This window comes from Heterodontus francisci, chromosome 4, assembly GCF_036365525.1.
Source record: "Heterodontus francisci isolate sHetFra1 chromosome 4, sHetFra1.hap1, whole genome shotgun sequence".
NCBI classification, from domain to species: domain Eukaryota; kingdom Metazoa; phylum Chordata; class Chondrichthyes; order Heterodontiformes; family Heterodontidae; genus Heterodontus; species Heterodontus francisci.
In genome coordinates this window covers 90,645,645-90,717,733 of record NC_090374.1, presented here as the reverse complement: position 1 = coordinate 90,717,733, position 72,089 = coordinate 90,645,645, and positions in this window count along the sequence as shown.

The window sequence follows — 72,089 nt, the reverse complement described above, 5'->3', positions numbered from 1 at the left end:
GAAAAAAAAACAGTGGGTTGGCAAACTGAACAAACTATGATAAAATAAAATAAAATAAAATAAACACAAACAAATATAAAAAAATAAAAAATAACTAAAAATAAAAGTAAAATGGGGGGCCCGTCATGGTCTGAAATTATTGAACTCAATGTTCAGTCCGGCAGGCTGTAGTGTGCCTAATCGGTAAATGAGATGCTGTTTCTTGAACTTGTGTTGATGTTGTCCATTTCACCTCCCTTATCGGGGCAGCTACATCTAAACCATAAAACATGTCTCCCTACCAAGAAAACATTATGTTCCTAGCCCTAGAGAGCCACTATTATCCTGCCTCAGGAGTTAACGACCCTTCTTCGTGTGTTTATCACATTCCATTCCAGGGCTAACCTTAACATAAATTAAGAAATAGGAGCAGGGGTAGGCCATTTAATTAGATCATGGCTAATCTGATTGTGGCCTTAACTCCACTTTCCTGCCTGCCCTCCATAACCCTTTACTCCCTTGTAGATCAAAAATCTATCTAATTCAGCCTTGAATATATTCAATGACCCATCCTCCATTGTTTTCTGGGGAAGAGAATTAAAAGATTAACGACTTTCTGAGAAAAGAAATTCCTCCTCATCTCCATCTTAATTGGGAGACCACTTATTTTGAAACTGTGCCCCCTATTTCTAGATTCCTCCATGAGGGGAAACATCCTCTCAGCATCTATCCTATCAAGCCCTTTCAGAATCTTAGATGTTTCAATAAGATCACCTCTCATTCTTCTAAACTCCAATGAGTGTAGGCTCAAACTGCACAACCGTTCCTCATAAGACAACCTCTTCATCCCAGGAATCAGCCTAGTGAACCTTCTTTGAACTGCTTCCAATGCAAGTATATCCCTCCTTCAGTAAGGAGACTAAATCTGTATGCAGTACTCTAGGTGCGGTCTCACCAATGCCCTGTATAGTTTTATCAAGACTTCCCCACATTTATACTCCATTCCCCTTGCGATAAATGTGAACATTCCATTTACCTTCCTAATTACTTGCTGTACCAGCATGCTAACTTTTTGTGAATCATGTACAAGGACACCAAGATCCCTTTGTACCAAAGCATGCTGCAGTCACTCTCCATGTAAATAATATTCTGCTTTGTTATTCTTCCTGCCAAAGTGGACAACTTCACATTTTTCCACATTATACCCCATCTGTCAAATTTTTACCCATTCACTTAACCTATCTATGTTACTTTGCAGACACTTTGTGTCCTCCTCACAACTTGCTTTCCTACCTATCTTTGTATCTCTGCAAATGGCTGAAATACATTCAGTCCCTTCATCCAAGTCATTAATATAGATTGTAAATAGTTGAGGCCCCAGCACTGAACCCCGTGGCATCCCATTAGTTACAGTTTGCCAATCTGAAAGGTGCCTCATTTATCCCGACTCTCTCTTTCCTGTTAGTTAGCCAATCCTCTATCCAAGTTAATATATTACCCCAACACCATGAGCTGTTATCTTGTCTAGTGACCTTTTATGTGGCACCTTATCAATAGCCTTTTGGAAATCCAAATACACTACATCTACTGGTCCTTTATCCACCCTGTTTGTTACATCCTTAAAGATCTCTAATAAATGTGTCAAACATGATTTCCCTTTCATAAAACCATGTTGACTCTGCCTGATTGCATTATGATGTTCTAAATGTCCTGCTATCTCTTCCTTAATAATGAATTCTTGTATTTTCCCAATGACAGATGTTAGGCTAATGGGCCTGTAGTTTCCTTCTTTCTCTTGCCCACTTTCTTGAATAGAGGCATTCCATTTGTGGTTTTCCAATCAGCTGGAACCTTTCCAGAACCTAAGGGATTTTGGAAGATTACAACCAATGTATCCACTATCTCTGCAGCCACTACTTTTAAGACCCTAGGATGCAGGTCATCCAGTCCAGGGGACTTGTCAGCCTTTAGTCGCATTAGTTTACCTAGTACTTTTTCTCTAGCAATAGTGATTGTTTTAAGTTCCTCCCTCCTTTTGCCTCTCGATTTTCTGCTATTCTTGGAATGCATTTTGTGTCTTCTACTGTGAAGACAGATATAAAATACTTGTTCAAAGTCTCTGCCATTTCCTTTTTTCCCATTATTAATTACCTAGTCTCATCCTCAAAGGGACCAACATTTACTTTAGCTACTCTCTTCCTTTTTTATATACTTATAGAAGCTTTTACAGTCTGGTTTTATATTTCTTGCTAGTTTACTCTCATACTCTAATTTCTTCCTCTTTTTTTTTAGTCAACCTCTGCTGGTTTCTAAAATTTTCCCAATCTTCTGGCCTGCCACTAATCTTCACAGCATTGCACACCTTTTCTTTCAATTTGATACCATCCTTAACTTACTTAGTTAGCCATGGATGCTGCATCCTTCTCATAGCGTCTTATTTCTCAGTGGAATATATCTTGTTGAGAGTTATGAAATATCTCCTTAAATGTCTGCCACTCTTTCTCTGCTGTCTTATCTTTCAGCTTATTTTCCCAGTCCACTTTCGCCAACTCTGTCTTCAGACCCTTGTAATTGCTTTTATTTAATTTTAAGACACTAGTTTCAGACCCAAACTTCTCACCCTCAAACTGAATGTGGAATTCTATCATGTTATGATCACTCTTGCCTCGAGGATCCTTTATTATGAGGTCAATTATTAATCCTGTCTCATTACACATTACCAGGTCTAAAATAGCCTGCTCCCAGATTGGTTCCAGAATGTATTGTTCTAAGAAATTGTACCTAATACACTTTATGAACTCATCCTCCAGGCTTGCTTTAACAATTTGATTAATCCGTCCAAATGCGGGTTAAAATTGCTCACAATTATTGCAATATATTTATATTGATTTATATTCCATCCTATAGTGTAGCTACTGTTAGGGGGCCTATAAACTACTCCCACCAGTGGCTTCTTTCCTTTGTTTTTTTTATCTCCACACAAACTGATTCTACATCTTGATCTTCCAAGCCAAAATCATTTCTCAATACTGTACTGATCTCATCCTTTATTAACAGACCTACCCCAGCTTCTTTTCCTTCTGAAATGTCAAATACCCTTGAATATTTAGTTCTCAGCCTTGGTCACCTTACAACCATGTCTCTGTAATGGCTTTCATATTGTACCCATTTATCTCTATTTGTGCTGTCAATTCATCCCTCTTGTTACAAATGCTGCATGCCTTCAGATAAAGAGCATGTAATTCTGTCTTTTTACCATTTTTCCTTACTCTGACTTTATTTGCTGGTGTACTGTTATGTTTGTAGGCTCTGTCTCTTCCTGTCACACTCTGATTATCATTACCTATATCGCTATTCTGCACTATTGCCTTGCTCTTTCTTGTTAACTTTCTAAATTTCCCCTCACCTGAACTCTTCCCCCCCCGCCCATTATTTAGGTTAAAGCCCTCTCTACAGCTCTAGTTGTACAATTCGCCAGGACACTGGTCCCCCCATGGTGAAGACTATCCCAACAGTATAGGTCCGACTTTCCAAGGTACTGGTGCCATTTCTCCTACACCAATCTTTGAGCTATGCATTAAATTCTCTAATCTTATTCACGCTGTGCCAATTTGCTAGTAGCTCAGGCAGTAATCCAGAAATTATTACCTTTCTGGTTCTGCTTTTTAATTTAGCCCCTTGCTGCTCATACTCCCTCAGCAGACTCTCTTTCTTAGTCCTACCTATGTCATTGACACCCACAAGGACCACAACAACTGGATCCTTCCCCTCCCTCCCACTCCAAGTTCCTCTCCAGTCCCGAGGAGATGTCCTTAACCCTGGCACTGGACAGGCAACACAGCCTTTGGGACTCACGCTCTCGTCTGCAGAGAACAGTATCTATCCCCCGAACCACACTGTCCCCTCCTAGTACTACATTCCTTTTTATTCCCCACATTCGAATGATCCCCTGCACCATGGTACTATTGTCCATAGAACCACAGAACCATAGAAATGTTACGGCACAGAAGAAGGCCATTCAGCCCATTGTGTCTGCGCCGGCCGAGAAAAGTATCTGCCCAATCTAATCCCACCTTCCAGCGCCTGGTCCATAGCCTTGCAGGTTACAGCACTTCCGATGCAGGTCCAGGTGCCTTTTAAATGAGTTGAGGGTTTCTGCCTCCACCACAGACCTGGGCAGCGAATTCTGGATACCCACCATCCACTGGATGAAAAAGTTTTTCCTCATGTCCCCTTTTAATCCTTCTACCAATCACCTTACATCTGTGTCCCCTGGTAATGGACCTGCCACTAGGGGAAACAGGTCCTTCCTGTCTACTCTATCTAGGCCCCTCATAATTTTGTACACCTCAATTAAGTCACCCCTCAACTTCCTCTGTTCTAAGGAAAACAACCCTAGCCGATCCAATCTTTCCTCATAGCTGCAACTTTCAAGCCCTGGCAACATTCTTGTAAATCTCCTCTGCACTCTCTCCAGAGTAATTATGTCCTTCCTGTAATGTGGTGACCAGAACTGTACACAATACTCCAGCTGTGGCCTAACCAGCATTTTATACAGTTCCAGCATTACATCCCTGCTTTTGTATTCTATACTTCAGCCAGTAAATGAAAGCATTCTTCACCACTTGATCTGCCTGTCCTGCCACCTTCAGGGACCTGTGGACATGTACTCCAAGGCCTCTCACTTCTTCTACCCCTCTCAATATCCTCCCGTTTATTGTGTATTCCCTCACTCGTTTGACCTCCCAAATGCATTACCTCACACTTCTCCTGTTTGAGTTCCAGTTGCCACTTTTCTGCCCACTTAACCTAACCATTGATATCTTTCTGGAGTCTACAGCTATCCTCTTCACTATCAACTACACAACCAATTTTTGTGTCATCTGCAAATTTCCCAATCATGCCTCCCACATTTAAGTTCAAATCATTAATATATACCACAAACAGCAAGGGACCCAACACTGAACCCTGCGGAATGCCACTGGAAACCGCTTTCCATTCGCAAAAACATCTGTCGACCACTGCCCTTTGTTTCCTATCACTGAGCCAATTTTGGATCCAACTTACTACATTCCCCTGTATCCCATGGGCTTTTATTTTTCTGTCATGTGGGACCTTGTCAAATGCCTTACTAAAATCCATGTAGACAATATCCACTGTACTACCCTCATCAATCCTCCTTGTTACTTTCTCAAAAAATTCAATTAAGTTAATAAGTCACAACCTTCCCTTAACAATTCCATGCTGACTATCTCTGATTAATCTGTGCTTTTCTAAGTGGCAGTTTATCCTATGTCTTAGAATTGATTCTAATAATTTGCCCACCACTGAGGTCAGACTGATGGGCCTATAATTATTTGGCCTATCCCTCGCACCCTTTTAAACGACGCTACAATTTTCGCAGACCTCCAATCCTCTGGTACCTCACCTGTATCTCGTGAGGATTTGAAGATGATCCTCAGAGCATCTGCTATTTCCTCCCTGGCTTCCTTTAACAACCTGGGATACAATCTACACTGGTGTCCACCAGCTCCCAAATGCTACAGCTGCAACACATCACCTGCCCTGTCTTCTCCATTGTGTTTTATTTAACTAATTAGGCTTCAAGTTTAGAAATATCACTGATAATTTGTAGTTATATTAAGTAGTTTAACTTTCCTGGTACCTGATACACAGTTAGCTATGCTCAGTCCCATGCTCTTGCCTGTGACTGGCATCAATCTTTCGCTAACTTACTCAGAGCTTAATGATTATATTAACCATTTATAAACCATCTGTTTAATACAAAAGAATCACCTAAAGTAGCTTGGGTTATTCGCTTCACATGTTCCAACAGGAACTCATAAGATCAGCCCATTTATTTGACTTATTATGCTGTCTTCCTAAGCTGATTTTCTGAGGCTGCATTAGTAGTGCAGTGGAGGAATATCTAGTCTGTAAACTTGAGCTTCTAAATATTTGAGACAAATTTGGGACAAGCAAAATTACTGAGTTGCAGGCATGAAAGAGTTTCATTTAATTGAAAATTCATGCAAATTAGATTTCATTCTCAATTTTACAGTTTTGAGTAAAGCTTTTCCTCCAGTGCACACTTTACCTGTATAAGATAAGCACATAATGGTGAACTGGGACTGACCTGCTCTGAAGTTTCTCAGATCAAGGTTATTCGTGTTTCATTGAATTTTGAAGTCTAGTTTTGCTTGGAACAAGCTTTTCTCCATTTGTGTGTTGAATGCAATCTTTCACAATTTTATTTCCCTCTATATTTTTGTGTTTTTATTGAAGGTTCCAATGTACTTAGCACATACTTTCCCGAAGTTTTGGCAATTACTACTGCAGTACAACTTGGAAATTACGAATGCTGGAAAGTTGAAAATTCCATTTATCTGTTCTTATAATGCTGTTCAATTGGTTAAAGAGAACCTATTCACGAGAGAACTTCAGGTTCAACAACACCCGAGGTGGTATATTTGCTGCTTCAGTATTCAAGTATCTGTATTTACAGGCCATGCCACTCACATCTGATTATAAATCACAGAAGATCTGTCTTCAGCACTACTGTTTCACTGCGGAGACAGTGACTGAGCTGATGCAGGCTGATTTACAGACAACTTCAAAGATTGAGAAGGCTCTTTCTGTAGCTCTGAAGGTCACAGTTCATTAAGCTTCTATGAAACAGAAACTTCTAAAGCCACCACAAGGGACATCTGCCAAATAAACCAATTTATAGTTCATTCCTGTATTCAGCAAGAAAATGTTGTATGATATTGAATTGTCCTGGAATATAAGCACAAGGCTGTTGTCAGGAAAGTTTGACATGCAAGGAAGTTTTTTTTAAATTCATTCATGGGATGTGGGCATGGTTGACTAGGCCAGCATTTGTTGCCCATCCCTAATTGCCCTTGAGAAGGCGGTGGTGAGCTGCTTTCTTGAACCGCTGCAGTCCTTGGGGTGTAGGAACACCCACAGTGCTGTGAGGAAGGGAGTTACAGGATTTTGATCCAGCGACAGTGAAGGAACGGCAATACAGTTCCAAGTCAGGATGGTGTGTGACTTGGAGGGGAACTTGCAGGTGGTGGTGTTCCCATGCATCTGCTGCCCTTGTCCTTCGCGGTGGTGGAGGATGCGGGTTTTGTTTGTGCTGTCGAAGGAGCCTTGGTGAGTTGCTGAAGTGCATCTTGTAGATGATACACACTACTGCCACTGTGCGTTGGTGTTGAAGAGAGTGATTGTTGAAGGTGGTGGATGGGGTGCCAATCAAGCGGGCTGTTTTGTCCTGGTTGGTGTCGAGATCTTGAGTGTTGTTGGAGCTGCACCCATCCAGGTAAGTGGAGAGTATTCCATCACACTCCTGACTTGTGCCTTGCAGAAGGTGAACAGGAGGTGACTTACTCACTGCAGAATTCCTAGCCTCTGACCTACTGTAGTAGCCACATTATTTATGTGGCTGGTCCATTTCAGTTTCTGGTCAATGGTAACCCGCAGGACGTTGATGGTGGGGGATTCAATGATGGTAATGCCACTGAACATCAAAGGGAGTTGGTTAAATTCTCTCTTGTTGGAATTGGTCATTGCCTGGCACTTGTGTGGCACGAATGTTACTTGCCACTTATCAGCCCAAGCCTGGATATTGTCCAGATCTTGCTGCATTTCTACACGGACTGCTTCAGTGTCTGAGCAGTCACGAATGGTGCTGAACATTGTACAATCATTAGCGAACAGCTCCACTTCTGAATTTATGATTGAAGGAAGGTCATTGATGAAGCAGCTGAAGATGGTTGGGCCTAGGACACTACCCTGAGGAACTCCTGCAGTGATGGCCTGGGACTGAGATGATTAACCTCCAACAACCACTCCCATCTTCCTTTGCGCTAGGTATGACTCCAACCAGCAGAGAGTTTTCCCCCGATTCCCATTGTCTCCAGTTTTGCTAGGGCTCCTTGATGCCATACTCGGTCAAATGCTGCCTTGATGTTAAGGGCAGTCACTCTCACCTCACCTCTTGAGTTCAGTTCTTTTGTCCATGTTTGGACCAAAGCTGTAATGAGGTCAAGAGCTGAGTGGCCGTGGCTGAACCCAAAATGAGCGTCACTCAGCAGGTTATTGCTAAGCAAATGCCACTTGATAGCACTGTTGATGACCCCTTCCATCACTTTACTGATGATTGAGAGTAGACTGATGGGGCGGTAATTGGCTGGGTTGGACTTGTCCTGCTTTTTGTGTACAGGACATACCTGGGCAATTTTCCACATTGCCAGGTAGATGCCAGTGTTGCAGCTGTACTGGAACAGCTTGGCTAGGGGCTCGGCAAGTTCTGGAGCACAAGTCTTCAGTACTATTGCTGGAATGTTGTCAGGGCCCATAGCCTTTTCAGTATCCAGTGCCTTCAGTTGTTTCTTGATATCACATGGAGTGAATTGAATTGGCTAAAGACTGGCCTCTGTGATGCTGGGGACTTCAGGAGGAGGCCGAGATGGATCATCCACTCGGCATTTCTGGCTGAAGATTGTTGCAAATGCTTCAGCCTTATCTTTTGCACTGATGTGCTGGGCTCCCCCATCATTGAGGATGGGGATATTTGTGGAGCCACCTCCTCCACAAAGTTGTTTAATTGTCCACCAGCATTCACGACTGGTAGCAAGTCAAAATGAGCAAGAGTGAATAGGTCACAAATACAAAAGCAAAATACAGCAGATGCTGGAAATCTGAAATAAAAATGAAAAATATTGAAAATACTCAGCAGATTTGGCAGTATCTATGGAGAAAGAAACAGAGTTATAATTTCAGGATGATGACCTTTCACAAGAGGAGTGAATTGGTGCCTGTTTTACATTCTGCCGGACTTTCCCATTGCAAGAAACAGAAATTGAGCAAGAAACCATGTGGGTGAAATTCAACTTTGGCAGGAATGCAAAATGGACTCTGATGGTTTGGCTGCCCATTATACAAAGTACATAAATTTTCTTTCCACCTAAGTCAATGGGAAGGAACATTAAGTTTGATGTTAAATGGGCAGCCGATCCATAACACCACCTCCAAAGTTAAATTTCACCCTCCAACAGAGTAAGAGGCTCAAAAAGATACAAAAATAGAAGGATAGAAACTGACAGAGACAGCAGAGCCTTCTTTCCTTTTCGGTTGTGCCTGGGAAATGAGCATTGCCTTGGTGCCTCTGAGAAGAATATCAGAGCTATAGATTGTTCCCACATATGTATTGTGCATGGGAACACCACCACCTGCAAGTTCCCCTCTAAGCCACACACCATCCTGACTTGGAACTATATTGCTGTTCCTTCACTGTCGCTGGGTCAAAATCCTGGAACTCCCTTCCTAACAGCACGGTGGGTGTACCTACCCCACATGGACTGTAGCGGTTCAAGAAGGCGGCTCACCACCACCTTTTCAAGGGCAATTAGGGATGGGCAATAAATGCTGGCTTTGTCAGCAATGCCAATATCCCATGAACGAATAAAAAAAAGATGTGAAGGATGGTTACTGGCAAGTAAAGCTGGATGGAAGTAGTAGCTTTTTAACTACATTCTGGATGCCGTTCGAGAGACACAGATGGTTTTGCATGCCTTTTAGCATTTCCACGGCTCTAGAGGAGTATCAATGCAGTCAGCATGAGATAGTTAGTGTCCTGTCTCAGTAGATGTGCTCTCACTGTGGGATCGTTTATGCCTAATACAACCCTGTCTTTAATTAGATCATCTTTTACTTACCTTCCGGGAACGGAGCTGAGAGGAGCGGACCTGTGGGGAGAATGCCGAGAGAGGAGCCAATAAATAGAGTCTGAGGATTGCGGCCTAGTCACTTACGTTCCAGGAGCAGAGCAGAGAAGAGCGGACCTGAGGGGAGAACACTGAGAGAGGAGCAGATAAATAGAGCCCGAGGATTGCGGCCTAGTCACTTACCCTCCAGGAGCAGAGCGGAGAGGAACGGACCTGAGGGGAGAACGCTGAGAGAGGAGCAGATAAATAGAGCCCGAGGATTGTGGCCTAGTCACTTACCTTCTGGGAGCGGTGCAGAGAGCAGTCCAGGCATGCCGGAGCTTTGAAAAAAAAAGTCAGCAGTGACATCACAGGAAAGCTGTAAGGTGATTGGTTGGTGAGTAACTGCTGTTAATGCCTGGAAATATCTTTAAAAATGAGGGGAAAGTTCTTTTTTAAAAAAAAAACCTTAAGACTTACCTTGTAAGTGATACGGTTAGTACTACTTAAGTGTTTTTTATTTAATTAGTGTCATTTATTAAGGACTTTAGATTGTAGTGGGTAGTGTTTGAAGTAGAACAAGGCCCCGAGCATAATTAATATTTTTTAATTAAAGGGAGTAACTAAGTAATCTAAAGGTAGGAGAGCTCGCAGCCGTGATATGCTCCTCCTACGCTATATGGGAAATCAGGGATGCTTCCGGTGTCCCTGACGACCATGTGTGCAGGAATTGTATCCATCTGCAGCTACTGGCTACCCGCATTACAGAACTGGAGCTGCGGGTGGATTCACAGTGGATCATCCGCGATGCTGAGATCGTTGTGGATAGCATGTTTAGTGAGGTGGTCACACCGCAGGCAAATGCTACAAAGGCAGGAAGGGAATGGGTGACCGCCAGGCAGAGAAGAGGAAGGCAGGTAGTGCAGGACATGCCCCTCTCTAACAGATATACTACTTTGGATACTGTTGGGGGAGATGGCTCGGTGAAAGCAGCAAGAGCCAAGTTAATGGCACCATGGGTGGCTCTGCCGCACAGGAGGGGTGGAAGAAGACTGGCAGGGCTATAGTGATAGGGGATTCAATCGTAAGAGGAACTGACAGGCATTTCTGCAGCTGCGTACGTGACTCCAGGATGGTATGTTGCCTCCCTGGTGCTAGGGTCAAGGATGTCACGGAGTGGCTGCAGGACATTCTGAAGGGGAGGGTGAACAGTCAGGGGTCATGGTACACATTGGTACCAATGACATAGGTAGAAAGAGGGATGAAGTCCTGCAACAAGAATTTAGGGAGCTAGGTAGCAGATTGAAAAGCAGGACCTCAAAGATTGTAATCTCTGGATTACTCCCGGTGCCATGTGCTAGTGAGTATATGAATAGAAGGATAGAGCAGATGAATGCATGGTTGAAAACATGGTTCAGGAGGGAGGGCTTTAGTTTCCTAGATCACTGGGTCTGTTTCTGGTGACGGTGAACCCTGTTCAAGTTGGACAGGTTGCACCTGAAGCGGAATGGGACCAACATCCTTGCTGGGAGGTTTGCTAGTGCTGTTGGGGACAGGGAGGGTTTAAACTAATTTGGCAGGGGGATGGGATACAGAGTGGAGGTACAGAAGGGGGTGATGCACAGTCAAATATAGAGGAGAAACTGAGTCAGTCTGGGAGGCAAAGCAAATATAGATCTGTTAAGGCACAAGCAAATAATGCAAGGCTGGATTGCATCTATTTTAATACAAGGAGTCTTACTAGTAAGACAGATAAATTGAGGGCATTGATGAACACATGGGAATATGATATTATTGCTATCACAGAGACATGGTTGAGGGAAGGGCAGGACTGACAGCTCAATATTCCGGGGTATAGAATCTTCAGGCATGACAGGGGAGGGTGTAAAAAAGGAGGTGGCATTTCACTGTTGATCAAGGAGTCAATTACTGCAGTAAGGAGGGATGATATCTTAGAAAGTTCTTCAAATGAGGCCATATGGGTAGAACTTAAAAACAAAAAGGGGGTAATCATTTTGCTGGAGGTGTACTATGGCCTTTGACACTGTGAGTTGCCCAAGCTACCCATTACGCACACTACTATTCTCATGCATTATCAGTTCGTTATTCTCGCCAGTCTCTGCACATGCATTGCACACATAGGGCTCGATTTTACCAAGGCTTCATCGGGCACTGTGGCAGGGGTGGAGGGTGCTCGTAAGATGGGGCTGGCAGCGGTCTGCCTCACAGGCCAATGCCGGGAGGGGTCAGCCCGATCCTCCTGGCAATGGTAAGGCTCTGTAGTAGCCCCCCTGCCTGGATTTCAATATTTTATGACATGCATAAATTTAAATGAACTTACCTTCAATCTTCTGGGCCTGCCGCGATCTTTGGCGCGGCGCCTGGCAATCCCTCACTTTTAATTCCCCGTCCGGTGAAAGCTGGCATGACACTGGTGGGGATGGGGGCAGAGTTAAGATTTTCAGTGTGGGTGGGGGAGACAGGATTAAATAAATGTTTTGGGTGTAGGGGATGGTGGGAAGGGGTAAACTTTAAACGTTGTGCAGTCTGGAGAGGGGGAGGTCAGATTTAAAAGTTGTGTTTTTGGGGGGGGGGGTGAAGGGCAAATAATTAATGTAATTGTTATTGGAGGGTGGGAAAGGGGCATTAGAAATTTATTTTGGGGGGTATATCTTTAAAAATTCAAATTGACCGGCAGGGCTGGCTGCCCTTTAAAAATGGTGCCAGCGCATAGACAGCTGATGCCATTGCCGGGGACAGACAGCCCGCTCCCTCCATGAGATTGGGGGCCCCCCCAGTTAGTTAAATGAGCCATGGCGTGAATGATCACGGCGGCTCTTTGGCGTTTGCCTGCGTGTGTGGGTTGCCAATTTTTGAGCTTGCCGCCAATCTCAGCGGCAAGCTCTTAAAATCCAACCTAAAGTCTTTAAATCGTTTCGGTCTCTTCATGATGTGTGTGCAGGCTGTCGTTCACTGTTCATCTGGGTGATTTTCCTCCTCCGGGGAGTGTTGTTCCCATGTCACTCATTGCTTCGGTAACTTGTTGTTCCATTTCTGTTGTTGAGGTGCTGTGGAACCTCTGGGACTGAAGGTTGATCTGTAGTCTGTGCAGATGGTGAGTTCACATCTTCCTGATCAGCCGCCTGAACAGCTTCTCCAATTGTGCGTATGTGCCTGCGGCTGCGACGGTATATCTGGTCGTCCACCTCCATTGTGTACGTTCAAGATGACAACTGCTCTGTGCAGGTCCTAAGTTGCCACTTGGGCTGACTCTTGTTGACAGCGTTGAAGGTTTGTACCCTGACTGGCTCTCCAATGCTCATTTCTGGCAATGGTTTGGCAGTTTTGTCAAAATGAAATTTGGCTTTCTGCCGTTTCACCTGGATTTTGTCACTCATGCCTGTTACTACTTTTGGCTTCAGTAGCATTTTTGCTACTGGAAGAGTAATTTGGGTGCAGCGTGACATTAGTCTTTGTACTGGGCTACTTTCCATGCCTTCAGTAGGTGTGTTTCTCCACTCAAGGATTGCCTTGTATTCAAATGTGCCAGATTTGCTTGATTTCTTTATAATTCATTTGATGATTGTCACTGCCTCTTCAGCCTTTCCAGTTGACTGGGGCTAGTGAGGAGATGATGTATGGTGTTAATTTCCCAATCCTTTAAAAAGCGGCTGAATTCTTCGCTCGTGAACTAAGGGCCATTGTCGCTCATCACAGAATTGTTACAGTGCAGAGGGGGGCCATTCGGCCCATCATGTCCGCACCTGCTCTCTGAAAGAGCAACTCCCTCAGTTCCATTCCCCTGCCTTCTCCCCGTAACCCTGCACATTCTTCTTTTTCTTATAACTGTCTAATTCCCTTTTGAATGCTTCAGTTGAACCTGCCTCCACCATGTTCTCAAGCAGCACATTCCAGACCTTGATCACTCACTGCGTGAAGAAGTTTTTCCTCATGTCACTTTTGCTTCTCTACCAAATACTTTAAATCTGTGCCTTCTCATTCTCGATCCTTTCACGAGTGGGAACAGTTTCTCTCTATCTACTCGGTCTAGACCCCTCATGATTTTGAATACCTCTTTCAGATCACCTCTCAGCCTGCTCTTCTCCAAGGAAAACAGTCCTAACTTCTCCAATCTATCTTCATAACTGAAATTTCTCATCCCTGGAACCATTCTCGTGAATCTTTTCTGTACTTTCTCCAATGCCCTTATGTCTTTCCTCAAGTGTGGCGCTCAGAATTGGACACAATACTCCAGCTGAGGCCGAGCTAGTGTCTTATACAAGTTCAACATAACTTCCTTGCTCTTGTACTCTATGCCCCTATTAATAAAGCCCAGGATACTGTATGCTTTATTCACTGCTCTCTCAACCTGTCCTGCTACCTTCAATGACTTATGAACATATACACCTAGGTCCCTCTGCTCCTGCACCCCCTTTAGAATTGTACCCTTTATTCTATATTGTCTCTCCATGTTCTTCCTACCAAAAATGAGTCACTTCACATTTTTCTGCTTTGAACTTCGTCTGCCTCCTGTCTGCCCATTCCACCAACTTGTCCATGTCATTTTGAAGTTCTCATAGTTCATAATGCTTCCAAATTTCATATCATCTGCAAACTTTTAAATTGTGCCCTGTACACCAAGATCTAGGTCATTAGTATATATCAGGAAAAGCAAGGGTCCCAACACTGACCCCTGGGGAATTCCACTACAAACCTTCCTCCAGCCCGAAAAACATCCATTAACCACTACTCTTTGTTTCCTGTCACTCAGCCATTTTTGTATCCATGTTGCGACCATCCCTTTTATTCCATCAGCTACAAGTTTGCTCACAAGTCTGTTGTGTGGCACTGTATCAAATGCCTTTTGAAAGTCCATGTGCACCACATAACTGCATTGCCCTCATCGACCCTCTCTGTTACCTCCTCAAAAAACTCCAGCAAATTAGTTAAACATGATTTTCCCTTAAGAAATCCATGCTGACTTTGCTTAATTAACTTGCACTCGTCCATGTGACTATTGATTTTGTCCTGAATTATTTTTCCAGAAGTTTTCCCACCACTGAAGTTATCTGACTGGCCTGTAGCTGCTGAGCTTATCTTTACACCCTTTTTCCGACAAGGATATAATGTTTGCAATTCTCCAGTCCTCTGGCACCACCCCCGAGTCTAAGGAAGACTGAGAAATTATGACCAGTGCCTCTGCGATTTCCACCCTCACTTCCCTCAGTATCCTTGGATGCATCTCATCCGGCCCTAGTTTTTTATCCACTTTAAGTACAGACAGCCTATCTAATACTTCCTCTTTATCAATTTTAAACCCCTCTAGTGTCTGACTTACCTCCTCTTTCAACATTGCCTGGGTTGCATCTTCTTCCTTGGTAAAGATAGATGCAAAATATTCATTTAATACCTCAGCTATGCCCTCTGCCTCTATGTGTAAATCCCCTTTCTGGTCCCTAATCCTCCTTTAAACACCCTTTTACTATTTATATGCCTAAAGAAAACTTTGGGATTTCCTCTAATGCTAGCTGCCGGTCTCTTTTCATGCTGTCTCTTTGCTTCTCTTATTTGCTTTTTCACTTCCCCTCTGGACCTTCGATATTCAGCCTGGTTCTCAATAGTATTTTCTACCTGGCAACTGTCATAAGCACACTTTTTCTTCTTTACCTTAATCTCTACCTCTTTTGTCATCCAGGGAGCTCTGGATTTGTTTGCTCTACTTTTCCCCTTCAAGGGAACATACATTGACTGTGCCTGAACTATCTTTTCTTTGAAGGTAGCCCATTGTTCATCTACCAGTTCTCCGGCCAGCTTTTGACTCCCATTTATTCACCCAACTCCATTCTTACCCCATTGAAGTTGGCCTTCACCCAGTTAATTATTCTTACCCTGGATTTATCTTTGTCCTTTCCCATAGTCAGCCTAAACCTTATGAAACAATGATCACTATCCCCTAAATGCTCTTGTACTGATACTTGATCCACTTGGCCCCCCTCATTCCCAAGAACCAGGTCTAGCAGTGCCTCCTTTCTCGTTGAACTAGCAACATACTGTTGTAGAAAATTTTCCTGAATGGCACTCTCGGAGCACCTGCCCCTCACTGCCCTTTACACTACTATTATCCCAGTCAGTGTTTGCATAATTAAAGTCCCCCATTAAAACTATCCTATAATTTTTGCACCTCTCTGTAATTTCCTTGCAAATTTGTTCCTCCACGTCCTTCCCACTAGTTGGTGGCCCATAGACAACACCGAGTAACGCAACTGCACCTTTTTTGTTGTTTAGCTCTCGCCAAATTGACTCTTTCCTCGACCCCTCTGGGACATCCTTTTTCTCCAGCACTGCAATGCTCCCCTTAATCAATACCGACACCCATCTACCTTTATTCCCTTTCCTATCTTTCCTGAACACCTTGTATCCAGGAATATTTAACACCCTTTGAGCCAAGTTTCTGTTATAGCCACAACGTCATATTTTCGCATGGCAATCTGCACCTGTACCTCACCAGTCTTATTAACAACACTCTGTGCATTCACATGCATGCACTTTAACCCCGATTCCGACTTTATTATTTTTTCCCTTACTCTGACCCCACACTATTCCTTACTCTCGTGCCATCTATCTCCCCCAGTATTCTGTGCACCTTGTATTCCTCTTTAATACTTGTTCCTGGTTCCCATGCTCCAGACAAGTTATCAGTTTTGCTTCCCTCCAAGCTGAGTGCCCTCTCAGTTTCCCAGCCCCCTGACAATTTAGTTTAACCCTCCCCAACAGGACTAGCAAATCTCCCTGCAAGGATATTTGTCCCAGTCCTGCTAAGATGCAACCCATCCATCTTATAAAGGTCCCACCTGCCCGAGAACTGCTCCCAATGTCTCAGAAATCTGATGCCCTCCCTTCTATACCAGTTCTCCAGCCATGTGTTCAATCGCTCAATTCTCCTATTCCTATGCTTACTTGCACGTGGGACAGGGAATAATCCTGAGATTACTGTTTTTGAGGTCCTACTTTTTGATCTTCTTCCTAGCTCCCTAAAATCTGCTTTCAGCACCTCATCCCCCTTCTTAATTATATCATTGGTACCAGTGTGGACCAGGACCTCTGGCTGCTCACCCTCCCCCAGAAGGATGTCCTGCAGCCTCTCCATGACATCCTTGACCCTGGCACCCTTGACCCTGGCACCAGGGAGGCAACACACCATCCTGGAGTCACGTTTACTGCCGCAGAAATGCCTGTCTGTTCCCCTAAATAACGAATCCCCATCACTACTGCTCTTCCACTCTTCTTCCTCCCCTCCTGTGCAGCTGAGCTACCTGTGTTGCCACAAACTTGGCTCTGACTGTACTCCTCTGAGGAACCATCACCCTCACCAGTAATCAAAATGGAAAACTAATTAGCAAGCGAGATTGTCTCAGGGGACTCCTACACTACCTGCTTGGTTCTCTTAGACTGCCTGGCGGTCACCCATTCCCTATCTGTCTGCATGCTCCTAACCTGTGGTGTAATCACCTCCCTAAACATGCTATCTATGTAGTCCTCCACCTCGCGGATGCACAACAGTGACTCCAGCCACCGCTCGAGCTCCAAAACCCGGAGCTCAAGCTTCTGCAGCCGGTGACACTTCACAATGTCTGGAATGCCGTAATGACCAAAGTGTGCTTTCAGGCATTCTACAATCTCACCGGTAATCATTTCTGTCAGCTGGTCTAGCACTCTGGGAAGATTCTGGGGCACAGAACAAGAAGCAGCATTCACTAAAATCTACTCCCAGCTTCATCCATGGTCTGTCTGGAATGTCATGTGTCATCAGCGGCTCTTTAGCTTGCTTAGCTTGGTACTCGTTACACGCAAAGCACTGACTGATGTGGTCCTTGATTTCATTGCTCATGTTTGGCCAGTAGAGCAATTCTCTTGCCTTCCTCAGACTCGACCCAATTCCTTGGTGGTTTGCATAGATGCACTTTAACATCTCTCCTCTCAACTCCTTAGGAATAATGATTCTACTTCCTTTATACAAGATGCCATCTTGGGCTGTCAATTCATCTCTGCATGCCCAATGCACTCTTGTGACCACAGAAGTATCCTTGAAGCTTTCAGGCCATCCTTTCATCACTACTTCTTGCAACAATTGGAGAGTTGTATCTTGTTGAGTAGTTCACTTTATTTGAGCAAGGCGCTTGTCTGTCAGATTCAATGTCTGTGCTGGGTTGATAACTTCCAGAGCACGCCAAGCTGCAGCTTCACATTGGATCTGGAAGATTTCACACTCTGTCGTAACATCCTCAACTTTCTTTATAGGATGTGTTGCTCTCGACATCATGTCAGCGATGTACGTCTGTTTCCCTTGTTTTTATGTTACATCCAGATTATGGGCTGGCACCCTCAAATACTCTAACAACTTTGTTCCCCAGAATGTCATTTGCAAAGGGAGGGCAGACACAAGAACCACTACCTCATTCCAGGAATATGTTGATATTTGAAGAACACATTGGAGACCTGGAGTAGATGGGTCTTACCCCAAAGTCCACCCCTGCTAGCCCTAACTGTAATGCAAAGCTTTTTATGTTGTCTGATGCAACATAAATGAGATGCGTGGAGCTCAGTTGATTGAAGATCTCAAACAGGTTTATTAACAGCTCACAAGTATATACAGTGCAGAGCTATCAATCTGCAGGTCTTGCCTCTTGGTTTTGCAGTTGGAGAGTGAGGCTGGCATGCGTCAACTCATTCCTCCTCTGCCTCTTCAGGACATTGCATGTCCTTTGCATCTCCTCATCCTCCGCGTCTGAAGGCTTGGGGCTCAAGGTCGAGCACTTGTTGGGGGGAGAGTACTTAGTCTCATGGAGGTACCTCTCTGTTCTGGCTCGTTGTGGTGCTAGCAGTTCTCGAGAAAGCAGAAGTGAGGGCGTGACATAGCTGTGCTTTTGTTGGGTTTCCATACTGTACCGTTTGATGCTGGTCAGATTCTGTGAGTGGGTTCCAGTCTTTGGACATTTCCCCTTGGCACAGCTCTCGTATATAGTTATGATGTTGGGGTCCTTACATGCTGGTAGTCCTGTCGCTGCTGGTCCGCTTGTGTCTACTAGGTAGAAAGTTTGTGGTTTCCATGCCGACTTACCGTATTTGAGCTGCATTGTTAATATGCCATTGCAAGGTTGGGTGACCCATTGTATGCAGATAACTTGGCAGTTGTCGGTTGTATCATTGATCTCCAATGACTCCGGTACATATCTTTGAGGATTCGGACTTGTAGGATGTTTGCACTAGTACCAGTGTCAATCTTGACCCTGAATGTATGTTTGCCAGCTTTCTTCATGATGTTAACAGTGGCGAAAGCTTCCAGTTGTTGGACTTCATCAACATGTTGTGTTAGGTTCACAATGTGGAATGCTTGTTTGTCTTCTCGCTGAGAATTATTGAGTCTTGTCTCAGGTCTGTTTCATTTTTGACCTTGTGTATCAGCTTGTATTTACACATGGGCGGCACAGTGGCGCAGTGGTTAGCACCGCAGCCTCACAGCTCCAGGGACCCGGGTTCGATTCTGGGTACTGCCTGTGCGGAGTTCAAGTTCAACTGTGCAAGTTCTCCCTGTGTCTGCGTGGGTTTTCGCTGGGTGCTCCAGTTTCCTCCCACATCCAAAAAGACTTGCAGGTGATAGGTAAATTGGCCGTTGTAAATTGCCCCTAGTGTAGGGAGGTGATAGGGAATATGGGATTACTGTTTGGTTAGTATAAATGGGTGGTTGTTGGTCAGCACAGACACGGTGGGCCGAAGGGCCTGTTTCAGTGCTGTATCTCTAAATAAATAAAATAAAAAGATCTCTGGCGCTTTCTTTGCTACTGTTGCCCTGTTGCTGCACCAGTCTTCTGGTTGCCTGTGTCCTGCTATGACTTCTGGCTGAGTCTTTGGAGCCAGATTTCTTGCACAGGTGGGCCCAATGTCCTTTTGCACTGCACGCCTTGCACAGGTCACGAAATACAGGACAGCTTTGCAGTGAGTGGAGCAGACTGCACTCACCACATAGTTTGCTTGCTCTTTTTGACCTGGTTATGGTACCAATACTCTTGGTTGCACCTAGAGCTTCTAGGTGCTCTTGTCCAGCTACAATGGCTTCGTACCTCCTGCCATCTTCCAGTAGTGCATCGATACTGTGTCCTTTCTTTTTCCGCAAGAGGTCTTTCTGAAACACTTTAATGGGTGTTGATACAATCACTAGCTCCATTATTCGGTCTGACAGCTCAGCTTCTTAGAAATCATTTGTTGCCCTTACTACAGCATCTACTGACCAACTGGTCTGTTGATTCCTGTGGCTGTTGCCTATAGGATATCAATTCTAGGCGATGAATTCTGAAAAATTAACTTGTAGTCGGCGTTGATCTTCCAGTACTTTTCATATCTTCGCGGGATCTTTCTGGTCCTCGTCAGATATGCCTGAGGTATTTATTCTGTGTAATCCCTCATTTTCAATTGCTATCATTATTTTTACAGCCTGTTTTATTGGTTCTACAATTACTTGGTCTGTAAAGCATAATTGTATTCTCTGTTGGAACAGTTTGAACTCGGATAGGATATTCAAAGCTTTATATTTCATATTGGGAAAATTGGTATCCATCTTTCTGCTGTTCTTTTGCTTTAAAACTTGCTTTACGAATTTGCTTTAAAACTTGGTTTTGTCTTCCCTTTAAAAAAATTCTCTTATTTAGAATGGCTGGTTTGATTGACAGGAACAACTTGTCTGTTTACATAGCTTCTCGCACTCTCATCTGGTCTGTTTATAAAGTTGTGCAATAGGCACTTCATGTACTTTTTTGCTAAAGTTTGCTTATATAGCCGTTCAATAGGCAATTCTTCATACTGGAGTGGTTTTATTTTTTTTTATACACTGGATGAGTGAATGAAAGCTCTTCACACTATAGTGGTTTAAAGGGTTTTCTTTTTATCGCTTCAGCTGCGAGCTGCATGAATGGAGGATTCCCACGCTTTTTGCTGTTAGGCACCTCCTGCAATGGTGCAAACCTGATCAGCCTGGGGGAGCCTTTGCAAACAGTCGATCAGCCTAAGGCAGGGATTGGGTTTCCTGTCTTTTTCTTTTACTGAGCCTTTTAAAAAACCTCAACTTTGCTAGTACCTCAAGCTTTTTTTAAGTGGGGTTTCTGTACCAATGGCACACTGACTCACCCACTCACAGTAATTGACTTACAGCCTGTCATTCAGAGCTCTGTCTTCTACAGCTGGAGGGGAGGTTTTTTTTCTTCTTTATACTGTTTGGGAAGTGTTGCGTTTAACTTTCTCTCTTTTAGCTGCAGGTAGTTTTTAAAGCTGTTTTCCTGTGGTCTTCAAGCTTGGATTTTGTCTTTTCACCATAGCTGCCACCACAGAATGAAAAGTTTTTTATGTTGTCTGATACAACATAAATGAGATGCATGGAGTTCAGTTGATGGAAGATGTCAAACAGGTTTAGTAACAGCAACAGGTATATACAGTGCAGAGCTATCTGTTTGCAGGTCTTGCCTCTTGGTGTTACAGTTACAGAGTGAGGCTGGCACACAGTCACATGACCACCTCCTGGTACTTAGCTCATTAGCATACTAAGATTTTAAAGGATCATCACTCTTAAAGGCAATCACACAATGCCAACTGACCCAATAATGCCTCTACTACAGCAATAACTGTGAGGAAATTTGGAGTCACACAGTCTTAAAATTGAAGTCATATACTTCCATTTTCCCTTGGTTGAATTCTGATTCTGTTGCCCGATGACCTATAAAGTGCTTGAGTAAAAAACAGGAGATGGTCAAATGTCAGAAGTGATATCTGCATGAGACAATAAGAGGCAAAATGAGAAAATTTAAAGAAAGTAAGACACAGATGAAACATAGGGGTCCAGATATTTACAGGTACGTGGTGGGGGAACAGAGGAATGTGCTTGTGGCTGGGAAACCCGGAAATGCTGAAAATGTAAAGGTCCTGCCGAGTTTAATAGCAGGACCTCATTAGCATTTTTTTTACTCCATTTCCCGCGCTGCAGCCAACCAGGTTGAGAGTTTGGCCAGCTGCCGTGGAGTGGGCGGGGTGGGGGAGGGGAGGTTAATGCTACAAAGCAACAATCAGCTAGGGAAGTCAAACCAGGAGGCCAGGCTCAAAAGGAAGCACTGCAGGAGATGAAGACAATCCTACAGGTATCTAATCACCAGAAGATAATTCCTTAGATATATTGAGGAAAGATGTGGGATATGTGCAGAAGTTCCTGGAGCTACTATTGACTCCTGCATGCTCTGCATTATAGAACAACCCTCTGTCCTAATTCAGGTCTCTCCCATCATCCTTTCAGCTATCACACATCTTTAGAGTGTATTACAGCACCTTCATATTAGAGCATGGCTATCCGACTCGAACCCAACAGGACCCAACGACATGTGTTGGGTTCGGGTCTAGTCGGGTTGCTCTACCGGGTCCGGCATTTGGGCTCGGGTCGGGTCAGGCCAGGTTGGACACACTCTATCACCACCTCTGGTACGTGGCTCCAATGTTAATGTACTTTTTGGACTTGAAAGGTTGTTCAGTTACAGTTTCTTTAAGTTTGTGCAGTTAAGCAACAAAGTGAAAAACGGAAGTTAGGTTAACTGATGGTTAAGTCGGGTCAGGTCGGGCATGGGAAAAAATGAAAGGACTCGGGCCGGGTCGGGCTCGGGTCGGATGTGGTTCTGTCAGGCTCGGGTCGGGTTTCATTTGCAGACCCGAGCCAGCCTTTACTTCATATGGTTCTGATGCTCTGTAGACATCTATCTTTTCATGGCAGGATCCCTGAAATTATTATCCAGCAGTCAGGGTCTGACATTGCCTAAACCTGCACTAAGGTACATGGTGCTCTCCTTCGGTATCTCGTCCTTTGGTTTCTCTGTGAGTTTTGAATCAGTCTATGTCAATTCCTCATCCAGCCTATCTGTATCAACCCAAGTGGGCTAATTTCTACAGGCAATTCCAAATGTTGAAGGTTATGGCATTGGTTTCTTCTGTCGCTCTGCAGCATCTTTCTCAGTTTCAGCTGAGAGATAAGAATGAGGAATGTAATGTGTTTCCTGCTCTTCATTTTCCCTTCCTCTGTGAAGGGTTTCCTCAAGCCTTAAAATGAAAAATCTTTTCACGTCTTTGACTATTAGCACTTAATCAGCTATCTTAGAATCATACAGTACAGAAGGAGGCCATTCAGCCCAATGTGTCTGTGTCAGCTGTGAATGCAAGTCCTGTCATATCACTATCTCCTACAGCATTAGCTGAGCAAGTTCCCAGCAGTTGTTTGGTCTACTTATCCTCTTGTTGTTCTTTACCCTGGACCCTGTCCTAAGGAAATGTGTGCAATTTTCTCCTGCATGACTAAAGAATTCTTGTTATTGTCAGTCTGACATTGCCACAGTTTTTTGGTACTACATTGAAGTAGCTCCCCAGATTATATGGTCAAGACCTAGAATGGGGTTTAAATCTTCTGAATCAGAAATAAGAGTGCCACAATCTGAGCCAAGTTGGCATTAATAGGTAGTAATATAAGTAAGTGAGGGCAGTACCATAGATGTGGGCCAAAAAGGAGAGACAGTGGAGTAGAATGGTGTAGAGGACCATGCTGAAAGTCACAGAGAGGTCAAGGAGGAGGGGAGATAACACACCGTGGTCACGGTCACACAGAATGTAGTGTAGGTTCAATGCTGTGAGTGGGCAGCAGTCAGGCAGAAGGTTGCTCTGCAGAGTTGTATCAGAAGCACCAAGACGGTCATTACAGAGGCTATTAACAGCATAAGAGAAAATGCATTCTATATATCTTAAATTTAGTGATGAAAAATGTCTCATATCCTGAGCTAACAATTCCAAATAACATCCTAAGAATTAATTTCAGTTAATTGTATATTAATGCTTCACAACTCTAAGGAAACCACTTGAAAAAAATTAGAATTACAAAATCTGAACCAGAAAATATTTTCTTTAATTTACAGAGGGAAGTTTTGATTAGAATGCACATGGGGAAGAAAAATATTAGCATACTGATAGAAAACTACTTTGCATTCAGTTTAACCAGAATTAATAGATTTAAATCATATGCCAAATGTTATTCTTCAAAACAATTTTTAAAAGGAATAGAAGAAACATTTAGGCATTGCAACCATTATTGTTTCTGTTTTACGAAATTATTGTTGGAGAAAGGAAAGCCAGAACTCCCATGCTTCACTTTTGTCACAATGGCTCTATATACATGACATAATGATCAATGTTTAACATGTTATATGCTTTCAAGCAAACAAAACAGTATTATTAAAATCAAGCTCAATATTTATTTAGTGGTATTTGCAATGATGATGTGCTCCTAAGCCGTAATTCCTTGGTACCCCTTACTATCCCTGTAAGGTGTGCTTGCCCTGCTCTTAACCTAGGGTCATATTTGAGTCCTCCCTGAAAGGGAGGAGTAACTGTGGTGTCAAGTTCAGTTTAGATGGTGATTCCTGTTGGGATGGTCACAACCTTGAATGTTTGGGTGCACAGCCTTTCAATGCCTCTGCAACAGCTGCAGTCAGGCCTAAGTATAACCACGGTTGCCAACACCAGCCTACTCGCAGACACTTCACCAGTCCTTTGAGAGACCTGGTTGGAGTGAGAGAATGTGCAGTCACCTTGAGAGAAAACCTCCACACTGAAGCCTTCTCCTGCCATTCACACGTTGCTGGGCACCCATATTAGATAACTTGCAATCTAAACAGCAGGTAGAACCTGCCATCACTGCACTTTCCAAACATTCTCTCAGTCCAGCAAAACCAGCAGGGTGCTAGTTGATGTAAGAAACTAAGAAGATAGTGTAGATTTTAAAGATTAGCACTTCCAGTGCAAAACTTCACACAATGGAAATGCATATTAGGAATTTGAGTGAAAAGGATAACTTGTTTAATGTGTTCAGCACAATTTTTCATCCATTAAATATAACAAATGGGATATTGGAGAGGATGCACTGATGTTAGAGAGTCATGGAGTCATTATGGCACAGAAGGAGGCCATTCGATCCATCGAGTCCATGTCTGCTCTCTGTAGAGCAATCCCCGTTCTACCCCATAGCCCTGCAAGGTTATTTCCCTCAAGTGCCCATCCAATTTCCTTTTGAAATCATTCATCGTCTCCATTTCCACTGCCCTAGTAGGCAGCGAGTTCCAGGTCATTACCACTCATTGCATAAAAAAGTTCTTCCTCACATTCCCCTGCATCTCTTGCCCATAATCTTCAATGTGTGTCCACTAGTCCTTGTACCAGCAGCTAATGGGAACAGTTTTTTTTTGTCTACCTTATCTAAACCTGCCATAATCTTGTACACCTCTATTAAATCTCCCTTCAATCTCCATTGCTCCAGGGAGAACAACCCTAGGTTCTCCAATCTAACCATGTAGCTACAATCCCTCATCCCTGGAAACATTCTGGTAAATCTCTTCTGCAGCCCTTCAAGGACCCTCACATCCTTCCTAAAGTGTGGTGACCATAACTGGGCACAATACTCCAGTTGTGGCCTAATCAGAGCTTTATAAAAGTTCAGCATAACTTCCCTGCTTTTGTACTCAGTACCTCGATTTAAGAAGGTCAAGATCTCATATGCTTTATTAACTACTATCTCAATGCCACCTTCAAGGATCTGTGCACATGGACCCCAACGTCCCTTTATCCCTGCACACTTTTTAGAACTGTGCCATTAAATCTCTATTGCCTCACCCTATCCCTCCTGCCAAAATGCAACACCTCACACTTTGCCAATTCCTGATATATATTCCAAAGTGATTCCTGACAACGCAGCCGGCCACTGACATCATCCGGCATGTGCCACTGCAGCGCTGCCTAGTGGTAGCATTGTCAGCAAACGCAGACTATATATTCTCATTGTTCAAAGTTTGGCCTAGGAACACTAGGAAAACTGCCCCTATAATAATTTTTATCAACGCAAAAATGCCATTGCACACAGCAAACGTGATTGATCATTCCTACATATCCAAGATCACACCATATCCCTCAATCTCCAATAGTACATCTAATTGTTGCTTGAAGCATCAATTACCACATCAATTACCTTACCTGGTAACTTATCCTACAACTTTACTACCCTTTGAATGAAACATTTCCACCTGGCTTTTCTTCTTATCCCTATAATGTCCTGATTTTAATATGTGTTCCCAGGATTTGAACCCCTCACCATCAGAAATAACTTGCCTGAACCAGTTTTGTCCATTTCCATCATTATCTTGAACACTTCAGTTAGATTACTTCACTGGGAGTCATTTTTTAATTTAGTGCTGCCAGCAGGGAGCCTCGTTCACTGGTAGCCCACTGTGGAAAGTCAGGGACACATGGAACATAATTTTCCAACCACTCAAAATTAATAGCTGGAAGAATCATATGCAGCGTGAGCCTGAATTTCAAATTTGCATTTCAAGTGAGTAAGGCACCCTCCAGCACTGCTGTTAGAAAATTACTTCTAAAGTCTCCTTTTTTCTGAAGAAAATAAATCAAACTTTCTTAATGATTCCTCATGTTAAATTCTCAATAAGAGGACTCATTTTTTTTTGATCCATACACTCTCAAAGGCACAATACCTTTCTCATGATTAGTTTGTCAGAATTGTATTCAATACTTAAAATGCTGTCATGCTAGGACCCCACCTGCCAAGAATGAGGCACATTAATTTTGTCTTGAACATTGATTTTAAACTGTTATTGGAGTGAAAAAATGACGTGTCTGGAAAAGATATTTGCATATTAACAGATGGTGATTGGACAAAGGACTATTCCCTGACACATTCAACCCACAATGGACCTTGATCACCAGGTATTGTGTGTAAGCGGAGCATTACAAAGACTGCTACGGTGATACAGTCCAAGACGTGGTCAGACCAGTTAGTCACATGGCTAACCTGCTTGGCAACCTGGGTTTTTATGAATGGTACGAACAGTTTGAACTCAGAAAGACTGTTTGCTCCTGGACTGAGAAGATCTCGCCTGTCTGCTCCCATCTTTTTCTCACAAGCCTTTGAATCCACTGAAGACACATGAACCCTGAGAGAGAAAAGTCTCCTACAGTGAACAAGGTTTAAGAAGAATACTGGGCCCCAACAAAAAGCAAGAACAATCTATAATTAAGGACTCTACAGTGAGCTCGAAGAACCGTAACAAAACCTATTCAGATATTGCCACAAACTTTTCCACTTTATTTTTCTTCTGCTCTTTTCTGTCTCTATTTGCATGTGTGTATTGCGTATGCATGCTAGCTTGGGTGTGTTGTGTATCTGTAGACATCAACCGAATTAGAGTTTAAGTTCAAGTTTAATAAATTACAACTTTTCTTCTTTAAACCTAAGAAAACCTGTTTGTGCTGGTTTCTTTGCCTTATAATTGAAAGGCAATGCACAAGGATTCACCAAGGGGGAGCTAAAAACACGGTGTGTTTAAAATTAAACCCTGTTACGGTAAGACCAGGTGAAGGCTGAGAGGGAACCCTAGACACCTTTCTCACCTGGTCATAACAATGGATTTACAGCAATAATACAGATTCATTTGATTTGTACATTGTGCCTCTGATAATGCAATCCAAAACCATATATTTTCAGCAATGTTACTACTTGACCAGATATTTTGATTGCTTACTGTTACGCAAATATTAAGGAACATCACATGCAGTATACTTTGGGCTGAATTTTATTGAGCTCCCAACGCCGGGCTCTGTGGCAGGACAGGGGCTGGAAGATCACTGAGGCAACTGCCCACCACGGAGCCAGAAGCCAGGATTGCCAGGCCTAATCTTCCCGTGGCGGCGAGGCTCCGTGGCTGCCCCCGCCCCCCTGCCGCTCTGCAACGGGACACAACCTTACATATTGAAATTAACTTGATGCCAAATCCAAATCTAATTTAAATCTAATTCCCCACAATCATCCATTGGATCTAGATCTTCAGTGTGACACATGGCACTCACACGCCTTCACTTTCCAGGAAAGCTGACACCACCGAGGTGAGGAAGGGGGGATCAGAGCATTTTTAGTGTAATGGGGTGGGCGGGGGGGGGGGGGTGGTGGAAACGGGGCCAACTCTGCATTTTTACTGTGGAGGTGTGGAAGGGGTGACCTCTGTATTTTGTGCATTTAAGGGGGAGAAGGGGTCAACTCTGCAATTTCAGTATATGGGGGGAGGTGGTGGAAACAGGCTAAACATGTATTTTTAGTGTAGTTGGAGGGGAGAATGGGGGCAACTCTGCATTCTGTGAGCAAGGCTGGCAGCCCTTTAAAAATGGTGCCAGTGCCTGCGCAAAGACAGCTGACTCCATTCACCGTGTCGCCAAGGCCGCCCCCTCCACATGATTGAGACGGGGGCCGGGGGGCCGCCCTGCATATTTAAATGATCCGCCACACTCAAGGTTGTGGTGGCGTGGCGATGCACAGCGGACTTGTGTGGGCCACCCTTTTTCAAGACAATAAAATCCAGCCCTTTAACTGGGCATACCTAGAAGATACACTTTGCAAGGTTATACCTGAAAAGATGTAAATATACATTATTTTGTGTTACCAGATACTTTTGCTCTTTTGCATTTGCAAACGTGCTAAACTGTGACAAAGTGACTTCCAGTCAGACAAATACAGCCAAAAATATTAGAAATAGATTTGCTGACCCTTGCCCCTGAATGAACTTTGCCCCTTTTACATCGTCATGGGATTTCTGGGTATTTCTGGAGAAGGAAGGTGCAGACTCATTCAGATTCAGTGAAATGAAATGGCAAGGGGCATTTTCAGCCTCCCCCCTCATTTTCTGGGACCGCATTGTGACGTTCACAAAAAATTGTTGTAGCCTGTCTCAGACCTTGATGACTGAAAAGTTCACAGGGTTCTGGAGTAGGTAGGAGACTGAAGGTGAGGCTGTCTCTTCAATTTGTAGATTTCTCCTCCGGCCTCACCACCTCCTTCCCCACTCCCCCCAAAAAGATGTTTAAGTCCAATTGAGACCATTAACAATCAAAAGATTTCAGTCTCTGGTGGCGCCTGACACTCAACTCAGATCTGCATCTGTGCCTCATTTTCCGATACCTTCCATCAATGCAAGGCCCTACTAGGAGGCCTTTCTTTGATGGGTGTACTTTTGAGCCATATATCTACACAGGTTTGAAAATCCACACCATCCTGGAGCTAGACAGGAGCAGTGCACTTGGGTCAGAGTGGAGCAGAAGCAAGCAGGAAAATCTGGTTTTTGGCCTATAAATTGAATCACACAGCAGCTGGTTTTTGAATGAAAAATGGGCGCTTAATTCCAACATGCATTGTATCGTGTGCATGCTTATTCTACATAGGATAGTGCATATGCCAAATATAGATGGGTGACCCAGATTCAACCAGAGCATGTTTGAAACCAGCACCAGGACCATTTCCTATCCAGGTCCAGGGCCTAATGACAATTTCATGTTTCTTTCCTTATTGGATTACTCATGACTGCAGTATGCACTGTTCAAGCTGCAGTCCGTTTTCTAAGGCCGAAACCATCCAAGCCATAGTCCTGAAATGGACTTTGTCATTTAATCTCTCCCGCCTCTACCCTATTCCTTTTGCTCTTCCTCCCCCTCCCTCCTTTCAACAGCATAAAACCCATCACATTTCTTCCTTTCTTCGGTTCTGAAGAAGTCATATCTGACTCAAAATGTTAACTCTGTTTCTTTCTCCACAGATGATGCCAGACCTGCTGAGTATTTTCAGCACTTTCTGCCCTTAAAGGGACCACTGGAAACTGCCACAATAAGGTAACTACGGAATTTACTTTCCTGTATATGGACCAAGGAGGAGCAGCTCCACTCCTGATCTCCGCCTGCCCCCTGGACTCACCATGAGTCTGGTGCTAGCCTCTCTTCCTCTTCACGACCAGCAAACTGCCTCTTGGGATGCAACTAGCAGCCTCAGCATACTGGTCATTTCCTGATAACACAAGAGAACCAATTGTGCATGATCCTCTTGTTCATCATTTAAGGCATACCATTATCTGGGCCAATTTCCAGGTCATTATCTGTGACCTACACATCAACATAATGCCACATCAGCCCATTTGATGTAAAAATGGAGCCCTTTATCATGATAAAAATCATAGAAGCTGCAACTTGGTTTGGTGTAAAAACTGCAATGCTAATCTTTGTGCTTGTATATATAGAGAGATAAGAAAATCATTATGGTTCAGTCAAATGCACTGTCAAATAGAAGAGGACAGAGGAGTACAGCTATAGACCTGAGAGACCTACAGTTCTGGCCTTCCCCAACAACCTCTGGGCCTTCTGGCTACAGCTCAATAGAAACAGCCAGAAGGCCCCAAATACTAAAGATCTGGTAGCCAACAATTTTAAATCACAGTTTGCATGCTTGTTGCCAGTTTACCTGAAGCTCTGCCCCTCATGGGAAGCCCTGAAAATTGAACTGCAACAAAAAGGGGACATAACAATTTCTGCTTCCTTTTTATTCGCCTTTGCTCCTGAGGAATAGGAGTTCATTGCAGGGAAAGGTTAGGAAAATCAGTCTCATTGAATTATTCAGACCAAGAACCCACAACTACAGTGACCTACATTGAGACTGAACTGAATTTAGAATCTAAAGCATAGATAACCACCTGTATATCATATCTCCATTTTCACTGTTTCACTATGATAGCAAAGATGAATTTAAAAGTGCATTTTATGTTTCACACTTGAGTGTCCAATAAAGAATACCTAATTCCTATCAGTCTAAGTAAACTATTTTTGGTTGCATAGTTGCTGGGAAGGGATATACTTATTCCTACCAATCTATCTGTGAGCATGCATGTGAGCCTCTAATCCATGATGGGCTAGTGGTGGCAAACATCTCTCATGCTTATTGGCTATATAGCCTTATCTACAGTCTTAACAAAGGCCTCAAATTAGTGCAATCTGAAATCAAAGCTCTAACTTCAACAGCATCTCTTTCCTTGAGGATAAATGTGAGAGTGGTAAGTGGAATTGTGATCTAATTATCCAGAGCAAAGACAGAATGGAAGTATGAATACATTTGAATGAAAAATTACTATTTAGAATGATTTACTATAGAATGTCAAGTCAAGTTTCAAAGTTGGTAAGTAAAAATTTCTGGTCTCAATAGACAATGGCACCTACATGTTGCACATGAGTGAGTATTTTGCATATATCCTTCAAGAGATAATGGTATCTGTTCAAAGGCTGTGAGATCGATGAATTCCTTTAATCTTGGAGATGAAAGAGAACCTTTTCTTCTTTCAGAAATACTCTTAATACCCAAAACCAGAACAACTGAAGAATCATGGTTGTTTTACTCACAGAACTTTTCAGTTCTAATAAATCTATCAGTAGTACATGAATGCTCCATACTGCAGACTAATTTACATGCTTCAACAAAGCTTCCTTTAGGGAGCTGGCAATGAGAAGTGTAGCAATCTTTTTGTGCCAAAGTTTGACCTAGTTAAACATATGGTGGAATCATGTACATTTTTACATTCTTACCATTTGAGTGACTGAAATAAACAGCCTTTGAAATAGTGTTTTTTTAGCAAGGTAAATGATTGATTTTTAAATAGTTGCTTCCATTGTCTATCAAGGAGAAAGAAACAAATACTAAACAGCTTTCAAAGTAAATAAGATAAAATAGATTTAAAGAAGTAGGTTATATTAATTGGAAAAAAGATAGAACATATGGAGTAGGAGGAGAAATAGAAAACAGATAGATGTAAAGCTTTCTTAATTGCGTTTGGTTTATTTCGTAGCAGGAGTTTAAAGTACTCCTGATATTTGAGTCATTTTCTTATTGATTGAAGGGCACTTTATAAATTGAAGTTCTTTCATTAATGGTTGTTTCAGCACCATGCTTTGTAAGCTGAAAATGTGAAAGCCATCTGACTCTGGAAGACAGCCATTCCTCTGGACCTGATGTCAGTCAAAGTTAATTTTAAAGTTATATAAAAGCAAAATACTGCAGATGCTGGAAATCTGAAATAAAAACAAAAAGTGTTGGAAATAGCAGGTCTGACAGCATCTGTGGAGAGAGAAGCAGAGTTAATGTTTCAGGTCTGTGATGAAAGGTCACAGACCTGAAACGTTAATTCTGCTTCTCTCTCTACAGATGCTGCCAGACCTGCTGAGTATTTCCAGCACTTTTTGTTTTTATGAATTTTAAAGTTAGTCATCCAATATAATATATATAGATTGCATGAACTGCATTTTTATTGAAAATTCATTCCAAGTACCTGCAGTACTTGTTACTCCTGTAGATGGTGCTGCAGTGGGTATTTTTCAATGTTAAAGGTGTCACTGTTGGAACAAAATAGATGCTATTTTAACAGTTTATCACCCTGCATTTGCACAATTTGGCTACCATTTCCATAAATCATGCAAAGTGCTTCTGAAAATTTTTCTAAGCAGCTATTTTTCCTCAACAATTAAAATTTCTACTGTCCAAAACAATGATAAAAACAAAATTAAAAATAAACATTTCACAAAATGATTCAATTAGTCTTGATTTGCCTTGTGTCTTTGAATACCATTATTAAAATTTTTACATGAAGGTCTCAGATTCTCTCAAAAGCCTAGGCTTAGCCTTGAAATTTTTGATGAAAACTGTGATACGATGAACTGAATTTGGATTGTGCAGTCTGAGCATGTATAGTATACCTAGTTTCAGGGTCATTTAGTCATTTGTAGCAAAGGGATATTATCCTAACCTCCTAACGTTTTCTGCTCAGTACCATTTCTGCAAATAATTTTGCAAAACAAGAGAACAAATTTCAACAGATTTGCGAAGGTAAAATTAATATTGCATGGTTTTTAAATACATAGCGACTGGCTGTGTATGTGTGTGTCTGTGTTGTGTCTGTGACAGAGAATAAAATGATAATATTTGATTACATATCTGTTGTACGGTTCGTTTAGTGTTCTGCACAATTTAAAAAGTATATTAAACCAAGGGAAAGAGACAGAAAGAGAAATGAGAGGGACCAATAGAAAGCAAGTGGGACATGAGGGAAAGAAAAAGGGAGAGAGGAAATAGATTGCGTCTTTCTAATTTAATGTTACTTCAATTTGATGTATAATTATGCATAGCTCTGAGAGAGTGTCACTTTTAACACTTACAAAACACAGAGGGACAGATACAAATAGAGACGAAGACAATTTTTTTTCTCATTCTAATTTTATTTATTTTTTCAAACAATCTAAGTTAAAATTTTAAAGCTAACCAAATCTCTTTGCGGGTAACTCATAGGAAGGGAGAGTAGGAGGGAAAAAAAGAGGAAACAGGTTGACTTTTTTCTCACCACCACACGCTGCCAACCCTTGGGGAGAATGAGTGGGAATCGGGGAGAGTGAATGAAGAGGAAATTGTGAAGTGACAATGGAACAAGGGGAAGGGAAGGATATTGTGATTGAGTGGGCCATTCATAACAGAAGAGTATCATGGATAGCACGTATAAAGAGGTGGTCACACTGCAGGCTCAGACTCCACAGGCAGGAAGGGAATGGGTGACCACCAAGAGGACTAGGCAGGCACTGCAGGAATCTCCTGTGGCTATTCCCTTGCAAAACAGATATACTGCTTTGGATACTGTTGGAGGGAATGGCCTCTCAGGGGAAAGCAGCAGCAGCAACAGCCCAATTCGTTGCACCACGGTTGGCTCTGCTGCACAGGGGAGGAGTAAAAAGTGTGGAAATGCAATAGTTATAGGGGATTCAATTGTAAGGGGAATTGATAGGCGTTTCTGTGGCTGCAAAAGAGACTCCAGGATGGTATGTTGCCTCCCTGGTGCTAGGATCAAGGATGTCTCAGAGGGGTAACAAGCCATTCTGAAGGGGGAGGGTGAACAGCCAGTGGTTGTGGTACACATTGGTACAAATGACATAGGTAAAAAAAAAGGATGAGATCCTAGAAGCAGAATATAGGGACTTAGGAAGTAAGTTGAAAAGCAGGACATCAAAGGTAGTGATCTCAGGATTACTACCAGTGCCACGTGCTAGTCAGAGTAGAAATAGCAGGATATATCGGATGAATACGTCGCTGAAGAGATGGTGTGAGGGGGAGGGTTTTAGATTCCTGGGACATTGGGACCGGTTCTGGGGGAGGTGGGACCAGTACAAACTGGACGGGTTACACCTAGGCACTGATGTCTGAGGGGGAGTATTTGTTAGAGTGGTTGGGGAGGGTTTAAACTAAAATGGTGGGGGGATGGGAACCTTTGCAAGGAGTCACAGGAGGGGGGGATCAAAGACAAGAACAAAAGACAATAAGGGGAATAAGAAAAGTGATAGGCAGAGAAATCAAGGGCCAGAATCAAACAGAGACACAGTGAAAAATAGTGGAAGGGGGAAAATAAAGTTAAAAAGACAAGCCTTAATAAATTGTGCCTTAACGCGCGGAGCATTCGCAATAAAGTGGATGAATTAATCACGCAAATAGATGTAAACGGGTATGATATAGTCAGGATTACGGAGACATGGCTGCAGGATGACCAGGAATGGAAAATGAACATCCAGGGGTATTCAGTATTTAGGAAGGACAGACAAAAAGCAAAAGGCAGTGGAGTTGCATTGCTGGTTAAAGAGCAAATTAACATAATAGTAAGGAAGGATGTTAGCTCTGGTGATGAGGAATCTGTACGGATAGGGCTGAGAAACACTAAGGGGCAAAAAATGTTAGTGGGGGTTGTAAATAGACCCCCAAACTGTAGTGGTGATGTTGGGAATGGCATTAAACAGGAAATTAGAGACGCATGCGATAAAGGAACATTTGTAATTATGGGTGACTTTGATCTGCATATAGATTGGGCAAATCAAATTAGTCACAATACCATAAAGGTGGAATTCATGGAGTGTATACGGGATGGTTTTCTGAACCAATACGTTCCTTGCTCTACGGCAGCGAGGCCTGGACAACGTATGCCATCCAAGAGCGACGTCTCAATTCATTCCATCTTCGCTGCCTTCGGAGAATACTTGGCATCAGGTGGCAGGACTATATCTCCAACACAGAAGTCCTTGAAGCGGCCAACATCCCCAGCTTATACACACTACTGAGTCAGCGGCGCTTGAGATGGCTTGGCCATGTGAGCCGCATGGAAGATGGCAGAATCCCCAAAGACACATTGTACAGCGAGCTCGCCACTGGTATCAGACCCACCGGCCGTCCATGTCTCCGTTATAAAGACGTCTGCAAACGCGACATGAAATCGTGTGACATTGATCACAAGTCGTGGGAGTCAGTTGCCAGCATTCGCCAGAGCTGGCGGGCAGCCATAAAGACAGGGCTAAATTGTGGCGAGTCGAAGAGACTTAGTAGTTGGCAGGAAAAAAGACAGAGGCGCAAGGGGAGAGCCAACTGTGCAACAGCCCCAACAAACAAATTTCTCTGCAGCACCTGTGGAAGAGCCTGTCACTCCAGAATTGGCCTTTATAGCCACTCCAGGCGCTGCTTCACAAACCACTGACCACCTCCAGGCGCGTATCCATTGTCTCTCGAGATAAGGAGGCCCAAAAGAAAGACGTTGAGGAACCAACTAGAGAACAGGCCATCTTAGACTGGATATTGTGTAATGAGAGAGGAAAAAATGACAATCTAGTTATGCGAGACCCCTTGGAGATGAGCGACCATAAGAAGATAGAATTCTTCATCCAGATGGAGAATGACTTAGTTGATTGTAAGACTAGGGTCCTGAATCTTCATAAAGGAAACTACGAAGATATGAGGCTCGAGTTGGCTATGATGGATTGGGAAACGTTACTTAAAGGGATGACGATGGATAGGCAATGGCAAGCATTCAAAGAGCGTATGGATGAACTGCAACAATTGTTTATTCCTGTCTGGCGCAAAAGTAAAACAGGAAAGGTAGCCAAACTATGGCTTGCAAGGGAAATTAGAGATAGCATTAGATCAAAGGAAGAGGCATACAAATTCGTCAGAAAAAACAACAGACCTGAGGATTGGGAGCAGTTGAGAATTCAGCAAAGGAGGGCCAAGGGATTGATTAAGAAGTGGAAAATAGAGCACGTGAGTAAGCTTGCAGGGAACATAAAAACTGACTGTAAAAGTTTCTATAGGTATGTGAAGAGAAAAAGATTGGTGAAGACAAATGTAGGTCCCTTACAGTCAGAAACAGGGGAATTTATTATGGGGAACAAAGAAATGGCTGACCAACTAAATGCATACTTTGGTTCTGTCTTCACAAAGGAGGACACAAATATCAGACTAGAAATGCTGGGGAACACAGGGTTTAGTGAGAGAGAGGAACTGAAGGAAATCAGTATTAGTAGAGAAATTGTGTTGGAGAAATTGATGGAATTGAAGGCCGATAAATCCCTAGCGCCTGATAGTCTATATCCCAGAGTACTTAAGGAAGTGGCCCTAGAAATAGTGGATGCATTGGTAGTCATCTTCAAGATTCTATAGATTCTGGAACAGTTCCTACAGATTGGAGGGTCGCTAATGAAACCCCACTATTTAAAAAGGGAGGTCGAGAGAAAGCAGGAAATTATAGACCAGTCAGCCTGACGTCGGTAGTGGGGAAAATTCTAGAGTCCATTATCAAAGATTTTATAGCAGAGCACTTGGAGAACAGTGGTAGAATCGGACAGAGTCAGCATGGATTTATGAAAGGTAAAATATGCTTGACAAACCTACTGGAATTCTTCGAGGATGTAACTAGTTGAGTTGATGAGGGGAAGCCAGTGGATGTGGTTTATTTGGACTTTCAGAAGGCTTTCGACAAAGTCCCACATAAGAGATTAGTATGTAAATTAAAGCGCATGGGATGGGGGGAAATGTATTGCGATGGATAGAAAATTGGTCGGCAGACAGGAAACAAAGAGTAGAAATAAACGTTTCTTTTTCTGAATGGCAGGCAGTGACTAGTGGGATACCGCAGGGATCAGTGCTAGGACCCCAGCTATTCACAGTACATATTAATGATTTAGATGAGGGAACTAAATGTAATATCTCCAAATTTGCAGATGACACAAAACTGGGTGGGAGAGTGAGTTGTGAGGAGGATGCAAAGAGGCGTCAGGGTGATTTGGACAAGTTAAGTGAGTGGGCAAATGCATGGCAGATGCAGTATAATGTGGATAAATGTGAGGTTATCCACTTTGGTAGCAAAAACAGGAAGGCAGATTATTATCTGAACGGCTATAAACTGAGAGAGGGGAATATGCAACAAGACCTGGGTGTTCTTGTATACCAGTCGCTGAAGGTCAGCATGCAGGTCCAACAGGAAGTAAAAAAGGCAAATGGTATGTTGGCCTTTATAGCGAGAGGATTTGAGTACAGGAGCAGGGATGTCTTGCTGCATTTATACAGGGCCTTGGTGAAGCCACACCTGGAATATTGTGTGCAGTTTTGGTCTCCTTAACTGAGGAAGGATGTTCTTGCTATAGAGGGAGTGCAGCGAAGGTTTACCAGACTGATTCCTGGGATGGCGGGACTGACGTATGAGGAGAGATTGAGTCGGTTTGGATTATATTCATTGGAGTTCAGAAGAGTGAGGGGGGGTTCTCATAGAAACCTATAAAATTCCAACAGGACTTGACAGGGTAGATGCAGGAAAGATGTTCCCGATGGTGGGGGAGTCCAGAACCAGGGGTCATAGTATAAGAATATGGGGTAAACCTTTCAGGACCGAGATGAGGAGAAATTACTTCACCCAGAGAGTGTGAGCCTGTGGAATTCGCTATCACAGAAAGCAGTTGAGGTCAAAACATTGTATGTTTTCAAGAAGGAGTTAGATATAGCTCTTGGGGCGAAACGCATCAAAGGATATGGGGAGAAAGCGGGAACAGGTTACTGAGTTGGATGATCAGCCATGATCATAATGAATGGATGAGCAGTCTCGAAGTGCCAAATGGCCTACTCCTGCTCCTATTTTCTGTGTTTCTATGTTTCTATAAGAGGTAGGGACACCAATAGGAATGAGGGAATAGGTGAAAGACAAGGTGATAAGGGAATACGAGGGGTGGAATAGCGTGGAATAGATATGAGTAATTGTGGGGGGAAATTGGAAGTGAGACAATTTCCCCACACTAAATGCAGCCTGCAGCCATTGGTAGCTCGAGTCCTTGGATGAGGAAGTCCATGCCATATCACCCATCTTATCCCATCCAAAACAGAAGGAAAGTAAAAGACAGAGAATCAGAAGAGGATAGAGGGGGAAACAAAAAGAAAATTTGAGGGAGAAAGTGAGCAGAGAAGGCAAAGAGAGACAGACAGAGGAGAGAGGAGAAAGAAAGAAACACATATATAAAGACATCAAAGACCAGGAAGAGAGTGGCCATATGAACCAACTCACTGTATGCGATACCAAAGGAGATCAACTAGTGTGTTCTTACATATTCATGTTCATCAAGGTGAGGGATCTATCACTGAAGGTGGCATCTAGTGTCAGTATCAAATACTACCAGATTAGACATATCAAAGACTAGCAGGAAAGAAAAACTCTTTCTACTTTCAATTAAAATCAGAGGAACATCATCTACAATATCATTGTTAAATTTCCATTCCCCACAGCCTCTTCTCTAATGCTGTCTCAGTGCAGCAGCGACATGACAATTATTGGCAAATTATATTGTTGTGAACTTTGGCTCTTTAGTAACTAGATAAAAACTACCTGTTATCATTTCTCTTTTCATAAAACCCTACTAGCTGATAAAGAAGACCATCACCTTGTTAATCTGGATTAAATTTAAACATATGTCTCTGAGATGAAAGAATCCAAGGCAGCACTTTCTCCTCAGTGGTTAATGTTAAGTAAAATTAGCTTCACACTGGGTGGGATCTGTTCAAATATGATAGAATAGCACCCATCTACGACATTTTGTTATTATTTTGAATGAATGCCAATGACAGTTACATCATGCGCAAAGTTTGATCGTCTCTTAATACAATTAATTATATTAACATCTATATATAGTGAACAACAACAACTTATATCTATTTTGCACCTTTAATGTAATAAAACATCCCAAGGCATTTCATAGGAGCATTGTAAAGCAAAGCCTGAGATCAAGCCACATCTGGCGATATTAGGTCAGATGGCTAAAACCTTGGTCAGAGAAGTAGATTTCAAGGAGTGTCTTAAAGGAGGAAAAAGAGGCAGAAAGGCGAGGAGGTTTAGGGAGGGAATTCCAGAGCTTAGGGCCTAGGCAGCTGAACGCCACGCTACCAGTGGTAGAGCAATTAAATTTGGGGATGCTTATGAAAATTAGATGAGTGCAGATATCTCAGAGTTTTGTGGAGCTGGAGGTAAGGCCATGGAGGGAGCAGGAAGCAAGGATGAGGATTTTAAAATTGAGGTGTTGCTGGACCAGGAGTCAATGTAGGTCAGCGAGCACAGGGATGACGGGTGAATGGGACCTGGCATGAGTTAAGACACAGCCAGCAGAATTTTGGATTACCTCAGGTTTATGGAGGGTAGAATGTGGAAGGCTGGCCAAGAGTGCATTGGAATAGTCAAGTCTAGAGGTAACAAAGGCATGAAGTCCTTTGACACCACTCTTGTATCTAAGGAGGATATGGCCAGCACCTCTGTAATTTCTACACTTACTTCCCTCAGCAACCTAGAATGCATCCAATCTAAACCAGGTGACTTAACCACTTTAAGAATTGCTAGCCTTTCCAGTGCCTCCTCTTTAACTATTTTTATCTCTTCTAGTCTCCAGACAACCTCTTCATTTAGCTTTGGCAAAGTCCTATTACTCTCTAAACACCGATGCCAGGTACTTCTTGAACATTGGATCCATGCCTTCTGCCTTTACAAGTCTTTCTCCATTTTGGTCCATAATTGGCCCTACTATTCCTCTGACAACACTTTTACTGTTAGTATACCTATAGAAGACCTTAGGAGTCTCTTTTATGTTAGCTGCCTATCTATTTTATACTGTCTCTTTGCCCTTTTATTTCCTCTTTCACCTTTCCTCTGTACTTTTTATATTCAGCTTGTTTCTCCCTTTTATTATCAAACTCACATCTGTCATATGCCTCCTTTTTCTGCTCCTCCTACTCTCTTTGCCATCCAGGGAGCTCTAGATTTTGTTGACCTCCCTTTCCCCCTTGAATGAATGTACCTAGATTATATCTTAACCATCTCCTCTTTAAAAATCATCCATTTCTCCATTACATTGATGCCTGCCAGTCTTTGACTCCAACTTATCCAGGCTTGATATCCCCTCAATTTTCTTAAATTAGCCCTCCTCAAGTTAAGTATTTTTATTCTAGATTGCTCCTTGTCCTTCTTCATAATTAATCTAAACCCTATGATACCTTGATGATTATTCCCAAAATATTCCCCAACTGTGACAGTCTTAACTTCAACAACTACAACAACTTGCATTTAACATATTAAAAGTCCCAAGGCCCTTCACAGGAGCATTATCAATTAAATTTAACACAGAGTCACATGAGGAGATATTAGGGCAGATGATCAAAAGCTCGGTCAAAGAGGTAAGTTTCAAGGAGTGTCTTAAAGAAGGAATGAGGGGTAGGGAGGAGAAAAAGCTTAGGGAGGGAACTCCAAAGATTAGGGCTTAGGCAGCTGAAAGTATGGCCACCAATGGTGGACAAATTAAAATAGGGATGCTCTGGAGGCCCAAATTGAAGGAACACAGATACCTTGCACAGTTGTAGGGCTGGAGAATATTACAGAGATGGAGAGGGGTGAGGCCATGGAAGGATAGAAGTTTTAAAATCGAGAAATTGCTTAAATGGGAGCCAAGCATGCACAGGGATGATGGGTGAATGGAACTTGGTGCAATTTAGGATACAGACAGCAGAGTTTTGGGTAACCTCAAATTTATGGAGGATGGAAGACAGGAGGCCGGCCAAGAGAGCATTGGAATATTCAAGTCTAGAGGTAGCAGAGGCATGGATGAGTGTTTCAACCGCACATGAGCTGACACAGAAGTGGGGTCTGGCAACGTTACAGAGATGAAACTAGACAGTCTCCGTGATTGTGCAGATATATGGTCAAAAGCTTATCTTGGGGTCAAATATGACAACAAACTGTCTGGTTCAGTCTCAGACAGTTGCTAGGATAAGGGATGGAGTTGGTGGCTAAAGAACGCAGTTTGTGGTGGGGACTGAAAACAATAACATAGTTGGACAAAATTTCTGCTCCTTCAGTACTGGATATCAGAGATGTTAAAGGCAAAGGAGGGATCGAGAGAGGTGGTGGTAAGGTAGAGTGTGTGTGGTCAGAGTACATATGGAAACTGACCCTGTATTTTCAGAAATGTCACTAAGGGTCAGCCTATATATGAGAAAATGGAGGGGGCTGCGGATAGATCCTTGGGGACACCAGAAATAACAATGTGGGAGTGGGAAGGAAAGCCATTGCAGGAAATTATCTGGCTATGACTGGATAGATAAGAATGGAACCAGGCGAGTGCAGTCCCACCCAACTAGATGATGGAGGAGAGGAGTTGGAGGACAGGGTGCTCAACCATGTCAAAAGTTGCAGACAGATCGAGAAAGATAGGGGCGGATAGGATGTCATTTGTGCCTTTGATAAGAACCATTTCAGTACTGTGGCAGCAGCAGAAATTTGTTTGGAGTGATTCCAATTGGGAAAGATGGTTAAGGATTTAGGAGACAACAACATGTTCAAGGACTTTGGAGAGCAAAGGGAGGTTGGAGATGGGGCAATAGTTTGCGAGGACGGAAGGGTCAAGTGTTGTTTTTAGAGGAAGGGGTAATGATGGCAGATTTGAAAGAGTGGGTGGGGGGGTGCGGAAACAGTACCTGAGGAGAGAGAACTATTAACTATGTTAGGTAACAAGGGGGTTGGGAAAGGAATTTGGGTGGTCAGCAGTTTAATGGGAATAGGGTCAAGGAAGCAGGAGATGGGACTCCTGAACAAGATGAGCTTGGAGAGTGTATGAGGGGAGATAGGAATGAAACAAGAGAAAGATGCAAGTTCAGGGCTAGGCTTGACTTGCCTCATTTCATTCCTCAGGACTAGATCTAGTAATGCTCCTTTCCTTGTAGGGCAGAAAACATACTGATCAAGAAAATTCTCCTGAACAAACTTTAGTAATTCCTCTCCTTCTCTGCCTTTAACACAATCATTTTTCCATTCAACACTGGGGTAGTTATAGTCTCCCATTATCAATACTGGATAGTTCTTGCACCTCTCAGTAATTTCTTTGTGAATCTGCAGCTTTATTTTCTTCTCATTATTTGGTGACCTATAAAATACACCAAGTAGTGTAATAGCTCCTTTATTGTTTCTCAACTCTAAACAAGGGGAGATGGTGGCATAGTGGTAATTTCACTGAACTAGTAATCTAGAAACCCAGGCTAATGCCCAGGGGGCATGGGTTCAAATCCCACCATGGCAGTTATTAGAATTTGAATTCAAAGAATTTACAAAAAAACCATCTGGAATTGAAAGCTAGTCTCAGTAATGGTACCATAAACCTATCATCAATTGTCTTGTAAAAACCCACCTGGTTCACTAATGTTCTTTAGGGAAGGAAATCTGCTGTCCTTATCTAGTTTGGCCTACATGTGATTCTAAGATCACAGCAATGTGGTTGACTCCTAACTGCCCTCAAGCCACTCAGTTTTCAAGGCAATTAGGAATGGGAACAAATGCTGACCTTGTCAGTCACAGCCACATCACATTGAAAGAATAAAGAAAAACAGTTGTCTTTGACCCCTTCAAGGATATTCTCTTTTTAGCACTATAGTATATCCCTTAATCAAAACTTAACCACAACCACAACCACAACCCCTTCTTCCATTTCTCCTTCCCTATCTTTCCTGAATATCTTGTACCCAGAAATATCTATCATCCAATCCTCCTCTATTTTAAGCCAGGTCTCTGTTATTGCCACTACATCATATTCCTACATGGGTATTTACACCTGCATCTCATCAACCTTATTACCCACACTTAGTGCATTTACACCCATGCACTCCAAACTTAACTTAGACCACTTTCTATTTTCTATTATCCCACCTAATTCTGTATTATTTCTAATTCTGTCTCTCCCAGTTCTCCGTGAACCTTGTTTCTACTCTTTAATACATCTCGGTGCCCAAACTCATGCCAAATAAGTTTAAACTCTGCCCACAGCGCTAGTTAACCTGCCCACAAGGATGTTGTTTCCAGCTCTGTTCAGGTGCAACCCATCCATCTTAAACAGCTACTTCCTGCCACAGAACTTGTCCCAATATCCCAGGAATCTGAAGCCTTCCCTCCTGCACCCATTCTAGCCACCCATTAACCTGCCATATTGTCCTATTTCTCTGCTTGCTAGAGTGTGGCATAGGCAGTAATCCAGATATAATTACTTTTGAGATTTTGCTTTTTAACTTCCTTCCTAGCTCTTTAAACTCTGATTGTAGGACTTCAACCTAATTCCTCCCTATGTCATTGGTTCCAACATGGACCACGATTTCTGACTCTTTCCCTTCCCTGCACAGAATGTTTGCTGTACTTCCCATGCAATCGTTTGCCTCACAGTGCCAGATTCAGGATCGCACTCCCTCCAGGTGTCTTCACCCTCACTGGTTTTCAATCCTGATTAATGGTTTGAGAGTGCCACACTCAGAGGATGCTGCACTGCCTGCCTCTTCCTACCATCCAGGTGGCCAGCCATTTGCTATTCTGAACTCTATCTGGCTGTGGGGTGACCACCTCCTGGAATCTGTGATCGAGAATACACTCAGCCACCCATATGCCCGCAGTGAATTCAGCTGCCCTTCATGCTCAGAAACCCTCAGCCTAACTTCAAGTAGCTGGTTGTACTGCCTGCAAGCATTGGTCTTGGGGACATGGGAAGCATCCTGAAGTTCTCACGTGGCATGGGAATTGCGGATTATGGTCATAGCTGTCCCTCCATTACAATTAGAAACTTCAAATAAACTCCTTTGATATAAGGTGATTATATAATTATTTTAATTAGGTCTAAACTACACTGCCATTTTCTATTCATTCCTCAAAGCAAGCTAACCAATGACTAATTATATACTCATGCACTGAGATACTAAACACAAAGAACCTAAATATTAGATACATTTCTGAAATACTTAACTTAGAATCCTCAGGTGGCTCATCACCACCTTCTCAAGGGCAATTAGGGATGGGCAATAAATGATGGCCTAGGCAGCGATGCCCACATCCCCAGAATTAATTAAAAAAACATTTGTGACCCCCACCTTTTTCGAGTTGGACATGAATGCCTAATATATACTTATTAAGAGTCACACTTGTTACAACAGCTTAAACAGCATTTAATACCTAATCAAACTACTGCTTGCTTACCTGGTTCTGATGAAAAGTCACACACCTGAAACATGGAGCTGGAATTTACGCCGGGTGGATGGGAGCTGGCCACCGACGTAGAAGTCAGTGGCGAACACGCTTGCGCCCAGCCCGGGGATCCATTCTGCATTTTATGAGTCCCCGGGCTTTAATTGGTCCAAGGTGGGACTTCCACCAGCTTGAGGGAGGACATCCTGCCTTATTGAGCTGCCAGCCAATCTTTGGGCCGGCAGCTGTTAGTCCCAGCAGTGCCACCGGGAGCGGTGGCCACTGCTGGGACTGCAGCCCAGCCAAGGACATGGAGCCAGGAGTGCAGGTAAATTTGGTTTGCCTCGCCAGGGAAATCGGTCGCACCCTGGCAAGGCAAGGCTGGTTGTTTGGGGGGGTGTCTCGGGTCCTGGGGGTGGTTGGGGAAGGGGGGATGGCCCACAACTGGGCACCTTATGCCCGTTTGTCAGGGATCATCCCCGGGGTGCTGAGAGGCTGCCAGCCTTCACTGGGTGGCCTTTCATGTCTCCCAGACGCCCGCTTGCCACGCGTAAAATCCCCTTGGAGGCAGGCGAAGGCCCTTAAGTGGCCGTCAAGTGGCCACTTAAGAGCCTTGATTGGCCTGGGGCGGGCGGCCCATTTCTCGCCCCACCCCAGCCCACGTAAAGTGTGGCGGAGGTGGCAGCGGGTCGGGAAGGCCTCCCAGAGCCTCCCGCACAATTTTACGCCACCCCTCCACCACCATCCGGCTTGCTGGGTGGCATAAAATTCTGGCCATTAACTCTGTTTCCCACTACACAGATGCTGCCAGACCTGCTGTGTATTTCCAGCCCTTTCTGTTTTTATTTCAGTATAGTCATTTTAAGTTATTTCCAGCGATTTAATATCAGGTTACTCACAGGTGGAGGATTAGACACTCTTCATAAAAATGTTTATTTTTGTGATAAACCCATTTTCAGCTTTATTATAAAACTGCACCAGGTTGCCAATCTTAAATACATCAAGGAATATTTTTTATGATGCAATTTTTTATGACCATAACTTTACTTCAGAAATACAGCACAACTTCAAATGCAATTTGTAGCCAATTTGCAATTGCGTCCAAACCTGAAACTCTATCCCAATGTCTAATAAATAATGAAATCTGCACTTTTGATGTCTATTTTAGAAGCTGATAAGTTATTTAAGTCAATGTTCAAAAATGCTATGTTTTAGTCAATTACCTAAATGATTGCACAAAAAACAACAAAAACAAATTTGATTCTACAGTTCTGAAAAATGCTGTCAATCTCTAACATGAAATCTCTTTTCTTTCAGATGCCGATGAATCTATGCTTTCAGCACTTTCTGTTTTAATTTCAAGATACCCAATAGATTTTCTTTTCTTTCATCCATAATTTATTGTGCTGAGTCCACTTTCTCAAATGCCTCCATCTTTGTGTGTGTTTACTACATCAATGTGACATTAGGGACTGTTCCATGATTAGATCAGTAAAACCACTGTCTGCCTGAATGTTACTAAACTGATTGCATTCATTAAAGTCTAATGTTTTTATCATCCATCGAGTGATAATGAAGTAGGTGTTCTGAGGTTTTGGAATTTAACATTGGGCAGAAAATCCCCATGTAAGCAGTAAAGGTACATTTTCGTGCTACTAATGGCATTTCATATGTTTCAATATAGGTGCAACACAGTAGTAAATGATTTCCACCAGCAAGCTAATTTAGACAAATGTTAGAGAGCTGATCTAATTAACTAAGGTACAACAGCCATATTCAATATTTTAAAAGGGATATAGTGCAATGGTCTGTTTCACATTTGGACTAAGTTTAATAGTTCTGGCAAACTTAATTCGGGATGACAGAATTAAATTCCTCTTATACTGTTGCAGCAGCTGTTGTGTTCTCTGATAATGAACAAGAAAAATAAGAAACAGGGAAGGTAACAGAGAGGAGGTTAAAAAGTACACGGGCTAACCAAGCATATGTCAGCTACTGTCTATAGATTTGGGGGTGCAAGGTATTACCTCCAATACTCTGCTCATGGCAATGAAATTCATTGCGGTAATTTTGTAGCTCCTGGATTTTTGCAGGCACCAGAAGGAAGTTATAATGGCATTTGTCAAGGTATTACTTGCACTTTTCTTTGAGACTGTCAGGTTCATTCATTTTATCCAATAGGAGTAAGAAAAAAATTAGCTGAACAATAACAGTTCCATGTTATTGCTGCCTTTCCCAAAATGCTGCGCCTGATAACCATACCAATATGGAGATGCAGGTAACATCAATTAATCAACTATAAGCATTCATCAGTTGTAAGTATTATATTCCATCTATATGCAGGTTGTCTGTGTTGCCTAATAAGTATGGTGCCAATTTTCATCGTCCCTCTCTGCTCTGGCACTGAACAGGGTCAGTGCAGGCCAGCACAGGTGTGCCTGAATTTCTTTTCCAGTGCCATTAAAATGGCAAGGGCCATCCCAAGCATCACCGAACCCCAAGCTGGTCCTACTGCTGGCCTTGGGGTATTCGGGCTGCTATTGGACCCTGAAAGCTAAGGATTCAGTGCATGCAGCAGAAAACCTGTAATCACACTTTGGAATTCCTCTTCATCTTGCTGCCAAATCTCCTCAAACCTTCAGTCTGAAAAGTATCCCAGTGTAAGCTCTCACTGCCAGCTTCATAGGTGCCACATAGCTACAATTAAACAGGAAAGTGAGATGAAACGGTTGGTAACAATCCCTCCTACCTCATTTGTTCAGTCTACAACTAATGTATATGCATGCCTCAATCTGCCCATCTGGCAAAGCCCCAAAATTCCCAGGACAATGTGAAAGGGATGAAGACTCAGCATCTGAGGTCTCCATCACCACCCCCAAGCTCCATCCACTTTATCCACTCAAGAAAAATCAGCCTGTCTATCCCGCAGGCTAATGTACAACTCTTTTTTCCTCAACCAGTCTTCTACATTTAAGCGTTTTGTTGACTGCAATTAAATTACTGATTGCTATGGCAGCCAAAGAGAGGAAGTATCAGGCACAGAAAAGCTATGTTCTAACACAGAGTAAGTGCTTGGCTTTCTTAAATTATAGCAGATGCCTTGACCACTCTGGTGGTGGCAGCATTATACGTCAGTCAAGGTGTGTAAACTCCTTTCAATGTACTGCAGATAGATAAACTTTTGACGGTAAGTGGCGAAGCTTTCATTGCGTAAGTGTTAGACTCCAAATATGTATAGAGATGATGGTCACGGGCATTATATGATGGGGACATAATGAGATTTTATTGGCACGAGAGATTTGTGACACTTTCAGTTGAGGGAATCCTGCTAGTATGACCTTATTGAACCATTTCTAATAGATAAAACTATCAGTAACTGACAATCAATTCAGCAAATAACCTTTTATTAAATACTGCAATTTTATTTCATGAAATAATGTTAATAAATCAAATACCAAACATTAAATGCAGCATCATTCATTGCTGAAACTGTCAGTGCAGTGGTGTTCAAAGAACAAAGAACAAAGAAAATTACAGCACAGGAACAGGCCCTTCGGCCCTCCAAGCCTGTGCCGATCCAGATCCTCTATCTAAACCTGTCGCCTATTTTCTAAGGGTCTGTATCTCTTTGCTTCCTGCCCATTCATGTATCTGTCGAGATACATCTTAAAAGACGCTATCGTGCCCGCGTCTACCACCTCCGCTGGCAACGCGGTCCAGGCACCCACCACCCTCTGTGTAAAGAACTTTCCACGCATATCCTCCCTAAACTTTCCCCCTCTCACTTTGAACTCGTGACCCCTAGTAATTGAATCCCCCACTCTGGGAAAAAGCTTCTTGCTATCCACCCTGTCTATACCTCTCATGATTTTGTACACCTCAATCAGGTCCCCTGCAACCTCTGTCTTTCTAATGAAAATAATCCTAATCTACTCAACCTCTCTTCATAGCTAGCGCCCTCCATACCAGGCAACATCCTGGTGAACCTCCTCTGCACCCTCTCCAAAGCATCTACATCCTTTTGGTAATGTGGCGACCAGAACTGCACGCAGTATTTCAAATGTGGCCGAACCAAAGTCTTATACAACTGTAACATGACCTGCCAACCCTTGTACTCAATACCCCGTCCGATGAAGGAAAGCATGCCGTATGCCTTCTTGACCACTCTATTGACCTGCGTTGCCACCTTCAGGGAAAAATGGACCTGAACACCCAAATCTCTCTGTCCATCAATTTTTCCCAGGACTTTTCCATTTACTGTATAGTTCACTCTTGAATTGGATCTTCCAAAATGCATCACCTCGCATTTGCCCTGATTGAACTCCATCTGACATTTCTCTGCCCAACTCTCCAATCTATCTATATTCTGCTGTATTCTCTGACAGTCCCCTTCACTATCTGCTACTCCACCAATCTTAGTGTCGTCTGCAAACTTGCTAATCAGACCACCTATACTTTCCTCCAAATCATTTCTGTATATCACAAACAACAGTGGTCCCAGCACGGATCCCTGTGGAACACCACTGGTCACACGTCTCCATTTTGAGAAACTCCCTTCCACTGCTACTCTCTGTCTCCTGTTGCCCAGCCAGTTCTTTATCCATCTAGCTAGTACACCCTGGACCCCATGCGACTTCACTTTCTCCATCAACCTACCATGGGGAACTTTATCATATGCCTTACTGAAGTCCATGTATATGACATCTACAGCCCTTCCCTCATCAATCAACTTTGTCACTTCCTCAAAGAATTCTATTAAGTTGGTAAGACATGACCTTCCCTGCACAAAACCATGTTGCCTATCACTGATAAGCCTATTTTCTTCCAAATGGGAATAGATCCTATCCCTCAGTATCTTCTCCAGCAGCTTCCCTACCACTGACGTCAGGCTCACTATAATTACCTGGATTATCCCTGCTACCCTTCTTAAACAGTATTCCAGTATTTTTTTTTATTCATTCATGGGATGTGGGCGTCACTGGCCAGGTCACCATTTATTGCCCATCCCTAATTGCCCTTGAGAAGGTGTTGGTGAGCTGCCTTCTTGAACTGCTGCAGTCCATGTGGGGTAGGTACACCCACAGTGCTGTTAGGAAGGGAGTTCCAGGATTTTGACCCAGCGACAGTGAAAGAACGGCGATAAAGTTCCAAGTCAGGATGGTGTATGACTTGGAGGGGAACTTGCAGGTGGTGATATTCCCATGCATTTGCTGCCCTTGTCCTTCTAGTTGGTAGAGGTCGCGGGTTTGGAAGGTGCTGTCTAAGGAGCCTTGGTGTGTTGCTGCAGTGCATCTTGTAGATGGTACACACTGCTGCCACTGTGCATCGGTGGTGGAGGGAGTGATTGTTTGTAGATGGGGTGCCAATCAAGCAGGCTGCTTTGTCCTGGATGGTGTCGAGCTTCTTGAGTGTTGTTGGAACTGCACCCATCCAGGCTAGTGGAGAGTATTCCATCACACTCCTGACTTGTGCCTTGTAGATGGTGGACAGGCTTTGGGGAGTCAGGAGGTGAGTTACTCGCCGTAGGATGCCTAGCCTCTGACATGCTCTTGGAGCCACGGTATTTATATTGCTACTCCAATTCAGTTTCTGGTCAATGGTAGCCCCTTGGATGTTGATAGTGGGGGATTCAGCGATGGTAATGCCATTGAATGTCAAGGGGAGATGGTTAGATTCTCTATTGTTGGAGATGGTCATTGACTGGCACTTGTGTGGCATGAATGTTACTTGCCACTTATCAGCTCGAGCTTGGATATTGTCCAAGTCTTGCTGCATTTCTACATGGGCTGCTTCAGCATCTGAGGAGTCATGAATGGTGCTGTACATTGTGCAATTATGCTGAACATTGTGCAATCATCGGCGAACATCCCCACTTCTGACCATATTATTGAAGGAAGGTCATTGATGAAGCAGTTGAAGACCGTTGGGCCTAGGACACCCTGAGGAACTGCTGCAGTGATGTCCTGGAGCTCAGATGATTGACCATCTTCGTTTGCGCTAAGTATGACTCCAGCCAGCGGAGGGTTTTACCCCTGATTCCCATTGACCTCAGTTTTGCTAGGGCTCCTTGATGCCATACTCGGTCAAATGTTGCCTTGATGTCAAGGGCAGTCACTCTCACCTCACCTCTTGAGTTCAGCTCTTTTGTTCGTGTTTGAACCAAGGCTGTAATGAGGTCAGGAGCTGAGTGGCCCTGGCAGAACCCAAACTGAGCATCACTGAGCAGGTTATTGCTAAGCAAGTGCTGCTTGCTGGCACTATTGATGACACCTTCCATCACTTTACTGATGATTGAGAGTAGGCTGATGGGGCAGTAATTGGTCGGGTTGGACTTGTCCTGCTTTTTGTGTACAGGACATACCTGGGCAATTTTCCACATTGCAGGGTAGATGCCAGTGTTGTGGCTGTACTGGAACAGCTTGGCTAGGGGCGCAGCAAGTTCTGGAGCACAGGTCTTCAGTACTATTGCTGGAATATTATCAGGGCCCATAGCCTTTGCAGTATCCAGTGCCTTCAGTCGTTTCTTGATATCACGCGGAGTGAATCAAATTGGCTGAGGACTGGCATCTGTGATGCTGGGGACTTCAGGAGGAGGCCGAGATGGATCATCAACTCGGCACTTCTGGCTGAAGATTGTTGCAAATGCTTCAGCGTTATTTTTCGCACCGATGTGCTGGGCTCCTCCATCATTGCGGATGGGGATATTTGTGGAGCCATCTCGTCCAGTTAGTTATTTAATTGTCCGCCACTATTCACGGCTGGATGTGGCAGGACTACAGAGCTTAGATCTGATCCGTTGGTTATGGGATCACTTCGCTCTGTATATCGCATGCTGTTTACGCAGTTTGGCATGCAAATAGTCATGTGTTGTAGCTTCACCAGGTTGACACCTCATTTTGAGATATGCCTGGTGCAACTCCAGGCATGCCCTGCTGCACTCTTCATTGAACCAGGGTTGGTCTCCTGGCTTGATGGTATTGGTAGAGTGGGGGATATGATGGGCCATGAGGTTACAGATTGTGGTTGAGTACAATTCTGCTGCTGCTGATGGCCCACAGCGCCTCATGGATGCCCAGTTTTGCATTGCTCGATCTGTTCTAAATCTATCCCATTTAGCACGGTGGTAGTGCCACACAACACGAAGGAGGGTATCCTCAATGTGAAGGCGGGAATTTGTCTCCACAAGGACAGTGGGGTGGTCACTCTTACCAATATTGTCATGGACAGATGCATCTGCGGCAGGCAGATTGGTGAGGACGAGGTCAAGTATGCTTTCCCCTCTTGTTGGTTCCCTCACCACCTGTCGCATACCCAGTCTAGCAGATATGTCCTTTGGGACTCAACGGCTCGGTCAGTAGTGGTGCTACCGAGCCACTCTTGGTGATGGACATTGAGGTCCCTCACCCAGAGTACATTCGGTTACCTTGCCACCCTCAGTGCTTCCTCCAAGTGGTGTTCAATATGGAGGGGTACTGACTCACCAGCTGAGGGAGGGCGGTAGGTGGTAATCAGCAGGAGGTTTCCTTGTCCATGTTTGACCTGATGCCATGAGACTTCATGGGGTCCAGAGTCGATGTTCAGGACTGCCAGGGCAACACCCACCCTACTGAATACCACTGTGCTGCTGGTGGGACAGGACATACCCGGGGTTGGTAATGCAGTGTCTGGGACATTGTCGTTCAGGTATTATTGCGTGAGTATGACTATGTCAGGCTGTTGCTTGACTAGTCTGTTGGACAGCTCTCCCAACTTTGGCACAAGCCCCCAGATGTTAGCAAAGAGGACTTTGCAGGGTCGACAGGGCAGGGTTTGCCATTGTCGTTTCCGGTGCCTAGGTCAATGCCGGGTCGTCTGTCTGGTTTCATTCCTTTTTATTGACTAAGTAGCGGTTAGATACAACTGAGTGGCATTTCAGAGAGCATGGAAGAGTCAATCACATTGCTGTGGGTCTGGAGTCACATGTAGGCCAGACCAGGTAATGACAGCAGATTTCCTTCCCTAAAGGACATTAGTGAATCAGATGGGTTTTTACAACAATCGACAATGGTTTCATGGCCATCATTAGACTAGCTTTTTAATTCCAGATTTATTAATTGAATTCAAATTCCACCTTCTGCTGTCATGGGATTTGAACCCATGTCCCCAGAGCAATACCCTGGGTCTCTGGGTTACTAGTACAGTGACAATACCACTATGTCACTTTTCGTCAAATGATGATGCATTCCCAATGCTTCCCATTGTGATTTCACTGCAGTAACAATCCAGTGAAGGGAAAAGTCACATCCAAATGGGGTTGTGCACTTTGGGTCATGAGATGATGGAGGGATCACTTGTACTCTTTTGGCTGTGTGTTAGGTCAAGGAATGCTTTGAGCTAAATTTCATGAGAGTACTGAGGTTATCCATCCTCATCAGATGGTCACAAACCTGAGATATTGAGCCTGATTCTCCTTGGCTCACCCTCACTATCTTTCCCAGCCACTGCCTCCCCTCCATCCCAGAATTAGTTAAGCAATACACCTTGAAAACTGTCTGACTGTATTGGGGTCAACTAGGTTGCAAACTTTGAGGTAGGATGTAACGGGGGGGGGGCAGACAGAGGGACAGAGAGAGAGAGGGGTAGAGAGAGGGGGCAGAGAGAGAGAGGGGGACAGAGAAAGAGAGAGAAGGCAGAGAGTGAGAGAAATGGGGGAGCAGAGAGCGAGGGGCGAGAGAGAGAGAAGGGACAACACAGAGGGAGGGGGATGACACAGCGATGAACAATGATAGAGGGGGTGAGAGAGAGAGAGACAGACAGACAGAGAGAGAGAGAAGTGGGAGAGAGAGTGATCAAGATCACTTTTGACAGATGAACGTCTATCCAGAATACTCCGCATCGCTACAAGAAGTGCGCAGGCAAATATTGACTACTTGTGCAAGCAAAAAAATGCCAGGTATCTCACTAAATCAGTGTCCAACATAGTGACCAGAAAGTAAATCAATAAATTAGTCTTCTCATTTAAAGCTCCTTCACAAAAATGCACCTTTGTTGTTGTTTTAATAGTAAGATAAATTTTAAATGCCTTTATCTTTCCGAAATTGTCTCACCAGCACACTATGCTTAGACAAAAATTGTAATGTGGCACCCCCATGCGAAAATATTGGACACCCCTTCTTCAGGCCTCTAACCTTGTGTTTTAAAATAACCTAGAAGAAAAAGTAATTACAAAAGTAATTTGCATTGGCATTGCATACTAGTTTGCTTGCTAGCTAGCTAATACAGTTGTGCTGCTCTCCATTGATGTTTGTATGCTTATCTACTTTATATATGGGGAGAAATGTGTTTTAAATTGGATTGTGTTTCGATGGCATTCGATTGGCTATCTACTTTATATACAGATTAATCGCCCCCATGTCCGTGGCTAAATCAATAATTTTGTCAAATATCCGTGGTGCAACATGTTGGTGCCTATCCCTGATTGTCAACCTCTGCCCGCACCCCGCATCCCCCCCCCACCACCAAGAAGACCTTGCACCAACTTCACAAACCATCCTCCCCACCCTGTCACCAGAGACTGCCTGAATGGCCTCTGTGACTCCAACCCTAGTCACCTGTCCCATAGTTACCTTCTTCGGTGCTGCAGGGCCTCCTGCCGCACCAGCAGTGGCCACTGCTCCCAGTGACGCTGCCAGTACTGCAGAGCTGCCAGCTTTCCAATTGGCTGGGACTCCTGTTGCAAGAATAAAATGCGGCCCTTTCGCACTCTCACCCATTTCAATCTGAGGATAGACCAGGCAATGCCAGGTTTGCATATACACATTTTGCTTAACTCTGTTTGTAATTGCCTTAAGGATATATCCAATGACACGGGAGAGCCCACTGCTCCTCCACAGAACCTGACATGATCCTCTTTAATACAGTGTTCTACGCTGCAATGCTGTGATGATAAGTCAGAATATGTTAGTACAAGAGCTTGACGATGTAAAGCTTATGCTTTGTGCTGTTGTGATGCAGTAAATTGTGCTCTTTCTTCTTTAATTCCAGATGCTCTAGATTCATCTGTGGAAATAAAAAATAAGGAAAAGGATAAATTAGAAGTGTCAGCAATAAATATGATTAATATTAATTGGAATCTGGGTTCTATATCAAATAATGAATGATATCTGCATTTGTACAGTACCTCCCTATCAATAGATCATATTTCCATTATAGAGCACAGCTCACTGGGAGCTGTATATACATAGAAGATCTTACCAGAATGAATGAGCATTTTTTCTCAGGATTGAAGCTCCATATTCCATTCGGTCCTCCTTCAATTGATGCATTGATTAGGTTTGTTGGTTTGTTTTATGCCACTGAGCTCAGGCAGAAGGCCACATTTAATTAGAGATCATGGTCCTCTGGCCTATATAGGAACTCAGCTGCAATTTTGAGGAATAATTGGGCTGAGCTGGTAGCACGCACTCTCCGCTCGTTTGTCGCTGACATTGAGCAGTTGAACCAGCAGTTTAGAAGAATTTTAGAAGAGATACAGCACTGAAACAGGCCCTTCGGCCCACCAAGTCTGTGCCGAACATCAACCACCCATTTATACTAATCCTACACTAATCCCATATTCCTACCAAACATCCCCACCTGTCCCTATATTTCCCTACCACCTACCTATACTAGTGACAATTTTTTTTTTTTATAATGGCCAATTTACCTATCAACCTGCAAGTCTTTTGGCTTGTGGGAGGAAACCGGAGCACCCGGAGAAAACCCACGCAGACACAGGGAGAACTTGCAAACTCCACACAGGCTGTACCCGGAATTGAACCCGGGTCCCTGGAGCTGTGAGGCTGCGGTGCTAACCACTGCGCCACTGTGCCGCCTGTGCAGTTCTTCGAGCTGCCAATGCAGGCCAATCTAAAAAATGGCCCAGAGCTATTTTCATATTTTATTTTTGTGGCAGAAGAATGCTACACTTGCTCCACCAAACTATCCCAACCCGCTGCCTGTCCATGCTTGCCCCTCCTTTGGTGGCACCCTGCAGACCCAGATTCGAAATAGGACCTGGACAATTTAGCACCTTCCGCAACCAAAAAGGCCCTTTAGATCTGTGATTCTGTTCACACAGCTCTTCAGGTTCATGTGAATCAGGCCTGAGCCTCATAATGGGGCAGTCTCCTCACCGACCAGCTGTTTTGCAGAAAATGTTAAAACCAGTTTCCTATTTCCTGCCATAACAATGTTGACAACTTACACTGAAACTCTGGACTTCCTGAACATTTGAGAAACAGATTCCGTTTTCTCATCAGCCCTGTCAACTACTCTTACTGGTTGTTACTAGGCAGTGTTTCTGTGTGATGATTTAAAAGGTTATAGGCTTCACATCTGCCTTGCTCAATGGCAGCATAGGGATAATTGGTGCAATTCAATAAATCATAGAATTGAAGAGACTTATCGCACAGAAGGAGGCCATTTGGCCCATCATGACTGTGCTGGCTCTTTGGAAGAGCAGTCATGCTTAGTCCTTCAACCCCTCTTTTTGTCTGTAACCCTGTAATTTCCTTATCCTCATATACCTCGTCAACTCCATTTTAAAATTATTTATGAAATCAGCTTCCACCAGCTTTTCAGATAGAGCATTCCAGATCCCAACAACTCTGTAACTGAAAAACGTCTCCTTGTCTCTCACGTAGATCTTTTGCCATTAATTTTAAATTTATGGCCTCTGGTTTTTGATCCACTCTCCAGAGCGAATAATTTTTCTCTATCTACTGTACCAAAACCTCTCATCATCTTGAAAAACTCAATTAGGTCAGCATTAACCTTCTCTGTTCCAAGGCGAACAGTCCAGCTTTTCCAACCTCTACTGATAACTGAAGTGCTACATCATGGTAAGCCTCCTTTGTACCCGTTCTAAGGCCTTTACATCTTTCCTGAAGTATGGGCACGATTTTGGTAGCCAAATGGGAGCGGGTGTTTCTGATTTTTCTGACAAGGGGTGAAGACGGGACCCAGCAACCTGCCCAATACTGCGCAATGACCAGTTGAGCCTGCTAATGAGCTTGTTGTCAGTTCAGTAAGGGAGGCGGTGGCGTAGTGATATTGTCACTGGATGAGTAAGCAGAGACCCAGAGTATTGCTCTGGGGACATGGGTTCAAATCCCACCACAGCAGAAGGTGGAATTTGAATTCAATTAATACATCTAGAATTAAAAGGCTAGTCTAATGATGGCCAGGAAACCATTGTCGATTGTTGTAAAAACCCATCTGGTTCACTAATGTCCTTTAGGGAAGGAAATCTGCTGTGCTTACCTGGTCTGGCCTACATGTGACTCCAGACCCACAGCAATGTGATTGACTCTTACATACCCTCTGAAATGCCACTCAGTTGTATCTAACCGCTACTTAGTCAATAAAAAGGAATGAAACCAGACGGACCACCCGGCATCAACCTAGGCACCGGAAACGATGACGGCAAACCCTGCCCTGTCGACCCTGCAAAGTCCTCCTTACTAACATCTGGGGACTTGTGCCAAAGTTGGGAGAGCTGTCCCACAGACTAGTCAAGCAACAGCCTGACATAGTCATACTCACGGAATCATACCTGACAAATAATGTCCCAGACACTGCCATCACCATCCCCGGGTAAGTACTGTTCACCGGTAGGACAGACCTAGCAGAGGTGGCGGCACAGTGGTATACAGTAGTGAGGGAGTTGCCCTGGGAGTCCTCAACATCGACTCTGGACCCCATGAAGTCTCATGGCATCAGGTCAAACATGGACAAGGAAACCTCCTGCTGATTACCACCCACCGCCCTCCCTCAGCTGATGAGTCAGTACTCCTCCATGTTGAACTGCACTTGGAGGAAGCACTGAGGGTGGTGAGGGCACAAAATGTACTCTGGGTGAGGGACTTCAATGTCCATCACCAAGAGTGGTACCACTACTGGCTGAGTCCTAAAGGACATATCTAGACTGGGTATGCGGCAGGTGGTGAGGGAAAAACATACTTGAACTCATCCTCACCAATCTGCCTGCCGCAGATGCATCTGTCCATGACAATATTGGTAGGAGTGACCACCGCACAGTCCTTGTGGAGACGAAATCCCGCCTTCACATTGAGGATACCCTCTTTCGTGTTGTGTGGCACTACCACCGTGCTCAATGGGATAGATTTAGAACAGATCTAGCAATGCAAAACTGGGCATCCATCAGGTACTGTGGGCCATCAGCAGCAGTAGAATTGTACTCAACCACAATCTGTAACCTCATGGCCCAGCATATCTCCCACTCTACCATTACCATCAAGCCAGGAGACCAACCCTGGTTCAATGAAGAGTGCAAGAGGGCATGCCAGGAGCAGCACCAGGCATACCTCAAGATGAGGTGTCAACCTGGTGAAGCTACAACACAGGACGATCTGCGTGCCAAACTGCATAAGCAGCATGCGATAGACAGAGCTAAACGATCCCATAACCAACGGATCAGATCTAAGCTCTGCAGTCCTGCCACATCCAGCCGTGAATGGTGGTGGACAATTAAACAACTAACTGGAGGAGGTGGCTCCACAGATATCCCCATCCTCAATGATGGGGGAGCCCATAAGGTTAGAAGTGGGGATGTTCACTGATGATTGCACAATGTTCAGCACCATTCATGACTCCTCAGATACTGAAGCAGTCCGTGTAGAAATGCAGCAAGACCTGGATAATATCCAGACTTGGGCTGATAAGTGGCAAGTAGCATTTGCGCCACACAAGTTCCAGGCAATGACCATCTCCAACAAGAGAGAATCTAACCATGTCCCCTTAACATTCAATGGCATTACCATTGCTGAATCCCCCACTATCAACATCCTGCGGGTTACCATTGACCAGAAACTGAACTGGAGTTGCCATATAAATACTGTGGCTACAAGAGCAGGTCAGAGGCTAGGCATCCTACGGCGAGTAATTCACCTCCTGACTCCCCAAAATCTGTCCACCATCTACAAGGCACAAGTCAGGAGTGTGATGGAATACTCTCCACTAGCCTGGATGGGTGCAGTTCCAACAACACTCAAGAAGCTCGACACCATCCAGGACAAACCAGCCCACTTGATTTGCACCCCATCTACAAACATTCACTCCCTCCAACACCGAAGCACAGTGGCAGCAGTGTGTACCCTTTATAAGATGCACTGCAGCATTGCACCAAGGCTCCTTAGACAGCACCTTCCAAACCTGTGACCTCTACCACCAGAAGGACAAGTGCAGCAGATGCCTGGGAACATCACCACCTGTAAGTTTCCCTCCAAGTCACAAACCATCCTGACTTGGAACTATATCGCTGTTTCTTCACTGTCACTGAGTCAACATCCTGGAACTGCCTTTCTAACAACACTGTGGGTGTACCTACCTCACATGGACTGCAGCGGTTCAAGAAGGCAGCTCACCACTTCAAGGGCAATTAGGGATGGGCAATAAATACTGGCCTAGCCAGCAAAGCCCACATCCCAGGAATGAATAATAAAAAAAAAGATAGGATGGGTAGCGATGAGGATCAACCTCATTAGGAGCAGATGCAGAGCAGAGCAGAGGAACGAGGGTCAGGAAGGCATCGGAGGCTATACGCTCAGCATCAAGTGTACTGCCAAAGAAGAAGCTCTTTGGACATGTCAGAGAATCAGTATCATATAATGGAATCATAGAAGGTTACAGCACAGAAGGAGGCCATTCAGCCCATATTGTCTATGCTGGCTCTTCGGATGAGCAATTCACTTAGTACCACGCCCACGCCTTCTCCCTGTAGCCTTGCACGTTCTTCCTGTTCAGATAACAATCCAATTCCCTCTTGAATGTCTCAATTGAACCTGCCTCCACCACATTCTCAAGCAGTGCATTCCAGATCCTCACCACTTGCTGCGTGAAAAAGTTTTTTTTTCATGTCGCCCTTGCTTCTTTAGCCAAATAACTTAAATCTGTATCCTCTGGTTCTCGATCCTTCCATCAATGGGAACAGTTTCTCACGATTTATTCTGTCCAGACCCCTCATGATTTTGAATAGCTCTGTCTAATCTCTTCTCAACCTTCTCTTCACCAAGGCACACAGTCCTAACTTCTCCAATCTATCTGCGTAACTGAAATTCCTCATCCCTGGAACCATTCTCGTGAATCTTTTCTGCACCCTCTCTAACGCCGTCACATCCTTCCAAAAATGCTGTGTCCAGAACTAGAATCAATACTCCAGTTGAGGGTGAACCAATTTTTTATACAAGTTTAACATAACTTCCTTGCTTTTGGACTCTATGTCCCTATTGACAATGCCCAGGTTGCTGTATGCTTTATTAACCACTCTCTCAACTTGTCCTGCCACCTTCAATGATTTATGCACATATACTAGGTCCTTCTGTTCTTGCACTCCCTTTCGAATTGTACCCTTTATTTTATATTGTCTCTCTGCATTCTTTCTACCAAAATGAATCATTCACACGGCTCTGCATTAAATTTACTCCCATACCTCCAACCAGTCTATGTCCTTTTGAAGTTCTACACCATCCTCCTTATAGTTCACAATATATCCAAGTTTTGTATCATCCGTAAATATTGAAATTGTGCCCTGTACACCAAAGTCTAAGTCATTAATATATAACAGGAAGAGCAGGGGTTATTATACCGAACCCTGCAGAACCCCAGAATAAGCCTTCCTTCAGTCCGAGAAACAACCATTAACCACTGTTTCCTGTCACTCAGCCAATTTTGTATCCATATTACTAATGTCCCTTTTATTCCATGAGCTCTAACTTTGCTCACAAGTCTGTTGTGCGGCACTTTATCAAATTTCTTTTGGAAGTCCATGCACACCACCTCAACAGCATTACCCTCATCAACCCTCTCTGTTACCTCATCAAAAACCTCCAGCAAGTTAGTTAAACACAATTTGCCCTTAACAAATCCGTGCTGGCTTTCCTTAATTAACCCGCATTTGTCCAAGTGACTATTAATTTTGTCACAAATTATCATTTCTAGAAGCTTCCCCCCCACCCCCCACCCCCCCTCCCACCGAGGTTAAACTATCTGGCCTGTAGTTACTGGGCTTATCTTTACACCCTTTTTTGAACAAGGGTGTAACATTTGCAATTCTCCAGTTCTCTGGCACCACCCCTGAGTCTAAGGAAGATTAAAAAATTATGGCCAGTGCATTCTTAATTTTCACTCTCACTACCCTCAGTATCCTTGGATGCATCTCATCTGCTCCTGGTGCCTATCAACTTTAAGTACAGACAGCTTATCCAATACCATCTCTATCAATTTTAAACCATTCAAGTTTCTGAACTCCCTCCTTTTTCACCATGACCTGCACAGCATCTTCTTCTTTGGTAAAGACAGATGCAAAATATTAATTTAATGCCTCAGCCATGCCATCTGCCTCCATGTGTAAAACCCCATTTTGGTCCATAATCAGCCCCAGTCCTACTTTTACCACCCTTTCATTATTTATATGTTTTTACAACTGACCACTCAAGACAAAGCCCCCTATCAAAATATATGATTCTGATTGTGGTGAGAGAAACGCACTATTGGTTCAGTCCTGTCCCTCCACAGATTGCCTAACATATCACTTTAAACTTTTCAAACTAAAGAAAACCACAGCCAAATTGATTCATCTATTAACCCCTGAGTGAGGTGAACCAAACCAGGTGTCTTTAGATCAACAAATTAACCGTTTAATTAGAAAAAACAAAATTCTTAAACTAAGATATAAACAACATTTAAAAAATAGTAAATACAATAAAGTCCATGCAGATTTATGCTCCTGCCGAAGTGGAATCTTCCAATGTGGAACAGTCCAAGGTTGCTTGAAGTCTTCGCAGCTATCCGATGGGAATAAAAAAAATGTCCAACATCCGAAGCTTCAACTCCTCGTCCATCCAGTGGTGAACTCAGCAATTACAGTTCAGTGGTTAAAGTAATTGGTTATTTTCTTTTAAAAAATTAATCTGGTTTGACTTATCAGAATTCTGAGAAGTTAATAAATAGGGTTTAAACAGACAGAGGGAGAGCCCTCTCTTATTTCCTTCAGTATATGCTGGCAGACAGTTTGTGTGTCTGTGTCTGTCAAAAGCCAGTTTGTTTTAGCTAGTTTCAAACAGTTAATCGCAACATTGAATATTTTGTCCTAGGTCTCCGAATGGCTGTTGCCGGGTAACCAGGATGCATTCTTTGAAACTGGTTGGTTCCTTTTCCATGTGGTTGTAGCCAGTGGCAACCAAAATGCATCTTCTTGGTAATTCCTGAGGCTTGCTTGTTCTCAAAACAGTACTGATTCTTTCACAACCTTAAAGGCACACCTCATACTTGCCAGAAAAGAAAAAAAACTACAGGATCATAACAATGTCTATAGAAGACTTTTGGATTCCCTTTTTTGTTAGTTGCCATTCTCTTCTCGTACTCTCTCTTTGCTTCTCTTATTTGCTTTTTCAATTTCCCTCTGAACCTCCTGTATTCAGCCTGGTTCTCAGTTCTATTATCCAGCTGACATCTGTCATAAGCACACTTTTTCTTCTTCATCTTATTCTCTATTTCTTTTTTTCATCCAGGAAGCTCTGGATTTGTTTCCCCTTCCTTTCCCCTTTCTGGGAACGTACCTTGACTGTGCTTGAACTGCATGTTCTTGTGGAAAGAAGAAATGATGCCCAAGAGTCCAGGAGGGCAACCTATTTTCCATAGCAGTTTGAAGAGTCCGTCTCTGCTAACGTTGAAGGGGAGGTCGTGTCTCACTAATTTGATTGAGTTTTTTGAGGAAGTGACAAAGTGTGAAGTGATTCATTTTGGAAGGTCGAATTTGAATGCAGAATCCAGGCTTAAAGACAGGATTTTTGGTAGTGTGGAGGAGCAGAGGGATCTTGGGGTCCATGTCCATAGATCGCTCAAAGTTGCCACCCAAGCTGATAGGGTTGTTAAGAAAGCGTATGGGGTGCTGGCTTTCATTAACAGGGGGATTGAGTTTAAGAGCCGCGAGGTTATGCTGCAGCTCTATAAAGCCCTGGTTCAACCACACTTGGAATATTGTGTTCAGTTCTGGTCGCCTCATTATAGGAAGGATGTGGGTGCAGAGGAGATTTACAGGATGCTGCCTGGACTGGAGGGCATGTCTTACGAAGAAAGGTTGAGGGAGCTAGGGCTTTTCTCATTGGAGCGAAGAAGGATGAGAGGTGACTTGATAGAGGGATACAAGATGATGAGAGGCATAGATAAAGTGGATAGCCAGAGACTTTTTCCCAGGGTGGAAAGGGCTATCACCAGGGGGCATAATTTTAAGGTGATTGGAGGAAGGTTTCGGGGAGATGTCAGAGGTAGGTTCTTTACACAGAGAGTGGTGGGTGCATGGAATGCACTGCCAGTGGTGGTAGTAGAAGCAGATACATTAGGGACATTTAAGCAACTCTTGGATAGGTACATGGATGATAGTAGTATGAAGGGTATGTAGGTAGTTTGATCTTAGAGTAGGTTAAAGGTTCAGCACAACATCGTGGGCCGAAGGGCCTGTACTGTGCTGTACTGTTCTATGTTCTATGTTCTATGTTCTATGATTGATGAAGGAAAGGCAGTGGATGTTATCTATATGGACTTCAGTAAAGCCTTTGACAAGGTCCCTCATGGCAGACTGGTACAAAAGGTGAAGTCACATGGGATCAGAGGTGAGCTGGCAAGATGGATACTGAACTGGCTCTGTCATAGATGACAGAGGGTAGCAGTGGAAGGGTGCTTTTCTGAATGGAGGGATGTGACTAGTGGTGTTCCGCAGGGATCAGTGCTGGGACCTTTACTCTTTGTAGTATATATAAATGATTTGGAGGAAAATGTAGCTGGTCTGATTAGTAAGTTTGCGGACGACACAAAGGTTGGTGGAGTTGCGGATAGTGATGAGGATTGTCAGAGGATACAGCAGGATATAGATCGGTTGGAGATTTGGGCGGAGAAATGGCAGATGGAGTTTAATCCGGACAAATGTGAGATAATGCATTTTGGAAGATCTAATGCAGGTGGGAAGTATACAGTAAATGGCAGAACCCTTAGGAGTATTGACAGGCAGAGAGATCTGGGCGTACAGGTCCACAGGTCACTGAAAGTGGCAACACAGATGGATAAGGTAGTCAAGAAGGCATATGGCATGCTTGCCTTCATCGGTCGGGGCATAGAGTATAAAAATTGGCAAGTCATGCTGCAGCTGTACAGAACCTTAGTTAGGCCACACTTAGAATATTGCGTGCAATTCTGGTCGCCACACTACCAGAAGGACATGGAGGCTTTGGAGAGGGTACAGAAGAGGTTTACCAGGATGTTGCCTGGTCTGGAGGGAATTAGCTATGAGGAGAGGTTGGATAAACTTGGATTGTTTTCACTGGAACGACGGAGGTGGAGGGGTGACATGATAGAGGTTTACAAAGTTATGAGCAGCATGGACAGAGTGGATAGTCAGAAGCTTTTTCCCAGGGTGGAAGAGTCAGTTACTAGGGGACATAGGTTTAAGGTGAGAGGGGCAAAGTTTAGAGGGGATGTGTGAGGCAAGTTCTTTACACAGAGGGCGGTGAGTGCCTGGAACTTGCTGCCGGGGCAGATGGTGGCAGCAGGTACGATAATGACGTTTACGAGGCATCTTGACAAATACATGAATAGGAAGGGAATAGAGGGATACGGTCCCCGGAAGCGCAGAAGGTTTTAGTTTAGGCAGGCATCAAGATCGGCGCAGGCTTGGAGGGCCGAATGGCCTGTTCCTGTGCTGTACTGTTCTTTGTTCTTTGTTCTAACAAGATGAGGTCTTCCTTGGTGAGGTCTATGAAGGCAATGTAGAGTGGTCTGTGCTGTTCGCTGCACTTCTCCTGTAACTGCCGAAGTGACAAAATCATGTTGACTGTCAATCTGCCAACTATGAAGCCGCACTGAGATTCAGGATAGATGTGTGATGCCAGGATCTGCAATCTGGTCAGAGCGATGCCAGCAGAGACATTCCCTATGTCATGCAGGGCCCCACCTGCCAAGAATGAGGCACATCAATTTCGCCACATGGACATTAAATTCCAAATTGTTGCTGGGAAGAAGAGAAGGCCTGTGACAAGGGGTTGCCAGGCCCCTGGCTGGAAAAACATTTTTGCACATTAACAGACAATGCTTGGAACAAAGAAGCTATCCCCTGCTCCAATTCAATCCACTATCACCAGTAACCTGTCTCTAGATGCAGAAATCAACAAGCGCATGGGTAAGGCTTCCACTGCTATGTCCAGACTGGCCAAGAGAGTGTGGGAAAATGGCGCACTGACACGGAACACAAAAGTCCGAGTGTATCAGGCCTGTGTCCTCAGTACCTTGCTCTATGGCAGCGAGGCCTGGACAACGTATGTCAGCCAAGAGCGACGTCTCAATTCATTCCATCTTCGCTGCCTCCGGAGAATACTTGGCATCAGGTGGCAGGACCGTATCTCCAACAAAGAAGTCCTCGAGGTGGCCTACATCCCCAGCATATACACACTACTGAGTCAGCGGCGCCTGAGATGGCTTGGCCATGTGAGCCGCATGGAAGATGGCAGGATCCCCAAAGACATATTGTACAGCGAGCTCGCCATTGATATCAGACCCACCGGCCGTCCTTGTCTCCGCTTTAAAGACGTCTGCAAACGCGACATGAAATCCTGTGACATTGATCACAAGTCGTGGGAGTCAGTTGCCAGCGTTCGCCAGAGCTGGCGGGCAGCCATAAAGACAGGGCTAAAATGTGGCGAGTCGAACAGACTTAGTAGTTGGCAGGAAAAAAGACAGAGGCGCAAGGGGAGAGCCAACTGTGCAACAGCCCCGACAAACATATTTCTCTGCAGCACCTGTGGAAGAGCCTGTCACTCTAGAATTGGCCTTTATAGCCACTCCAGGCGCTGCTTCACAAACCACTGACCACCTCCAGGCGCGTATCCATTGTCTCTCGAGATAAGGAGGCCCAAAAGAAAGAAAGAATACAATCCACAAACATGACTAACCTGCTTGGCAGTCTGGGTTTTTTTCTAAATTGGACAGTTTTGAACTGAGAGTCTGCAGAAAGCAGAATGCTCCTGGACTGAAGAAGACCTCCTGTCTGTCTGCCTGCTCCCATCTCTTTCTCACAAGCCTCTAAATCCATTGAAAACACATGAACCCCAAGACAGAAATGTCTCCCACAGCGAACAAGTTTTAAGAAGAACACTGGGCCCCAACGAAAAGCAAGATCTACCTACAATCAAGGACTCTACAGCAAGCTCGAAGAACCATAATGACTCTTCAGATATTGTCTCAAACTTTTCCACTTTATTTTTCTTCTGCTCTTTTCTGTCTCTTGCTGATATTGCTGATCTGCTGGCCTTGTGATTGGCCAGAAGCTCTTGGAGGCGGTATCCCCATCTTTAAAGGGACGGGGATCCCTGTGCTGGACACATAGGTTCCGGAACAACAGAGGATCCCATCGGAGTAGGGCTCGAATAGGCCAAGGTAGGTTCCCCCCTTTCCAGCCCAGAGCCGGGAACCCCACCGGCTCCATAAAATCCAGCCCTTCGTGTGCCAGTGCAAGTGTAACTAGCACCTGACACTGTTTGGTGACCACTGACTGCAAAATCATTCCCATATTGAGGAAGAAATTGGTTTTGCGCCAGTATGGTGGGAGATATGTCAAGAACATATGCTCAAAGATGGAGGCCCAAGTCTCAATCCAAATTGAGCCTTGGGCCTCATCTCTATAATATCGGTGAACAACAGATACCAATTAGGTATCCTGATGCAGCTTACTGTTCAGGGCCTTCCCAAAATCACCTGGTTCTCAATTATGGTCCTGCTTGGGTGGTGGGAGGGAGAGTGGAGAGAAAAAGCAGGAGAGGTGAGCACAGACAAGCAGTGCCCACAGTGTTCTCCTCCTGGTTCCATACTAACAAAAGTGTAAAAATAAAAACTATCCTGTTCTTTAGCAGTCTCTAGTGGTCCCTTGAAGGACTGCTGGTTAAGCAGCCTTACACTTGGAAAATCCAAACAAAGCATGCTCCACCTTATTTTTGCCCAAATTGGTATCGGGTTTCGGCCCCGTATTAGCATATCCAAGGGGCCTAATTCCTGTTTTACCAGGCATTCCAGGAAATTCTGGCAGTTGGACGTGAGAGGGGAGCAATCACATCTCGAAATTAGCCTTTCCGTGTGCATTTTGCATCCAAATAACAGGCACGGTAAGAATCAATTTCTCCCCCATTATTTTGATGTGACAAACAGTAAAAAGGCTTAAAATAAACCACTTAGGAACATTATTGAATATGTATAACTTTGATTCAACTGGTTAAGCCAAGAAGACTATTAAGAAAATGAAATTGAGATGCTTTATGTATGGTCAAAAACTGTTCTTTAATTGGAACATCACAAATTGAAAGCATTAAAAACTCTAGAGGCACTATAACAATATTCTACTCCAATAACAATGCAAATCTATTTAGTTTCTGATCATGAAAGGCAATAAACAGGTAAGAAGAATGAGAAACAAATTAAAATACTTGTAAATGCAAATATAACTGGCATGTTGCCATTCCCTGTCAAAGCTCAATAGATTACATTGCACTAGCAATGCATGGCACGATGCGTTAGATTTTCCTTGGTTTAATACATATTGGGGTCCTAAATTCAACATTTCACCCATTAAATTTAGATTTTTTTTTAGATTTAGAGATACAGCACTGAAACAGGCCCTTCGGCCCACCGAGTCTGTGCCGACCATTAACCACCCATTTATACTAATCCTACACTAATCCCATATTCCTACCACATCCTCACCTGTTCCTATATTCCCCTACCACCTACCTATACTAGGGGCAATTTATAATGGACAATTTACCTATCAACCTGCAAGTCTTTTGGCTGTGGGAGGAAACCGGAGCACCCGGAGAAAACCCACGCAGACACAGGGAGAACTTGCAAACTCCACACAGGCAGTACCCAGAATTGAACCTGGGTCGCTGGAGCTGTGAGGCTGCGGTGCTAACCACTGCGTTGTCTGCTTTTGTCTTTTATGTCTTTGGTACAGTTGTTTGTGTTTCCATGTTTCTTTGTTTTTAAAATGTCTTTTGGTAGGGACTGGGTGACATAGTACGACAGCATCCCGCCCTTTCATCTCTGACCTGAATTCAAATCCAACCTGAACTGATGGCATTCAAATCTCCTCTCTCTCTTTCTTTAATAGCAGCTTGGGAACAACATGAAATGAATCTGCCCAGGTTCAACTTTGAGGGGATGTATCACAGCACAAAATTATCTATACTTCAACTTAAATTGCACTAAATTAGAAATCTTACTCAGAGAGACAAAACAGTGTTACCAGAAATCAAACATTTAGATTAGCATAATAGTGAGTACTCTTCTGAAGTTGGAGTTAAGGTATACTGTTGGGTAGAGTAAAACCGTACACAGGACTGCTTGATATGAACACTACTTACCAAATGTAGAAAGATAACCATTTCTCAGCATATATTTGCCTCATAGTAAAGTGGGCGGCACAGTGGCGCAGTGGTTAGCACCGCAGCCTCACAGCTCCAGGGACCTGGGTTCGATTCTGGGTACTGCCTGTGCGGAGTTTGCAAGTTCTCCCTGTGTCTGCGTGGGTTTTCTCCGGGTGCTCCGGTTTCCTCCCACAAGCCAAAAGACTTGCAGGTTGGTAGGTAAATTGGCCATTATAAATTGTCACTAGTATAGGTAGGTGGTAGGGAAATACAGGGACAGGTGGGGATGTTTGGTAGGAATATGGGATTAGTGTAGGATTAGTATAAATGGGTGGTTGATGGTCGGCACAGACTCGGTGGGCCGAAGGGCCTGTTTCAGTGCTGTATCTCTAATCTAATCTAATCTAAAGACATTAAGATATGTTATAGATTTCTGCCAAGTGCTTGACAGGTACTCTGCGTTAATAAGTACGTTGGTGATGTCTTAAATTCTTTACTATATTTTTTCAAGTATAAGTACCGTCAATACTTTTCTAACTGACCTTTCAATTTGTGCCTTTAGGCAGTCACTTTTGGTTTGTTTTCCTTGAAGTACTTTTGTCTCAACTCTATCTGAAAGGAAAACTTTAGATTTCTCATCGGCTTCACTTTCTCATTATTTTGCATTGATTAGTTGTGTGAAAGGTTTTTGTTATGATTCAAACTCCTTACATACGAATATACGAATTAGGAGCAGGAGTAGGCCACTCGGCCCCTCAAGCCTGATCTGCCGTTCAATAAGTTCATGGCTGAACTGATTTCTCCACATTTCCGCCTACCCCCAATAACCTTTCACCCCCTTGCTTATCAAGAATCTGTCTATGTCTGCCCTAAAAATATTCAAAGACTCTGCGTCCACCGCCTTTTGAGGAAGACAGTTCCAAAGACTCATGACCCTCTGACAGAAAAAATTTCTCTTCATCTCTGTTTTAAATGGGCAACTCCTTATTTTTAATCAGTGACCCCTGGTTCTAGATTCTCCCACAAGGGGAAACATCCTTTCCACATCCACCCTGTCAAGACTCCTCAGGATCTTATATGTTTCAATCAAGTCACCTCTTACTCTTCTAAATTCCAGCAGATACATACCTAGCCTGTCCAATCTTTCCTTATAAGAGAGCCCGCCCATTCCAGGTATCAGTCTAGTAAACCTTCTCTGAACTGCTTCCAACTCATTTACATTCTTCCTTAAATAAGGAGACCAGTACTGTACACAGTACTCCAGATGTGGTCTCATCAATGCCCTGTATAACTGAAGCATAACCTCCCTACTTTTGTATTCAATTCCCCTTGTGATAAATGATAACATTCCATTAGCTTTCCTAATTACTTGCTGTACCTGCATACTAACCTTTTGCAATTCATGCACTAGGATACCCAGATCCCTCTGCATCTCAGAGCTCCGCAATCTCTCACCATTTAGATAATATGCTTCTTTTTTATTCTTCCTGCCAAAATGGACAACTTTGCATTTTCCCACATTATGCTCCATCTGCCAGATTTTTGTCCACTCACTTAACCTATTTATATTCCTTTGTAGCCTCCTTATGTCTTCTTCACAACCTACTTTCCCACCTATCTTTGTGTCATCAGCAAATTTAGCAATCATACCTTCGGTCCCTTCATCTAAGTCATTCATATAAATTGCAAAAAGTTGAGGCCCCAGCACAGATCCCCCTTGTTCCATCTTGCCAACCAGAAAATTACCCATTTATGCCTACTCTCTGTTGCCTGTTAGCTAGCCAATCTTCTTTCTGTGCCAATATGTTACCCCCTACACCATGAGCATTTACTTTTTTGCAATAACCTTTGATGTGGCACCTTATCAAATGCCTTCTGGAAATCTAAGTATATCCACGGGTTCCCCTTCATCCTCAGCACATGTAAAGAACTCCAATAAATTGGTTAAACATGATTTCCCTTTCACAAAAACATGTTGACTCTGTTTGATTACCTTCAATTTTTCTAAGTGCCCTGCTATGACAGCTTGAATAACAGCTTCTAATATTTTCCCTAAGACAGATGTTAAGCTAACTGGCCTGTATTTTCCTGTTTTGTGTCTCCCTCCCTTTTTGAATAAAGGAGTTACATTAGCTACTTTCCAATCTAATGGAACCTTCCCCAAATGTAGGGAATTTTGGAAAATTAAATCTAATGCATCATCTATCTCACTAGCCACTTCTTTTAAGACCCTAGGATGAAGTACATCAGGACCTGGGGACTTGTCAGCCCACAGCTCCAACAATTTGTTCAGTACCACTTCCCTAGTGATTATAATTTTCTTGAGTTCCTCCCTCCCTTCCACTTCCTGACTTACTGGAATGTTACTTGTATCCTCTATAGTGAGCACAGATGCAAAATACTTGTTCAATTCATCTGCCATCTCCTTATTATCCATTACTAATTCCCCAGACTCATTTTCTATAGGACCAATGGTCACTTTGTTAACTCTTTTCTTTTTTAACTATCTATAGAAACTCTTACTATCTGTCTTTATATTTCTAGCTAGCTTTCTCTCGTACTCAAATTTTACCTTCCTTATCAATCTTTTAGTCAATCTTTGCAGTTTTTTATATTCTGTCCAATCTTCTGACCTGCCATCCATCTTTGCGTAATTATATGCTTTTTTAAAAAGTTTGCTACTATCTTTTTTAGTTGGGGTCGATTCTCACTGCCTTTGGTGTTAACAGGCAGGCATGGCCTCAGAATGGAGTCAGTAGCATTGCTGCCTCTGTGTCAGCTAATTGGCACCTTTCAATATGGAAATCAGGGTCCCATGACATAAACCTGCTCTGGTTTCTCTGCAGCCCACAAAAATAATCTGGGGCCCGCCTTCTGTGATCACACCCAGCCCTCTCCCCCATCCTCTCCCGCCTTCCCTCACCACAACTTACCTTGCTGGTAGTATGATCTTGAGGCTTCAATTGGTGAGTTGCATCAGGATGCCTGTTTGACACCTGGTAGCTTGCCTGCCAAATGTAATTGAGGTCAATGGTTCAAAATCATAGGGGCCTCTTTGCCAGTAGAATGGGCAACCAACCAATGCACTCCACTGATCGGAAGCTCAAGAGTCAAAGTCAGCCCTCCTATTTCAATTGTTTCTGTTCTTATTGATTGCTGCTGTGACAGTGGTTAATGTATCTCATTTTGATGCCAGGAATCTGTACATTTTGTATTTCTTCAGTCCCCTTCGTAAATTTTGGGAGAACTGGGGCAAGCAGCAGTAGGAAATTGGATGAAAACATGTTCCTATAGATCCCATCCCAATTTTACAGCCTTCCAATTTCCTGCCAGAAATATAATACATCCAATCATGTATGGTTGGATATATTGTAATGATCTTCAAATAATGGAATTACATCATCTGGTGTTGTTTACAGTATTCAAATTAGGGATACTGAATGCCAACCTTTCTTGTTCAGCCAGCATTTCAATGGGAGAAGGGAAAGAGATTATTTAACATTTCCAGCCTGAACGGCAATCAAAAGAAAAACCTCAAAAGTGCCAGCAACTGGTTGGAGTTCTTTTTCTGGACCCAGGAGGAGCACTAAAATAAAAACTGCAAATATTTTGGGCTGCTTTTTCAGTAGCCTCTAGCATAAGAAATAGGAGCAGGAGTAGGCCATTCGGCCCCTCACATCTGGTCCACCATTCAATAAGATCATGGCTGACCTGATTATGGCCTTAACTCCACTTTCCTGCCGCCCCCCCATATCCTTGACTCCATTGTAGATCAAAAATTTATCTAGCTCAGCCTTGAATATATTCAATGACCCAGCCTCCACTGCTCTCTAGGGTAGAGAATTCCAAAGATTCACGACAATCCGAAAGAAGAAATTCCTCATCATCTCCGTTTTAAATGGGAGACCCCTCATTTTGAAACTGTGCTCCCTAGTTATAGGTTCCCCCACAAAGGGAAACATCCTCTCATTATCTACCCTGCCTAGCCTCCTCAGAATCATATATATTTCAATAAGATTACCTCTCATTCTTCTAAACTCCATTAACTATGGGCCCAACCTTTCCTCATAAAACAACATCTTCATCCCAGGAATTAGCCTATTGAACCTCCTCTGAACTGTCTCCAATGCAAGCATACCCCTCTTAAATAAGGTGACCGAAATTGTACACAGTACTCTAAGTGTGGTCGCACCAAAGCCCTGCACAGTTGTAGCAAGACTTCCCTACTTTTATACTCCATCCCCCTTGCACTAAAGGCCAGCATTCCATTTGCCTTCCTAAATACTTACTGTACCTGTATGCTAATCTTTTGTGATTCATGTATAAGGACACCCAGATCCCTCTGTTCTGCAGCATTCTGCAGTCTCTCTCCATTTAAATAATATTCTGCTTTTCTATTATTCCCAGCAAAGTGGACAACCTCACATTTTCCCACATTATACTCCATCTGCCAATTTTTTCCCTATTCACTTAACCTATCTATATCCCTTTGCGGAATCTTTGTGTTCCTCACAACTTGCTTTTCTACCTATCTTTGCATCATCAGCAAATTTAGCTATAATACAGTCGGTCACTTCATCCAAGTCATTAATATAGCAGTCCTTTTAAGAATTGCTGGTTAGGCTGCTCCATGTCTAGACAGAGTATGCACTCTG